This window comes from Medicago truncatula, chromosome 8 (genome assembly GCF_003473485.1).
Source record: "Medicago truncatula cultivar Jemalong A17 chromosome 8, MtrunA17r5.0-ANR, whole genome shotgun sequence".
In the NCBI taxonomy this organism is placed as follows: Eukaryota; Viridiplantae; Streptophyta; class Magnoliopsida; order Fabales; family Fabaceae; genus Medicago; species Medicago truncatula.
In genome coordinates, this window is record NC_053049.1 from 3,147,968 (window position 1) to 3,220,056 (window position 72,089).

Genomic DNA, 72,089 nt, shown 5'->3' on the forward strand with positions numbered 1-72,089 from the left:
CGGGTGTATTGTAACACCCCGTTTTCCCAACATAAAAATAATCATTACAACTTCATACCAACATTTTTCACAATATATAAATCTTTCACATTTAATCATCAACTTAAATCCATAACATTAATCATCTTATTCATACTCTCTGAACCTCATTATAATCATTAACAACTTTCATTCATACCCCAAGGACCAACTCATGAACTCATTAGACCCTTTATACAAGGTTATTTCCTTCCTAAAAACATCTCTAGATGGTTAGGATAAAGTCTCTACACTTGGGAAGAAGTTTGGAAGCATTTGGAGTGAAGAAAATTGCATTTTTAAGAGACGACTTCAGATTTTCAACCTTCACGTTTCCGCGCATAAAAACCAAATCGTTAACCCGTTTTTGATGCCGTTTTCGCCTACACGCTCCTGACACTTAGCTCTATCATAATCTACAGAGAAATTCAAGTTTCAACCACCCAAAAAAAATCGATTTCCAAACCTCACATACTCCCTTATTTGCAAAAACGTTTAGACACCAACTTTTCAAGCGAAAATCCCAATTTTCATCAACCCAACCCCAAAACTGGTTCTAATCATTGTACTATGAACAATCTAAGGTATGAACACTGATTCTTCATTAATTCAACCGGTTTCTATCATCTAATCAACCAATCACAACTTCTAACCCTAATTTCCCAAATTCCCAAAACTACAACCCACAACCTGTTAAATTCAATTTTCAGAATCATATACACATAATTATTAAAGGTTAGTCCCACCCTTACCTTAGAATGGATGATCGGCAGCTTCTCTCTCTATTGGTTCTTCTCTTGTTTTCTCCATTTTTCTCCAAAAAGCAGGTTCACATGAAAACTTTTCTAAACCTAGTTTTCTTCTTATATCTCTCATCATTCTACTTTCTTATTTCCTCTTTTTCCACTAAACTCCTCTAAATTTCAAAACAGCCCCACATCTTAATATTTATTTTATTTTCAAATCTTATTATATTAAATAATAAAATAAATCTTTAAACAAAATATCAACACATCACACAATCATATAAATTCACATAAATCATCAAAGTGGACTCTAAACTCTATAAAATAATTAAATAATTAAAGAGGGCGTTACAACTCTCCCCCACTTATAGAATTTTCGTCCTCGAAAATGTACCTCAGATTAGACGATCCGCATCCGCTGTCTGAGTACCAGATAAAGCAAACACCTTTCCACTAGACTGAGCTTTCCTAGGTTTCTTACACTGAGAACCTATGTGACCTTCTTCATTACAGTTGAAACACACCACATCTTCATGCTTGCAATCTGCAATTATATGCCCTTTTCTGCCACAACGGGAACAAACAACTTCAGTAGGATTCTCTTTCCTCTTGGGTCCCCTCTCATCATTCACCCTCTGCTCACCCTTATCGCAGGAGCACTGTAAGGCTTTGGACGACTTTGCTGGCCTTTACCTCTCTTCTCATTCACTATTTTGTAATGAGCTCTTGTATCCTCCTCATAGATTCTGCAGCTGCTCACCAGTTCAGAAAAGTTACGGATCCTTTGGTGATCAATGGCCCGCTTAATATCAGGACGCAAACCATTCTCAAACTTGATACATTTCGAAAATTCAGCAGTCTCAGCAGTGTAGTGTGGATAAAACTTAGCCAGCTCCACAAACTTTGTAGCATACTCTGTCACAGACATATTACCTTGTTTCAGCTCAAGAAACTGAATCTCTTTCTTCCCACGAACATCTTCCGGAAAGTATCTGTTCAGGAACTCTCTCCTAAAAGGCGTTTGAATTATATAATTCGGATAGGGGTACTTTGAAAAATCGATAGGATGCGTGAGAAGAAAGTGGGGTGGAAAAAGAAATTTCCTTTTATATTCTCAAGATATTGTGTTTATTTCCCCCACATGACTCTGGAATATGAAACAACTGAGATTATCCAAGTCCTTTTGAAATTTGTGCCACGAGACTTACTTCCTCCGGTCATTATTATAAGGAAGAAAACACTTTTTAGGTTCATTAATTAATTGATATACGTCACTTAGTTAATGAACTAAAAAGTAATTTTTTGCTAATAATAGTGACCGGAGAAGTAGATTAGTTATAAAATTCTACCCATGCAACATGCGAGTTAGCATCTACTTATTGATAACTTGCAATGCAAATCAGGAATGAGTCAACAATCTCAACTAATTTATTCTAGAAGGGGTTTTCTCTCCAGATGATTGTCGCACCATATAGTCATTTTCAGATGATTTGGCCACTTTCTCCACCATGATCTCCTTTGTCTCAATCATGTCTCTGACGAAGTGCAAACGAATGCCATGAAAAGATTATATTCTTTTTTTCAAATGACAAATGTTAATGTGTTATTTGTGTTAGTATGGTTATTTCACATGATTGTCCGGGGGGTGGGGTGGGGTTGAACTAAGGGATTAAAGTAGCCGAGGAGTTAAGTCCCATCAAGAAGAAAATAACAACAAATACCATACTAACACAAATAACACATTAACATTTGTCATTTGAAAAAAAGAATATAATCTTTTCATGGCATTCGTTTGCACTTCGTCAGAGACATGATTGAGACAAAGGAGATCATGGTGGAGAAAGTGGCATCGGAGGAAAATCCAGCAGACATGTTCACCAAATCATTACCAAAATCAAGGTTCAAGCATTGCTTGGACTTGATTAACTTCATTGAAGCATAGATGAAGGTTGGAGAGAGCAGCAAAGTGATTGATGGTCAAATGAGCATCATCACTGATTTGAAGTCAAGGTGGAGAATTGCGAGAGTTAACTTAAAATCAGAAATCTGGAGAAACGTGCCACGATGGAGAAGCAATGTGCCACGATTGTTGAAGCAAGATTCTGAAGGAAGTCACTTGAAAAATCGTGCCACGATGGAATGGTAACGTGGCACGATGCCATCGCAACGTGCCACGATGCAATCGTAACGTGGCACGATGGTACGTTGAAGGAAATAATAGAAACGTATTTTCTGTGAAGATTTGTTCCAATTTTTAAGAGGTTACTTTTCACTATAAATATAAGCCTTGTATTAGATGATAAAGTGTGTAGAAAAACAGGGTTTAGAAGCCAACACAAAAACTAGGGTTTATAGAGAATTTTTCTTTGCAACAACTCCAGGGTTGGGATTGTTTTGATTTACCTTGAACAAAGCACTATTAGGATTGAGTCTCTTGGTCATGGGAAGAGGCTGGGACTTGGGTAGAATTAGGTTTGAAGACTGATTCTTGTAACTCAATGTCTCTTTGTAAAGAAACTCATATCATTAGACCGAACTGGGTAAACAAATTCTTGTGTTCTTCTTCTTCCTTTTATCTCTTGCTGTTTACTTTTGTTTGGATTATTTGCTACCCGCTTGATTTGATTACTTGATATTAATTTGCTCCACGCATCAAGTTTTTATTGGTGTGGTTTTAACAAGGAATTCACAACACATATGATTCTATAAATGAAAAATATCCAAATGATGTCTTCATGTTTAGTTCTTTTTTGCATACTATCCCATAAATAAGGTGTCCACGCTCTTCGCTGCAATCTTCCTGCGCATGATGTCCAGCCTATAAAGAACAAGAAGTTGATAGTATCATTCCCTTGTAAGAATAGGAAGATTTATGAAGAATACAGTCTAAAAATACAAACATTTTATTTGAATAATATTTATGGAACAAGAAGTTAACTGTAACATTCCATTGCATCTTATTCGTTAACTTTATAGGGTCCACAGCTTGTCAAGGCTTAACAACTAGCCCTTAATGGATCCTAATCACTCACAAGAGTATATGGAATCTTTAGGGTATACATTAAATTTTGATTTGAATAATATTTATAACTTTTATTTTATACCCGTGAAAATATTTCACCTAACAGAAAGTTGCTGATGAATACGTACAACATTAGTGGTAGCTTGGCATGTTGGGATGTTAACTTATAGTACAAGAAAAAGAAATTCAAGTTAATAATCGTTAAGTATTTAGGAAAGTGTTGCTGATTGATGATATTAATTATGTTCAATCGATAATTAATGAGTTATGACACTTTGCAGAGTAGTCAATACCGTGTTATAGAGGTGTAGCGTATGAAGATAGCGGCCACTTAGGCTGCTACAGCGGGTAGTGGAAGCGTACGTAGCGGGTTGCGGAGCTTGTAGGGGCTTCAGATCCGCCTATTTGATTTTAGTAGGAAAACTCCAAATTAACTCTAATTTTAAACCCATTTTGAGGGCATTCAGGAGATTTGGTATAAACCCTAAATTTCCCCAACTCTTTCTCTTCTCACACGAGCTCTTTATCTCTTCCTCTGTTGTTGACGCAGATTCTGTCTTTATCAAGGTAGTCAGGAACGAATCCCAGCATGTAGGATCGCACGATCTTACGTGCCACAACACCTCGACCGTGCTTCAATCCTACTTACAAACAGTGTTTTCTCTGTTTTTTGCCGTTTTTCCTCTGTTTCCTCTGTTTTATTGCTTGGTTCCTCTGTTTTTCCTCTAATATCTCTGTTTTTATGTTTGGTTCCCCTGTTTTCCCTCTATTTTCCCTATATATTTCTCTCAATTCTGTGTTTACGTTCTTTCACCGGCCGACCGATCCTAAGTAGGAACTCGTTCCTGACTACATTGGTCTTCATCTCTTCACTTTCAGATCCTCCGTTTTCATCCTGTCTTTCATTTTGTCTTTTGTTTTGTTATGTACTCTTCATAAGCACTTTCAGATCCTTTACATTGTTGTGTTTCTTCCTATGTAAGGTATGCTACAAGTTATTTTTATTTTCATCATGAGTTCTCAATTTCTAAATTGCAGGACTTTGTATCTGAATTTCGTAAAATTTTGTTCTCTATTTTTTATTTTTATTTTCTTCCTCTGGTAACTGGTTCCATCTATTCCATTTGCTCTCTTCCTAAGCATTTTCAAATGCTTATGCAGAACTTCGTAAACTATGTTTCCACTCAATTTCTAAATTGCTAAATTTTTGTAAACTATTGTATGCTTCTACTTCTGTTCTCTTTTCCTTCTTCCTCTGGTTCCTCTTTTGCCTTTTGTAGTTTTGTTTGTGTACAACACAGCCATGAATAAGAATGGTTGATAATGAGAAAAACTCCAAATGGGTGAAATATATGCAGCAATAAATAATGCCAATAATTAAATAAAAAAAAATCAGTTTTAATGTAGGCCAGTATATAGATGTAAAAAAATGTATATAGATGTGGTTAGAATCCTTGACATTATCCATTGTAATTTGTCCAAAAAATTATCAAAGAGCGGTCATACCACTATAAGCTATCCTGCTATCTCACTTTTGGTGTCGGCTGCTACGCGCCTCTATCCGGGATTAACTACTATGACACTTTGTTATATTCATTATTCAACAACTGACTTTAACTAATCACGTATTAAAGATGTGTTAACCATCTAAGTCTGTGTTTGGTTGAACGCAGTTTGGCAAAATCAAGGTGGCACCATGATGTTGTTTAAGCTAGAAAGTGTAGTTTTTGCCAAAATCAGGATGACTCACCTTGATTCTAATAAGTTGGTAAGCTTTTCCCTGGGAGTGCTAGCATAATTAACGACAACTGGTGATGAATATCCCTGTAAACAAACAAGATTAATGTTACGTCAAAGAAGAGATTATTTTAACTAGAAGTTCCATGATTCTTGTTAAGTAAGCCAAATTTACTTGGACAACAAGTGACACTTTCGAACAGCCAGTTCATCAAAAATTGACTCCAATGATGACACATATTCTGCAGGGAAGAATATGAAGCTTTTGTCACCTAAATTGGTTCTAACTTGAATCTAGAATTTGAAGCTTCTGCCTCAACAGTTAACTTTTAACCTCAAATTTAATGTTCAACTCACTTTTACATGAATATATCCAAAAACAAATTACTTAGGGCCTGTTTGAATCACTTTTGGTTTTTCCGTGTTTTTGGTTTTTAAAAACAGCAAAAGTGAAAATAGTTTTCAAAAACTATTTTGCAAAACAATCAATTCAAACAAGTTTTCAATTTTTTAGTTTTTGAAAACAGAATACAGTTTTTAAAAACTGTAATCAAACAGGCCCGTAGTTCAGCTCAATTTTAGTCAAAATCAATTCATTCAAAACATATCTTTGTCACTGCATAGACAGAAACAATTACCAGGCATCAAGGATGTTGTCAAGCCCATATATGGGTTGAGGCTTATCAGAAAACGCAAATCCTGAAATAGAAAAGAAAATGGAGAGAACTTTTGTGTTTCTGAAAATTGGTTAAATGTTAGCAATAAATTTTCAGACAAAAATAGTAAATGATGTCAGTCATTACACAAAAATTGAACTGCAGCTGTACTAACTTTGATATAGATGAAAGCTTAATTATCAAGTAAACTATAACAGCCTAAAAATAAAATCAACACTCTAAATTAGTTAGCCCTCAATAATTTTTCTAAAGAGATTTAATTGATATCATTTTAGAAAATCCTATGCTTCTTGATCGGCACCAAATATTTTGGTCAATAAGACCAACCTCTTACTACGCAGGAAGAGATGAGTGAGTATAAATTGGAGAGATGACTACATTTATATCTTGGGAGAGAGAGAGAGAGAGAGAGCAGATTATATCTTGTTTCTTCCCATTTTCATTGGCCAAATCAGATGTTATGTTTTTTTCTTTGTATTGCCATTTTCATGGTCGATATGAACTTCTATAAAACAGCAATTTAAAAATTCACAATCAACTTAAAATGCAAATGAGGAAGCCTGAATACGTGAAGAACAGAAAAAGCAAGTACAGCCTATTTTATTTTATTTATATTTTAGATGAATAAACTAGAAGGATTGTGAATGAATTGAAACTGGCTAAAAAGGTTTCATTAGTTAAGCAAGTAAATGCAATAATTACTGAAGATTCAAGGCAATAAGGGGAAGAACAGAAAAGTGTTTCATGGTTACAATATTGAAAGTCATTTACTTTTGAAAATTCGAAAAATAAAATAATAGAAACCAAAGAAAATCAGTTGTTTGTAGCGGTTATGGGTACCTTTCTAATGAAGAGATGGTAAGATTATCTTTGGTACATGACCTATTTTGGGCCATGTTTCACCTGTTTGTGTCTGACATTCTTCAACTAAAATGGGACATCCAATGATTTCTATGGTCTGTAAGTTAGTTAGACGGGGCATTCCTTCAGGCAGTGATGCCAAATTTATGCAATCATACACCCTAAGATGCTGAAGTGATGAGAGATTGCATATCCAATCTGGCAATGCCTCTAGGTCTTCACAATTATGAAAGGCAATTGTTTGTAGAGAAGGAAGACACTTCAGGTCATCCTTAAACCAAGTTTCAATTTCCTGAAATGCTTGACGAGAAAACCAATTAATTTGAAGGAGCTGGAGAGAAGTAAGATTTTGCATCCAATTCTCTGGGATTCTTTTTACATTCAGGCTCACCCCATCAATGTGCAAGGATTTGAGCATGGAAAGAGGAGGGATATCATTCAAACATTCTAATGCTATGTTTAGTGTTGCTACCAATGTTTCCACACTACTATCGAACAATTCCAATCCGTTCTCAAGATTTGGAAAGGTAGGCGTGGAAGTCAACATCAAACATCCTATGATTGATAATTGAGAAAGACGAGGAAAAGGAGGCAAGGAGAGATTTTGTGAACAGCTAGTATTATTGAAATCATCTCCCATCCTCCACCATCCCTTCAACATGTAACAAAACTGCAAAGAGAGGCACTCCAAAGAGGGAAAGAATGCCGAAGCAAAATCTTGTTCATAATATATGTACTCAAGTTCTTCAAGGAAACTTATATGAAGTGACTTAAGGAATGGGAGATGCTCCAATGGTGGGAGATACTGGAGACTTCCACACAAAAAGAGGGAGATTTCAACAATATTTGTCAATGAAGAAATCCAGTTTGAAAGAACCATCCCCTTATGCTGCCAAATGCTCAATTTTACAAATCCAAATGATGTCTTGTCTCTGGAGACTTCCCAATCAGAGATGTGAAGGTGCTTCAAATTGATTAATTTTGATACAACCTTTGTTGAAAACTTCACTTTTTCATTGGGTGTCAAAATTAGTGATTGTAACAAAACAAGACTGCTAAAGGATTTGTAAAGACTTCCAAGTCCTCTACAGTGAGATAAGTTAAGATATCTTAAATGTTTCAATTTTCCAATTGAATTAGACAACTTGCTTAAAGAACAATATGACAGCATCAAAACACGTAAACATTTGAATTTTGAAATAACCGACATTTCATCCCCATTCAATTCCTCCTCCTCATTTGAAGACCACAAAATCAAAGTTCGCAGCCTGTTTGCATCTAATGAGCCCAACAAATGAACTGCATTGGGTTCCAACGATACATGCACGGGTCTTTGTACACGTCTTTTTGCCTCGCTTTCAATGTAAAAGCAATCATTACCAGCTACTTGTGTTGCAAGATCATGCATTAAATTGTGCATTTTGAAACTAACTAACTCACCATCTTCACCCTCTTTTGCATCTTGGAAAAATGACTTTATCAAGAGAATCTTCACAAATTCGTTACCGACATCTTCCAGGAGTTGTTTACCATCTGAGCATTCAAGATAACCTTGTGCCATCCAAAGTTGAATCAACATATCCTTCTCGATTTCCCAATCCTTAGGAAATAGAGAGCAATAAGCAAAACATTGTCTCAACCGAAGCGACAAACTTTGGTAACCCAATGTCAGGATCAACATGATGCTTTTTTCGTCTTCACATGATTCCCAAAATTCGCCTTGTAAGACATTGATCCATTCCCTTTCTTTGCTTTTACTCTGTAATAGGCCTCCCAATGTTTTAATTGCTAGTGGAACTCCCATGCACTTTTCTGCAATTTTTTTACCAATTGATTCAAGGTTTTGATCCACTACACTGATTTCATTCCCAAATGTAATTTTCTTTAACATACTCCAAGATACATCTAGTGTTAAACCATTCAAAACATAGAGTTTGCTTGTTTCTAGTCTCTCTGACACAATTTTACTACGAGTTGTCATTAAAATCTTACTATCTTCAGCACCACACATCAAATAAGTTCTCAACTGAGTCCAATTTTTATGACTAACATTGCAAATGTCATCCAAAACCAACAAGTACCTCTCACCAGTTCAATTCTCATGAAGTGTATGTTGTATGTATTCAAATGATAACTTATCGTCAATTTTGCTGTCGGTTAATGACTCCAACATTTTCTTCACAATGGTCTTGACATCAAAGTTATTAGATATACATACCCACATTTTCTTTTCAAAATGATTTTGCACTTCCTCATCATTATAAATGAACTGAGCAAGAGTTGTCTTGCCTATACCTCCAATACCTACAATAGCAATTGATGAGATATTTCCACGTGGTTGCCTCAAGAGATTTATAATCTCCTTTTTATCATCTTCTCTTCCATTGATATTTGATTCTAACAAAAAAGAGATAGATTTGTTCCTTAAACTATCTGTTTGCTTAACCACCACAGCTTTTGGGTTTAAATTCAATCTAGTCATTTCTTCCACCACAACATCAAACTTTTTTTGTATTTTTTCAAATTTTGGAACCATTGTTCATCTAAGATAAAAATGCGTTGAAGATAATGAACGAAATACCCATGTAATCTTTTTCTTATCACCTGCATCCACTTTATATCTCATACCTTCAATAATGAATTCATCTAGCAAGTCATCTGCAAGATGAAGCACATCTTTGAGCCTTCCTATCCAATTTTGTTCCTGTTTCTCTTGGGCATCAAGCAGAACAACTCTTATGCATTCAACAGACTTCTTAAGTCTTTCTAACTCATCCATAACACCAAAAATTCGTCCATGTTCACGAAAGGCTGCAGAAGCCAACCTATTAAACAAAAAATTTAGTGCACTAGTTACTTGTTTTCATTTTGTCATATCTCTTTTATTTAAAAAAAATTGTTAATATATTTGTATATGATATGTATGGTCTTTATTATAAATAAAATAAAATGCATTCACCTGTTAAAGAGGCTTTCAGCAACAGCGTATGGAATTTGCTCGGCCATCCTTCAAATAGAGCAGAGAATACAAAATGAGGTGGCGTCTAATATCGAAATGGCTTGTTTTCATAATTGAAGTGTGTGTGTGTTTGTATAGAAAGGACTAATGACTTATAGTTATTAAATTTATCCAAGGCCACTTGTTAAGAAGTCCAAAAATGAAATTTTATCTTATGAATGGTGCATTCAACAACTTAAAATTTTAGAAATTGACTTTTTCTACATAAAACTTATCATTTATTTTCTATTTTGACTTCTTAACTAGTGCCCTAGGCCACTTGTTATCACGGCCCTTTGAGTTTTTAGTTCTTACACACAATTTTTCATATTTACAGAGAGGATCCTAGTAAAATAATTTTTTCAAAATGAAACATACCAAAAAATAAAGGCCAAATGAGATGGATTTAATTATTGAAAATGAAATATTTTCATTCAAACAACCAATTCTCCTAGATAAATTTTAAAATACTACTATCAAATGCAAAGCAATCTTTAACCTTCTGTTGACACCATTCACCAAATCCCCTTTCTCATCAGCAATCTTTGATTGATTCAGACTTTTCACGTCTCTTTTGCTTGCTTTGTCCATTTCCCATTGATACCTTCTAGGACCACCTTTGAACTTAGCATCAACATCATACTTCAAATCATATTTCTCATGAGCATTAGTTGATGACTCAATTTCCTTAGTAACTGAGTGGTTATATATAAGATAGGCAGCTGTCTCCTTAACAATCAACTCATGCCCAAAAGCTACAAATATCTCCACATTGTCACCAGGTCCTAGATTTGATGTTATGTTCTTCCAATCTTCATCATTAAAGGACATTATTGTATCTCGCTTGTATATGTGAACAGTGAATTTTGTATAATTAATTATCAAAACACTAGCGAGACATTCAGTTACCATGTTTTCAGATATTGTTGATGAATAAACAACACATAAAGTTATTCCCTTTATGCAGTGATCACTATCCTTGGGCACTTGAAAACGTACAGAAGGTCCTTCACCTGTGTAGGCTAACCAAGAAGGATAGTTGTCCCCCGGAAGGAAAAATTCCCCAGAGTCATTGGTTGTTAATCCCTGTATCAAGAGCGTATATGTTGTAATATTCAAATGGACGTTTTGTGAATATCAATCAAAATTCCAAAAGGTTAATATGTTTAAGAAAATAAGAGTCTACTGAATAAAAAAATATATAAGCTAGGAGCTAGCTGAAAGAACTGATATGCTCTCAAGGGATACCCTCTTTCTTATTAAAAAGAATACATGTATTTCAATTTGTAACGAGTATGTTAGAATATAAAATAATATTTCATAATATCTTGATATTATGTTATAATATATTAAATAAACATCTTAGAATATCTTTGACAATATATTGATCTCTTTTAGTTCATGTTCTGGGATAAGTTTGCAATATTAGATTTTCCCTTGGTGCCAATCTTTAAGAACAAGTGGGATATACAAAATTGCACAAATTATAGGGAGATTAAGCTATGAATCATACCATGGATTTTGTGGAAAGCCCTATAGAAGAGCATGTTCGGGTGACCTATTTTAGAGCTATCAAGGATATGTATGAGGGAGTCTCGACTAGTGTGAGGACACAAGATGGAGACACTAAAGAATTTTCTCATAACAATAGTATTGCACCAAGGTTCAACACTAAGCCCTTATCTTTTCACCTTAGTTTTGGATGTACTTAATTACGGAACACATACAAGAAAGAGCATCAAGATTTATGCTTTTTGCAGATGACATAGTCCTATTCGGAGAGTCGAAGGAAGAATTAAATGGGAGGCTGGAGACAAGCCTTAGAAACATATGGCTTTTGCTTTAGTAGAAGCAAGAAAGAGAGTATGGAATGTAAATTTAGCAAGAGCCAAAGCGTTTCTAGCGTAGAGGTGAAAGTTGGAGATCATATCATACCACAACGGAGAAATAGAAGATGTAAATCATCTTGGGTCTATAGTACAAAACAACGGTGAAATAGAAGATGTAAATCATCGAATCCAAGCTACTGAGACGATTTGAAACCACCACAATGTGAACTGTGGTGAGCCGATCTGCCTTGTCCCAGAATCTCACACCAAAGTGCATAGCTAACGCACCGTCACATGCTGATCTCAGCTGCAGCAAATTTCAAATCCAGCTGCCACTTCAGCCTAGTGTGGTGGCACATGACGCAATGTTTCCAGGCCATTTTTTTGTGTTGCCGGCTCCTCTACCTCCTCTTCTAGGATATGTTACTATTTGGTTATGGTTTGACTCTGACACGACTTACTATTATCACAATCGCATTGCATCATTTTCATATGTTCTCGTTATGTAACTCTTTTCTCACCATTGAATCATATCACTATAGCAGTTGCTTATATTCCGACAACGATCATTTGGTTGCGACTCTTTTCCCATAAATTAATCATATTAGTGGTGACTTTTTTTCCTGTTGATGGACATTTTGATGGTGACTTTTGTTGGCTATCACTCATGCTAGCCCAACACTTCGTCCCAAATGCACTAACCTCAGCCTTCCTCCTTTTATTTAGCATAAACTAATAACTTCAACAGGTTAATGCACACATTCTCATGTCGGTCTACTTGCCTTTCATATCCTTTTATGATCCCCACTATTTATTGTAGAAAGTAAATCACTTTTTCCTAAATATAAATAATAATGCTATACTAACATTCAGTGTGGGTTCCTACGAACATTGAGAGTAACGTAACAAGTGAACAACAGACATTAACAGTTTATAAAGAACAATCTAGCAACCTAGTTCTTTATGATAGTAGTTATATATTATGTCTATAAGTTTATAACACTAACAAAAAAATTATAAGGTGACACCTAATTTAAAGCAAAGCATTGGTGTGTGTCTATGCTAGATTATGTAGCGCTTAAGATTTAACATATAATAAAGGTTACAAAAGCTAAGAGGATAGGGAAGGAACCTGTGATATGCTCTTGCTAAGAGCCTCAATGAATATGTGGAAATTTCCCATTCCAATCAAAAGTGATCTCAAAGAAGGATTTGAGATTTGTGATGCATGTGATGTTTCCACTTTGGTAACACTAATATCATATTGATCATCAAGAATTCCCCGTAGTTCTTGAGTAAGTTGAATCTCTGAGCGGAATTGTACCCCAATAATTCTAAGCTGTAAAAGGATGCTATCAATTGGTGATAGAAAGACCAAGTTATTTTGATGTACATCGTGAGAAGCTAGACAATAGTATGTAATGTTCCTAAACGGGAAAATACAGGGTAGAGAATTCAGTGTTGGTGACATCCAAGACCTAATGAGAGATTGAAAAACATCATGTGATAATCCTTCATATCCACATAGGGATATATATCTGATGCTTTTTGATCTTACAATTGAAAAGGGCACTTCTTTAACAGCTGTATTATTTGCAATCAGTGTTGTCAAGGATTCCATCTGCACTATGTCTTCTTCCAACTTGTCAATCTTTGAACAACCAGAAAGGATGAGAGTGTTCAAAGATTTCAGTTGATAGATACTCTTTGGGAGATTGCTAAGACCTATACAGTCCTTCAAATTTAACATAAGAAGTTTATTGAGATCTCCAATGGATGGGTGTACCTCAGACAAACTTGGACAATCCTTCATAATGAGCTTTTCAAGATTTGGTAATTTTGAAAAATCCGGGGAGCTTGTCAAGTATCTCGAATGACTTAGATTGAGAATTTTTAGATTCACTAGCAACTGCAAGAAGATATTCAAACTAAAAATTAGAGAAAAATGGAAAATGAAAGGGTCTAAATAATTATAATTGTGATTAACTTTTAGATTCAAAAGAAAATGTTAATATTATACCTTGGTTTTATTCCATACTTGTTTAATGTTGCTGTGTTTTAATTCAAAAACAACTAGATTTCCTTGATGAAAGTCATCAGGTATACAGTTGAAGGTAAATCCTTGCCAATGGACCCATCTAAGTTCTTTAGAAAGGTTTCCATAATCTCCAGTGAGGTCAACACAATCAAGTTGCAGAAGTCTGAGTTGGTTCATCTTCTTGAAAGAATTCGTACTGAAGCAAACTCTGCCAGTTCTTTGCGACTTCAAAACCAATCCCTCTACAGTTTCTGTTCCCTACATAAGAAGAAAACATAAAAGTAATGGCCCATTACTAATGGGAAACCTTTTTCTTTTGCTAGAAACAAAGTGATGCATAAAGCTACAATATTGCAACCTAAGCACGCTTGTCATGAACATGACAAGTAAAAACAGTACAGAAACAAATAGAGTCTAACGATCTTGATAAGATGATGGACGGTGATTAAAGTTCTTACAGAATTTGTGGTCAAAATATCATGTACATCCTCATGAAACCACAATCGACTGCGCTTCCCTGGTTCTTTTGCTGAACTTTCACGAACAATTTCTCTTCCCATATCTCTTATTAAATCATGCATTTCAAGCTTGTTATAATTGTCAACTTTTAGGAGGCTCCGCTCTACGAGGACTGTTATTCCAGTGTCAGCATCAAGTCCACAGCCATTTAGTATCTCTGTGACATAGGTTCTGTCCTTACCAATAAAGAAACAACAAATGTCAAGAAATATATCCTTTTCCATATCTTGATTTAACCCATCATAGCTTATTCTCAGTTTTTCTTGGATTTGATGATTGGGAATTGTCTTTGGATTTGAGAATACACTTATCCAATCTTCATCTGTCATCTGATTTGAGTAAGAACCAATGACTTCTAGAGCTAGTGGTAATCCTCCACAATAAGAAACTACCCTCTTTGAGAATTCACTGAAGTCTTCTCTTGGATTAGGTTGTCTAAAAACATGCCAGCTGAAAAGCTCAAGGGACTCATTTTCATCCATTTCCTTCATTTTACACACATAGTCAACCTTAAATAAATCAAGTAGGTGTACATCTCTAGTTGTAATAATTAATACACTTCCTGGACCAAAGAATTCAGGATTTGCACATAGGGCTTTTAACTGTTCAAATGTGGTCACATCATCAAGTACAACGAATACATTTTTCCCCCGGAATCTTTCATTGATCATCATTTGCCCCTCTGCAATGTTATATACCTTCTCATTTGTTTTCATGACATCGGAAAGAAGTTGTTGTTGTAAATGTATAATCCCTCTATCATTTTTTATACAAACTTCTCTAATATTTTCAATGAAACTTGCATGCATAAATTTCAAATTAATTTGATTGAAGATAGCTTTGGCTGTTGTTGTTTTCCCCGACCCACCCATTCCCCAGATCCCTGTCAAACAAACTTTGCTTGATTGATTTTGAATAAACTGAATCACTTGTTGCACCCGGGACTCCAATCCAACTGGAAATTTGGTAATAGACAATAATCTCTTGTTTAGCTTTCTCAAAACGTCCTCAACAATTAGCTCCACAAGTTCGTCTTCATTCCTTGGATGATAGTAATAATCATAAAACACAGTGAGCATACATTAGGAAAGACTACAAGGTCAACAACAAAAAAAAACTCAACAAACTATAAAATGTTGCTTTACCTGAAACTGATGGCATTCCAACCAGGAATACTGACGGCTTCTGCTAGTGCATTCTTCCAACTAGACACCACATCTTCTATCTCTCCCTTCCTTGAGGTTCTTTTTGCAGTATCTCTCAGAACTTGTCCAAAAGCACCCTTCTGGTGGCGCACAACGGACGGATCAACATCATGAAACACAGGAACAACCAGTTGGCCATCACTTATGTGGCACTCCATGACATTTTGCAGCACGTCAAGACACCAACTAGATTCAGTGTAGTTTTTGGAGAAAACAATGATTGATATACTAGACGTTTCAATTGCTGCCAATAGTCCTGGTCCCAGCTCGGTTCCGGTGTGAAGCTGACCACCGTCGATGTAAGTGGTGATTCTGGCTTTTCTAAGGGCATTAACTAGATGTGAAACGAAACTCTTGCCAATGTCTTCTCCTCTGAAACTGATGAAAACATCGTAGAACCATCGATGGTCGAAGTTTAAGGATGAACAAGAAGAATAAGAGTAAGAATAAGAATAAGAAGAACAAGAATCATCATCATCATCATCATCATCCATTGACATTGATTTGATTTGAGTGGATGCACAGGAATTGAAGTCAGCGCTTAGAACACTCTTCAACAAATAATCACTTCTTTTTTAGTTGAATGAATTTGTATCCATTACGTATCTACGGTGGCATTTACCACGTGCAAGTGGCATAATTTTCCTAAGGAGGACAAATGATCATTCCATGGATTCAAATAAGTGATAAGTGTTGAATGGTCCATATTTTCTTCTAACTATGTCCACATGCTTAACCCTTCAACAACAACAACAAAAAAAAAAAAAAAAAAAAAGGTCCACATGCTTGAAATGAGATAAGTACCAATACCATTATTGGATTCCAATGTTTCTACATGCTTTATTTTTAAGGGTTCAAATCTAAACCGATCCAAAATTAGACTATAAACCGATTTAAAAAAATCACAAACTATAAAAAAAAACGCATATTTTGGATGCCTTTGGATGTTGTTTTGAAAAACCGCTACAATCGGATTATTTTTTCAAAACCAAACCGATTCATAAATCTAAATATTAATACTTATTTATTCTTTTATTAGTATTATATATTGCATTATTATGTTGCTAGTTGATTTTTAATCTTATATATTGCACTAATTTAATCTATATTATTATTACTTCAAGTATTTAAAACTTAATCGATAATTTTCATATTGTAATTTTAATTTTTTTTTAATATAGTTTGTATCAAACATATTATTTTACCTTGTTTGTGTATTATTAATAAAAAAATTATATTCTTAATATGAGTTAGGATCCATTTACACCAAATATCAACGGATTGGTTGACACTAAATCTTATCCTTCCATTTTTGTGAATCAAAAGGCTAACATTGATCCACTTAAATCTCACATAAGTGTTGCACATTATATTTTTTCTCTTTCTTTCGCCAAATCCCTGGATGTGTTAGTTTCTCAGGTTACTGTCTATTTTCTCCATAATTTGTTTCGCCAAAAGCCATTTCTTCTATAATTGAAGCTTTTCAAGTCTTGGTTGCTCATGTGTTTGTTTCTCACCCATCATTGGAAAGCGTGTACTAATTAATTTAAGGTTCTTCATCTTTGTCCCAATACCCTTCTTCGAAAACTCTTCCCACAAAAGACATTAGAAGTGACACCTCCACATTGTTCCACCCTCTACATGCAATACAACCATCAATAGTTGATTTAATTCTAAATTGTGTTAAACCGATGAATAATAGGGAAAACAAGAATTCATGTTCTCCACGAAGTTGTTATCTAATCTAATGCCAATCATAATTTCCAATTACACGGAAGAAACATGTAATTATTGACAAATTGAGATCGATTAGAAGATTCATGATTTTTTTTTTTGTTACAAAGAAGATTCATGATTTTAGTGTTAGTGTTTTCAGGCTTTGTTGATATAACATAGAATAGAAAAAGAGTGTGCCTATTAGGTGGAGCAGAGATAGAAAGGTTCATATGAGTTAATTTAAGAAATAATTAAGGACCCTTGATTAAACAACATATGCAGTTGAGATTTAGTGTCAATCAATCCATGTCAACGGATCCTAACTTTTTTTAATCTAAAGGCTCATAATTGTTTGTTAATTTTACTCATATGGTCTTTTCTCCCTTGATCCCTACCCATTTTTGGCTGATCTTCTTTAACCTAACCAAGAATGAATGTATTCTCCTTCTCACTGTTCACAATCAACAAACACAACATAATTCTTGAATTTATTTCCCTCTCTAAGAATTGGTCCAATTTAAATGTTTTCCCCTTTACGAATTCATAATAAAAATTGATTTTATCCATTTCATATTTCACGATACTACGTGGGTATTTTCATTGATTATTCAATCATGGTTAAACACCTAAAATTCCATCAATAGAAGCAAACTCATCCAAAATACTCCTATATTCACTACCGTCCTATTCAATTGGGATTCTTATCACAAATTTTGCAAAAATTGTCTTAATTTATTGGGATTCATAGAATAAATTTATACCAAGAGGGAAAGAGATGCAAACATATATCAACGATGTTTATGTGTGGCGGAGCATAACAAATTTTCCAGACAAAAATGAGGAGAATCACAAGCTGCCATGGTTTTCAATTTGACTTTTTTTCCATTGTTGTTCGATTGAAAAGGAACAAAAAGAAAGAAGAGAGCATGTTACAGTGAGAAAGGCCCATGTGAGTTGATTTCGTAAATAATTATTAGCCTTTGATTTTAAAAAATAGACGGTTGAGATTTGGTGTCGAATACGTTGACATCTGGTGTCAACAGATCCTAACTCATATATATATATATATATATATAGGGTAATGCTATAACACACCTACCAATTTAGATGAAGGTGTGTTTTAGCATTGAACACCTTCTTATTTGGACCAAAAAACCACAACCTTTCTTTTTTAAAACAAGTTCAGTTGAAGGACAAATATGTAATTAACAATTCATTATTAATATTTTTTTATTCTTGCTCTTATCTCCTTTTTTGTAAAACAAAAAAGTTCTTCTTCCACAATCAAAGACATACGCAGGTACAAAGAAAGAAAAATTGGGGTTACTCACCAATACCCTTCATCACTATATTTTTATTGTTTTAATTATCACCAAATTATCTCCTTGGATGTTTGTAAGCTTTCCTTAAACATTTTTCTTAAAACAAAAATGAAGCATAATTTTTTTTATGAGAGAAACTCCAATCGAACATTAAAATAAGGCTTAAATGCACTTTTGGTCCCTTAATTATTTAATTGGTATCGTTTTGGTCCCTTAACTAAAAAAAAAGATTGTTTGAGGATTTTAAGTTTTTTTTAGTCTCGTTTTGGTCCCTTCTGTTAGGTTTCCGTTAGTTTTAATAAAAAAACGTTAAGTGTGGACACGTGTCACCTTGTCATTGGCTCTGAGATTTTTTTTTTACAAAAAAAATATATTTTAAAAATAATAATAATTTTTTTTGTAAAAAAAAAAAAAAAAAAAACTCAGAGTTAATGACAAGGTGACACGTGTCCAGGAGTTAACTTTTTTTTAAAACCCTAACGGAAATCTAACAGAAGGGACCAAAACGAGACTAAAAAAAACTTAAAATCTTCAAACAATCTAGTTAAGAGGGACAAAAAGAGCATTTAAGCCTTAATATAAATATAAAAATATTGAAGAAAAGAACATCAAATTATTATAAGATTTTAATAAGAACTGCATCCACCGCATACAAAAATAAAACATGCACTTCACAGGAGGTTGGATTTCGGAATTGAAGAACGGTTGTCATGTTTTCCGAAACAAACACATCTTAAGTTTTGTTGTTGACCGAGGTTGATGAAGGACAAAGTATAAGGATTTTGACGTAGGAGGATGCGAAAGTGGTGATGACAGCGACGACGCGGCGTTGAAGATCTGGGAAGGAACCACTGAGCCAAGAAAGAGATGCTGCGTGATTCTAAGTTGAGTTATGGAGAGGGCAAGATTAAAAAAATATTAATTAATAATGAATTGTGAATTACATATTTGTCCTTCAACTTGATTTATTTTTAAAAAGGAAGGTTGTGGTTTTTTGGTCCAAACAAGAAGGTGTTCAATGCTAAAACACACCTTCATCTAAATTGATGGATATGTTGTAGCATTACCCATATATATATATATATATATATATATATATATATATATGATTGGGTAGATTACGTTTTATGAATTCCTTGTTGTGGAAGCTACAGGTTATGTGCATGTTGAAAGCTAAATGTTTTTGGAAACATTTATTTGAGGTTTGGTTATATTGGTTATTTACTTTTGAATGATCTCTATGTGTTTACTCCCTCCGTCCCTTAATAAATGACCCAGTTGACAATATACATTATTGACTTGACATACTTTGACCATACTTTTATACTAATTCACAAAGATAAATAATATCATGTAAGATGTTGTTGGATTCGTCTCGATGAGTATTTTTAAAATATTAAATTTTTATAATTTTTTTTTAGTAGAGAATTGAAGATATCAAAGATAAAACATATGCATTGGTATATGTGTCAGAGTCAACTAGATCATTTATTTAGGGACGGAGGGAGTATTTTTTAGTGCGTACAAGCACATGATAGTTTAATAGGTGTGAGTGACCTTGGGTCAGCACAAAAAATCCAGAGAACACCACACGCAGGCGGAACTACATCATATAAAGAAAAACATCCAAGGAGAATTTTCAAAATTCACACTAGCTATGGAAAAGGGAAACAAGAAGACAAAGCAAATTCATGATGCCAAATAAGTTTTTTTTTTCACTCTTTGATAAATAAAGTTTAGGAGGCAAACAAATGCACCAAAGGCAAGAACTCACCAAACAGCACGCCAGGATGAAATGTAGAAAGCAACGATCCCGCCAATAGGAGCTTGAAGATGAAACACAGAGTTATTCTAACCTTTCTCGACCTTTGAGATTTGTTTTGCAGCTAAAAACACGAGAATGGACGAATAAAATCTCAAAGTCGCCAAATTAATTTTCGCCACTCCAAGCCAACAAAAGTCGCCGGGGGATTCGAGTCGACAAAGTCGCCGAATTATTTATTGCCACACCGATGCGACAAAGGTTGCAGGTGGATTCGAGTCGAAAAAGTCGCCGAAATATTTATCGCCACACCAAGGCTACAAAGGTCGCAGGTGGATTCGAGTCGACAAAGTCGCCGAATTATTTATCGTCACACCGAGGCGACAAAGGTCACAAGTGGATTCGAGTCGACAAAGTCGACGAATTATTTTTCGCCACACCGAGGCGACAAAGGTCGCAGGTGGATTCGAGTCGACAAAGTCGCCGAATTATATTTCGCCATACTAAAGCCAAGGAACATTTTTACGAGCAAAAATAACAAAAGAAAATCATGAATGTTAAAAGAAATAACAGCATCGCCACCAACAAAAGCGCATAGAAGCATAAATCATCACTTCACCTTGTCCCAAGACTCGTGCTTGGGGGGGCTGTGAATGGTCAACCTACGCATAGATCAGAGCATAAGCTCCCTAGGGAGCACTAAGGAAAAGCTAACACCTACCTAGGAGGAGTCTCCAAATCAGGATGATAGGTACCCAAAGAGGCGTACAAACCATAAAAAGGAATCGAATCCAAAAAAATTCAATAGAGCAAGCATCTCGCCATCCCAAAGACTCGCGCTTGGGGGGGGGGGTGTGGACCATCAGAATAACTTCACAGAGACTTAGACAAGGACCACAAGAATCGTCATATAAAATACCTATCTAAAACAAATATAGGCAATACAACATAAATCATCACTTCGCCTTGTCCCAAGACTCATGTTTGGGGGGCTATGAACCATCATTATATTCCTAAAGGCTTAAAAGTCCTCTAGAATGGCTCAGACGCCCATCCCAATAATTCTTTTTGATATATATAAATATAAATAATAAATGTGGTAAAATGTAATATACTTATATACGGGCCAACCTGATAGGCTTTTTTATAAACCTAAGCCCGACCTATTTAAATTAAGAGGAATGTTAGGGACACACTCTCTAACACACCCTTTGACACACTCCAATTAAAACCAGCCATGTCACCTGTTCTTTTTATTCTTTTAACCTGTCACCGGTACAACAGGTGTTTTAACGTTAAAAATGAAGAAAAACAATTGTTCATTGTCTTCCTACACCGACTGATTTTTTTGGAGACAAAGAGAGACCTTAAAAACCCTTGTCGATGGTTGTGCAGGAGAAATCAATAATTCTAAGAAGACCCATTTCTGATTTTGCTTCAATTTGCTGTCCCTTATACACCCCTTTTCAAGAAGACCCATGACGATGCTTCCTTCATTGAAGACCTATGGAAAAATGACATCTTCCCCAATTTGGTACCCATGGTTCCAAATCCAATACTGTCATTCCTCTTAAATTAATAGGATTTTTAAAAAGTTTAAGTTTGATCCATTTATTAAACGAGATAGGTTGAACTTGACTTTTAGTAGGCCGAGCCATAGATTCCTCACGGACGTCCTGGCCCAAGTTCCCCAATTCTAAGAAGACCCATTTCTGATTCTTGGCTCGTAAAGTCATTCACTTACGTTTTCCAATTTATTATCTATCCTTACTCAAGTTTAAAAGACTCACTGAGAAATAGAGCAACGCTCAACCATGCATTGTTAGAAATTTTCATCTTCTAATTCACAACATCATCATGGCTTATTTTCCTAATTCACAACATCATCATGGCTTATTTTCTTTTTACACATCACTTTGTTCATAATAATAAGAAAAGGGTCAATTAAACATCTGTAATTTTGTTTTTAGTTCCTATAAAAATAAATTATACTTTTTAGTCTCTATAAAATTTTCCGTTAGTATTTTTAGTCCATGTTAAATTAAAATTTGTTTAATTATGCTTAAAATTTTAAATTTTTTAATGATTTTTTACATATTTGTTTAAAACATTATAAAAGGTTCCGCCACAATAAATTATCTCAAAATTCCTCCGCAATTTTTTAATAACTTTTAAATTTGTAACATATTTTTCACATACTTACTTAGAATATTATACAAAGTTCCTCCGCAAAAAAATTAACTTAAAATTTTATTATTAGGTCCAAATTTTCATTAATATAATCTTGAAATTTTGGCTTTTAGAAAAATTCATATTTAATTCATTACATGTTAAAAAACTAAATTTTTTTATAGAAGAGTGTCTTACGATGTTATGAATAAAAAATCGTTCAAAAATTTAGAAGTTTAAGCATAATTAAACAAATTTTAATTTAACAAACCAAAAACACTAACATAAAATTTTGTAGGGACTAAAAAGTATAATTTATTTTTACAGGGACTAAAAACAAAAACTGCTGAAAAAACTTAATTAACCCATAAGAAAAATAGTATCAATTGAACCACATCAACAAGCAATTCTAAGCACACTTGAAACAAAAAGTATGTAGTATACTAGTATGCAGTCTTGGTTGAGACAAAACAACAAACAGCTCGTGCACGAAGTTATACATATTTCTTGTAACTTCTGAGTTTTGTTTCCTTCAACCCCAATATCCATATATAGTACAAAGGGAGATAAATGAATTCAAACATGGCAAACAGTGACACCACACCTTACCAAACACACCACACACTCTTTTTGTAATTAAGGATATGATGAAGATGAAGGAAAATAAAAAAGCAACATGGTGAAATAGGAAATCGCAAGTTCTTCTCAAAATGGATGTGTGGCTTTATTTGCTTACATCAGGTTGTAGCATCCTGAATGATGAAGATGAAGGCAGTCTTTTAACAGCAATTCACAGACAGCGTTAACGGAGGAAGGGGGTTCATGTCATTTAGAAGCCAACACAAGGGATGTAATTGATCAAATAAAAAGTAGAGGGGAGGTATGTGTCGTTTAACTAAAACTTAAGGGAGGTGAGTGTAATTATCCCTATTTTTTTTATCAAGGGTTTGAATTTTCTAGATCTGAAGGACACATTTGAAAGCAAGGAACTCGGGATTTTTTTGTGGCTCTCCATCCAACTCATAGTTGGTCTTACTTCATGTATTTGTCTTGCTTTAACTTAGTTATTTGTGCTTTAGCCATGAGTATCTAATTTTCTATTGATTAGGTCTTAGATGAGCTTGTATCAAACTCTTTGAACCATGTGATTGTATAAACTCTACTCAATACAATTACAATTCTAGTTGTTATTCAGAATTACTTGTGCTTATTAATGCTTTTTGTAACTTGATCAATTATGAAATGGACTTAAATCTCAATTGACTACTAGTCGTAACTGTTGAATTTGACCTAGTAATTATGTTCAATTTAACTGGTAACTTTAGAGATAGAAGATTGTTAGGTCATGACTTATAAATTAACGTTCGAGAAAAACTTTTGACGGTTACGAACTCATCTAAGAGATTAAAGGGCTCTGAGTCATAGCTATTTTGCTAATCTGTCGTCAAACTAGAAAAGTAATTGTAGAGGATAGGTAGAATTTGTCGTTAATTATGTAATCATTTGACGTAAAACTAAAATAGTTGCATGAGTGAGAAATCAAGTTCAAATCATATAAGAGAAGAGATAACCCACTGCATAACTAGTTGCTATACAAGAGAAATTATACCATCACACTCTCTAACACACTCCTATAACACACTCCAATAACATAAAGCCACGTCATCCATTTTCTTAACTCCTTTACCTGGTAACCGGTTCTATAGGTGGAAGGAAAATAACGTTATGAATTAAGTGCTGATTTGTCATCTCCAAGGGGTCATGAGCTGCAACCACAACCCATTTTTCTGACCAACATGTTTCTTTGTTGTGAGCTTTCCTGTTGATGGGGGAGTTAAATCGATTTTTATATATGGATTTCATTCCTCTCATAAAATAGATCTGGGTTATGGGTTATGATTACATATGAGTTTAATTCATCTAATAAAATAGAATTTTGAAGGATCCATTTCCATTTCTCCCCCATTCTCGTTCTCAATATCAATACCCTCCTTCTCCGGTTTCAAATCAATTTCGTTTTCAGTTTCTAACAACAACCCCTCTTATCAATTTTTGGAATTGCAACCTAAAAGCAAAGATGAAAGTTGAGGATGATGACAGTTTCCATGGCTCTTCTTGAAAAGGGGTGTACAAGGGACACAAATTGAAGCAAATTAGAAATGGGTATTCTTAGTATAGCCCCGTTACTTTTGACGGAGGAGGATATTGCTGATGTCTATAGCACCACAACCACCATCGGCAAAAAAAAAAAGCCAGTGCAGGAAGATGGTGAACAAAAGACAAATGTTTTTTTCAAAGTTAAAGTACTTTTGTTTGTACCGGTTGCAGGTTAAAGGCACAAAAAAATGGGTGATGTGTCTATTTTTGATTGGAGTGTGTTAAAGAGTGTGTTAGGGAGTGTGACCTGATAAGTGCTCAAAAGTAACATATTTCATGTGTTAACTTAGGCAAATTAGTGACTTGTTTTGCAAGTTATCTAAGGAAAAGCTACCATTTGAGTGCAATTTTACCATTTATGCTTTACATGCCTGATTCTACCCCATTTATGCAGGAAACGACAAGCAAGGACGAAAAGAAGGAAGCTCCTGAACCAAGGTCCGTTCGCTTAAGCGAACTACTGTTCGCTTAAGCGAACCAGTTACAGAGAGCAACCGTTCTGTTCGCTTACAAGCACGCTTCCAGTTCGCTCATGAAGAAAGGTCAGTTCGCTTAAGCGAACTATGGTTCGCTTAAGCGACCAAGTTCCAGTGAGCTCCAGAAAAGTTCGCTCACATGTTCGCTTATGCGTCGCTTAAGCGAAGTTCATCCAACTTCAGAGGATATGGACCACGTGGCAGCACCTCAATGGTCAACTGGAGATTTCCTGGTTGTTCGCTTAAGCGAACTCTGCTTCGCTTAAGCGAACTGGCACGCAGTCAGCCCATATAAATAGTTTTCTCTTCTCTTTCCATAGGATTATTACATTTTTATTCATATTTTTCTGGTTTTAGAGAGAGAGACTAGGGCTTTTCTAGAGAGAGAAACACAAAGCAAGGTAGTTAGGAGTAGATTCAAGCCAAGATTTGTTGAGACATCATGGATCTTGTCATAGAATCTTCACCCTTTCTTCATCCATTGCAAAGCTATCATAGACATATGTAGCTACATCTACTCTTGTAGTTTTGAGGTATTCAAACAAGCTATTATGTAATCTTTTGATCTTTTAATATATGGTTCTAGCAATTTATTCAATATTGTTGTTATTCTTGCTTTTATTGTTTTATTGAGATTCAAAATGATATGGACACATACTTTTGAATCTAGAAATAGAATAACAATCTATCTTAAGTTATCACTCTAGACATGGATGTTAATATTTGATAATCACTTTTAATCTAGGACTTAATGCTTTTGGGTAATTTAATCGGTTGGGAAATCGTCGATTAAACTACCCAATCGACTTTGTGATCGTTTAAATGTTTGGGAAATCGATGTTTAAATGATCCCTTAGAAATAACGATATCATTTGGACACGAATGATATTGTCGAGTGATTGTGATAATATAGTTTAAAAAGCTAGAATCCGTTAATCGATCGAGAGATTGCAGCTGTTACGCTTGGTTGATGTCTCTGACCGCAAGCGGAATAGCCCTATCTCTTCTCGTTTTACTTTTATGTTGATTAGGAAAATAGTTTTACACAAACAAACAATTTATACCCAAACACTTAACGTAACAAATATTGCGAAAATGCTTATGAAATACGCAACTCCCTGTGGACACGATCCTATTATACTTATGTGTAAATAGTTTTATGAGAGGTAAAAATCCTTCATCATGACCCTAGCATTTCTCGCTATACAAATATAAGACACTGGTGGCGCTGAGCACACAAATCCAAGTATCACACAACAACGACGATGTAGAACGATGTTGCATAACTATCTTCACTACTCGGAATGCTATGTGGATCTATTATCTATAAGATAACTTAAAGTTGAACAAATAGGAGTGCTCCCATTATTCGGTGTATATGATCAGGGCCGTTCCTAAAATTGGAGACCCAACTCTCAAAGTAAAAGAGAGAGAAAAACGCAAATTTCTTTAGAGAGAAAAAATGTTTGCAATGTTTGTTTTATTTTATTTTTTGAGAGAATAATTATAATATTTATTGTCGGAACTTTGCTATTTAATACTGGACCGTCATAATATTCCTATGGACCTAAAAGACCTCCAAAAGGGCTTCTTAGACCCTCAAAAAGGGCTTAGCGCCCTTGAAGAGAGCCCAAAAGCCCAAGGCGCAGAAGCCGCCTTTCTAAACCTCTAGAACTTTCTAGAAACCGCCCAAAAGGCCTAAATACCCTATTACTTGGAGACTAAGCAACCAAAACCCAAGCCCATAGAAGAGTATAAATACCACCCTTGAGAACACTTCCAAGTATCCAATATTCAGTCTAAACCCTAATAAACGATTCTTAACCCCTAGAATCCTTATGGTACTTTTTCTGCAAGTACAGTTGGCGCCGTCTGTGGGAACCGGTAAAACTGACCGGGCCACACTTCAATCCAGCCTTGTTTGAGGCCGTCATCACTGACCTCCGCATCCATCTCATCATCGAAGCCGCTAAGAATCACACCGCCATGAACCCTACCGACGCCGTCTTGAGAGGACATCAACAAACCGTAAAGCAGCGTTATACCAGATTATGTGCATGAGGATATGACATATATTTAATTGCTATCTGAAATCTGATTTTTAACTGGAAACCTTCTTACTGGATCGGTACCTGCTTGGAAAAAGAACATCGACGTGTAAGTTCTTGTTCTAATATTACTTGTATAATTACTTTGATCGAACAAAGTACTTCAGTTATCATGCGGTAATACTATAAACGTATCATCCGTTATTTAAATATTTTACTTTTCTAAGTTAACTTTGTCTTTCTTTCTGCTCGCTTCCTTGCCTAGCTGTATAGTTTATGTTTCTGTTTGCTTTTAAGTGTATGACCACCAAGTACCAACTATACTGCCATGATTAAGTATTCATCGCCAAATTAAAATTTCTAAAAACTAATTCTTAGAGTTAGGTCCATAATCATTAGGCGGCAAGGTACACGTTCATGTATTTAAGAAATAGCTTATATGTAAGGTTTCCTATGATAAGTACTTATTGAAAAACTCTTTAACTAAGATATATATTCAAATGCTCCCGTTTCTTTTAAGAATTGGTTGAAATACATGTTTAATCGCTGGTGTACATGTTTATCTGGCTGCTTATCAACATATCAAGTTTACTGCTGCACCTCTTTGTTATATAGAATATGGACATGATCTCTAGAAGTTTTAAGAGCATTAGATAGATAGCAGGTTTGCAAATTGTGGCAAGAAATTTTAGTTAATAACTAAATACTCTCTGATATGATAGGAAGTATAGTAGTAACATTCTCAAAAGGGGACCGTATGCTCTGTTTCTTTAAATTTTTGTAAATAAATCGTATTTATGATAGTATGGGTTTTGACAGTTGATTTGAAAGTAACTAACATGATTTGTTTGAGTATGTATGTAATATCTTTGTAAAGAGAATTCTACGAATTAACAAGAGGGGCAAGAACTTCAACGAACCAAGGGAACACTGCACAACCGTAACAACATCTCTCGTGACTCAGAGAGAAAAATAACGTTCAGGTTTTATCTTTCCGATCTTTACGTGTAGGACAATTGTATATTGAGAACTGACTTATTCTTTGATAGCCTATTATATTTTTGTTTTTACTCGGATTGGCGAATAAATAGGATGATGGGCGAGTTAGTTCCAATTTCTTAAAATATGAGAGAAAAGAGCACAACAAATAAGAAAAATAGGTAGAAGAAACTAACATGATTCTAAATTACGGTAGTCTGTGTTATGATTATGATATATAAACACATACATATATATATTTATCATCTATCATGATTTTTAATTTCGAAGTTTCTTATCGATTTTGTTTATGTTGCAATTATTTTTTGGTGCATATACATCATATGTGGATAATAAGTCTTATAGTCAAAATTAGCTTTACATAGTGGATTTAATAGGAGCACGACAAGATAATGGGTGAGACAGTCCTGAGTTAGAAAGAATAAATACTTTATTCAATTCTCATTTCAGTAGAAGAATGAAGAGGAGGGGATGAAAGGAAGAGAAATACAAAGTATAAGCGAGCTAAATGAAAGAAGACAAAGAATAGTTAGTTTCCATTAAATATGATTGCATATGATTAAAGGACTCGTTTATTTATGATACTGATTACTTTGGAAGTTTGGAGAAATTGTTATATTTCAGATAAATCAAGGTTGGGATACTAACAAGCCCGCCAAGGGCTAGATGAATGAAAGGAGAAAACTCGCCAATCAACACGCCATAATTAAACGAGCATGGAAGCAATAGTCCCACCATTGAAAACATAAAGATGAAACGCGGAGTTATATTCTAAAATAACTTTTTCGACCTTTGAGATTTGTTTTGCAGGTTTTTTATAAGAAGAAGTATCGACAGACCGCCCAAACTGGGTCAACCTTTTTAAGACTCTGACTTGGTGGCCCGATATATTGAAATCAACAGTCCGCCTATCAAAGGCGGCCCGATATATTCAAATCGACAGTCCGCCTATCAAAGGCGGCCCGATATATTCAAATCGACAGTCCGCCTATCAAAGGCGGCCCGATATATTCAAATCGACAGTCCGCCCATAAAAGGGTTAACCTTTTTAAGGCTCTGACTCGGCGGCCCGATGAAAGGGAAAAAAGAAGAAGATTCATAAGTAATCAAAGAGGTTAATGATTCTTTTCTCATGAGCAAAATTTGTTCACAAAGAGTATAAACGGCGAGGACCGTCTTTGCAATTTACATTAATCGATTGCGATCAAAAGCACCACAAAGGGTAGTCGCCCTCATGAAATTCCAGATGCTTCTGAAAAGCATCTAGTCCCGGAAGAAGTATATTCTAAAGTAATTCGTAAGCTTTAAAAGCACCACGCCTTGTACCAAGACTTGTGCTTGGGGGTTGTGGACCGTCATTATATTCCTAAGAGTTTAGGGACCCACAGGAAGGACTTAAACAACATCTGTAGGGACCTAAGAGGTTCTTCAGAAAGTCTGTGAAGATTGGGTGCGTTATCCTATAAGACGTCGCCACGCTACAGACTTCAAAACCCGCCTAAATCTATTCTTTAGCTCTAAAGCACCACGCCTTGTACCAAGACTTGTGCTTGGGGGCTGTGGACCGTCATAATATTCATATGGACCTAAAAGACTTCCAAAAGGGCTTCTTAGACCCTCAAAAAGGGCTTAGCGCCCTTGAAGAGAGCCCAAAAGCCCAAGGCGCAGAAGCCGCCTTTCTAAACCTCTAGAACTTTCTAGAAACCGTCCAAAAGGCCTAAATACCCCTATTACTTGGAGATTAAGCAACCACAACCCAAGCTCATAGAAGGCTATAAATACCACACTTGAGAACACTCTCAAGTATCCAATATTCAGTCTAAACCCTAATAAACGATTCTTAACCCTAGAATCCTTATTGTACTTTTTCTGCAAGTACAAATACTATAAGTATAAGTATGGGGCAAAAATTGCAAAAGTGCTCTAAAAAATAAGAAGGAAAAAAAGTTTATTGTGTTTGTAAATATATAGTCCAAAAAAATAAGAATAAAAAATATATCTAACTATCGTGAATTCGGACTCAAATCTCACACCAATACAAACTATGATGTGTGGAGCAAAGGAAAGTGGTAACCAATATCAAAACAAACACAAGCAACAACAATAATAACTACACCTAGATCTAATCTAGGAATCAATCAAAGTGAAAAGTACAAAATCACAAGCAAAAGATAAAGAGAGAAGAGAAACAAACACACCAAAGATTGTTTACCCAGTTCGGTCCAACTTGACCTACTGTGGGGGAGAGATTGATCTCTTCAATCCACTATCAATGAGTTCTTACAAAGAGATACAAATGAGTTACAAGAAATTAGGTTAAACAAGCTCACAAAGAACAAACTTAATTTCTACCCATTTTCCCAATCTCACCAATAAACAAGATACTCAATGATTTTCACTCACTCAAGGTGTTTACAATGTTTCCCAACCCAAGAGAACCCTAATCAAAGACCCTCAACCGTAAAGTTACCTCCTTTGATTTCCCAAGTTTTTCTCTCTTGAACCTCCCCCTCAAAAAATGAATTGAAACACTTAAATAGTGACTTAATACTGTCAAAATCGTGTCACGATTGTCAAAGTTGTGTCATGGTTCATTGTGTACGACCCAAGGTACACAAATCTTATCCAAAAAACGTGCCAAAAATCATATCACGATTGCTCAAAATCGTGTCACGATTTTCCTCCTGAAAACACGATGCTCACTGCGTACCAATTTTGTATGGTAGTAGTTATATACAATTATTTTGGTAGTGTAGTAGTTATACACTATGATACTGAAGAAAAAGTGCTTTATAAGGAAGAAAAAATATACTACTCCCTCCGGTCCTATTTATAAGAAAATTTTGGGTCAACAAAAGTTGATGTATCTAGTTAAAAATTCAGTCCAAATACATTCACTTTTGTTGACCTAAATTTCTCTTATAAATAGGACCGGAGGTAGTACGTGAGAGAAAAAGTTAAATTTAATCAAGGTGTTTTATAAGAATCAATCCCAAGACACGTCGTTGTATGATTGGGCTTTTGTAGTTTTTGGAGACAACTGTCAGATTAACATTTTCAATTCTGCTAATTTACTAACACTTTCTTTTTATCTTCTTTATAAACTCATTATCTTTGAAAATACATTATAAAGCAGGGCACTACCTAAATTATTAAATCACACACTAATCTACTATCTAAAATACACTCTTCAATATAAAAGTGGTTAAGACCACAACCTCTATATCTTTTGTTAAACCCAAAACACTGGATTTTTCCTAACAACCCCTTAGAAAAAGATTAGTGTAATATATTAAATGCATCTTTCCAAACCTGAAGTCCACTAGAAACCCCTTTTCCTACTCACAAGTTAAATAACAAAAGTTGGTAAAGATTATATAATAATGCTCCATGCAAGGTTCATTGGCCCTAGTCAGAATCTCACCACTGCCAACCTGGGATTCTTTTTATGCTCACTTATATTATTTGTTAATTAATTAAAAATTGGTGTTTTGTTTAAATGGAGCGGTTCAAACTTATAACATGATCGATCATCTAACCTCTAGTCTCAACTTTTTGTAATCTTGTAAGTTTTTCTATAATTATATACTGAAATCTAAAAAAGGGACAAATATCCAATATAACATAATTTTTAAATATTTAAATGAAATATTTATAAGATAATTAAGATATAATTATTTTTTGCAGAAGATAAATTAGCCCACCTAAATTGGCACCAGAGATAATCGAATTTGAGACCTTGAGGAGGAGCACGCTCCCAGATCCCAAACCAATACTAGATAATTAAGATATAATTAACTATTTATGTAATAATTTTGTATACTACCCCCTCCGTTTCTTTTCAATTGTCACATTTTGACTTTGGGTTAAATATGTTTTGATCCGTATAAATATGTCAACTTTTTGCTTTACTCCCTCTAAAAAATTTCTTCAAATTTCAGTCTTCCAAAAGTTTTTCATCTTCATTTTTGGTCTCTTCTTTAAAGTAAACGTATATGTAGAATTCATATTTTTGAATAAAATTTTACAGAAAAATTTATAATATTATAAGAATCTCGTTAAAAAAAAATTAGAATTTTTTAACAAAACATGAATTAAATATGAATGTTTTGTGATTATTTCGTATTTCTTATTGTGAGAAATAAAAATAAAAGGCTTAAATATTGAACTCGTCCCTGCAAATATGGTCCGTTTAAGTTTTGGTCCTTGTAAAATAAAAATTCAGAAATCAGTCCCCGCAAAATTTTTTGTTTTTGAAAATAGTCCCTCCAGGGACTATTTTCAAAAACAAAAAATTTTGTAGGGACCTTTTTAAAATACAAAATATTTTGCAGGGACCAAAAACTACAAAATGGGTTCAATCAGCGTGCGCCACGTAGGCATTTTGGTGACTTGTCATGACTTAAATGGGCACAGGGGTATTTTTAAAAGACAGATTTTTTTGCGGGGACTGATTTCTAAATTTTTATTTTACAAGGAAGAAAACTTAAACGGGCCATATTTGCAGGGACGAGTGCAATATTTAAGCCTAAAAGTAGAGAAGCTTGTGATATTGGTGAAATGAATAAAAAGTTAGTATTATAGGAAGGGTTTTTCTATCATGTGCAAATTTGCACATGTTAAGAAATTTAAAATAGTAACTTTGCATTGAAACTTGAACATTTTGTATCAAATATATAACTTTTTGTTAAATAATTGTTGGTTTCAATAAAAACTTACTACTTTTAGTTACCTTAACATGTGCAATATTGCACATGTTAGACAAACCCTTATAGGAAAAACAAAGAGCAAAAGAAATGTAGTCAACAAAACAAAAGTTAAATAAATGTATTAGTAATAATTTCTACTTAGACTTTTGAGACAAAAAGGAGACCCCACTAGTAATATAGCTGGTTGAAACACAAGTGAGGATCACGTTGATATCAACCAGATTTTACAAAATAATTTCTAATTAGACTTTTTTTTTGTGTGTGTAGATTAGTGACATGACCTTTAACGATATTTTATTCAAGACCCAAGGAAATACTTAGTGGATATGATGTGATGTACGAATTATTGAAAGTATATATACTAATCGTAAAAATCTGTAGAAGGATAATGAAAGCTAGTTGAATTTTAGGATAATGAAAGCTAATTGAATTTTTTTACTTTAATTTGTGGATGATTGTAAATTGTAAGATATTATGATTATGATTTAGTTGGAAACTATTGGAATTAATTAATGTTAGTTGTGTTGTGTCGGTGTAAATGGTGGTTTAAATATTGGTCATTCATCAAGTGTAGGACAATATAATGATATTGACTTTGCATGAGCACTAAAGAATCTAAGATCCAATGCTTGTTCTCAGGTCCTAAGCTGTAAAAATATGCCTTCAATCTCTAAACTTTCGGACCCCTTTCTATGAAGTATTTACAATTTTGAATTTAGCAAAGACTAAAACTGTGTGCTAAAGTTTTTTTTAGTGAGACACAAACATGTTAGTTTGTTTATGCGTACAAACAATGAAAATTTATAATTTTGTAGTTAGATAAACTTATTTAACCATAATCTGAATTTAAATTTAAGTTTGTAAAGAATTTTGAAAGTCCCCAACAAGCTCAGACTCAAAAGTATTTACAAGCTGAAAACAGACCGGGGTCACCTAGAAAAACTAGCTAGGAAACAAAATAAATCACTAGCTAAGAAACATGGCTCAATCACTAAGGAAGATTTTACCCACCACCGGTGGAAATGAAAAATTAAGTTTTTATTTTTTGTAAGAATTTAAACTAGTTCCCTGAAGTTGATATCGAAGAGAATCAAACTTTAGAGGACCTCAATCCAAAGTCTTAAGTCAACACTAAATAAATTAAGTCTTTGTATTTAGCTTTTGGCTTAATTGCATTTTTCACCCCTATCTTTTGTCAATTGTGCGATTTTGCATCCCATATTTTTAAACAAGCGATTTTGCACCCCATCTTTTTCTCCCTTTCTGATTTGGAGGCCCCCTATGTGTTTTAGTGATGATGTGTCTTCATTTAATGTTTGTCACGTGTGTAAATTGATTTTGGCAAAATTTGTAGTGTTTCCCACGCTTCTCTTTATAATAACTCTTCCTCACTGGTGTAATTGAACTCGCCGATGTGTGATAAATTTTAGTACATATGTGTGGTGAATTATTATTTTTTTTTTTTGGAAGAATGTGTGGTTAAAACTTTAAAGCCTAAGCCAGCACTTGTATATTATTAGCTTTTTTTTTTTTTTTTTTTTTCTTCTTTCTCTTTTCTTATAATTATTGTTAATTGTTAATTAAATTAGTAATATTTTCTCAAAAAACAAGTACTGAATGTTGTAATAAATTAGATATTTCGTGTTTTAATATTTAAGTTTTCACTTTATTAAGTTTTACTAAACTAATAAATAAATATAAATATGTATATATATTATCGTTCCAGCTCATAAACCAATCGAGTCGAACTATATACAGCTCAAGTTCGGCTCATTTATTTAACGAACTTAATTTTCTGCTCAAGTTCGGCTCATTTGGTTCATGAACTAAGTTCTACGAGTTAATTGTCGAATCGAGTTCCGAACTATTGTCGAGTTGGTTCGGTTCATTGCCAGCCCTACACTCAACCAAGCAACACTAAAAAAAATTATATGCATCAGCGTAACAAAAACACAGACAGACGAACATAAAATATTACTCTAAACGTTAATGTGTGTGTGTAAATATTTGCGAGGTTGAAGAAAGGAAATAAAAGTATTTGATATCATTAAATGACAGTGTGAATAAAAATATTTGTTAGTTTGTGATGATTAAACAATATTGAAATTAAAATAATTGATAGTGTGTTTGACCTAACTTCTCCTTAAAAATGTAGAGAAGTTGGAAAAAAAGCCGGGTCAAACGATAAAAACAACTGAATTTGGGGGAAAAATTGATAAATTGTTAAAAAATTAAAATTGGAAAATAGTTAAAAGTTATTAAAAATATAAAAATTATAAAAGTTATTAAAAATATAAAAAATTACAAAATAATTAAAAAAATGGTGAGGGGCAAAATGAAAAATGCACCCTAAAATGATGAGGTGGCACTAACCACACCCCATCAATAAGAAATTATTAAAATGCCCATCATAGGCGCAAAATGGTAAAATCATAGGGATTTGTCTTTATAATATAGTAAGTAGATACCGTAAGTATGAATATATGTTAATAGAATTGTAATATTTAAAATACCGAAAGCATGGCCCAGTAGTAAAACTCGGTGGTTGAATACTTGATGTCTTAGGTTCAAATTTTAGGTTGATTTTTTTTAATTTTATATTTTTTTCAGCATGATAAATCCTAATTTTTATGGATTTGAGATTCAATTTCTCAACTTATTTGACTACATATTTACAAATAAAAATACAATATAACTTTTATTTTCTTGTTTTTTTAGAGCATTTGAAATTTTTGACAAATATTTATCGTATAAAATAGCAAAGCTAACAAACATTATAGTTATTTTCTCAAAAAATAAAATAAAAAAACATAATAGTGTTTTATTTGCTGTTTTAAAAAAATTGCATTTTTTATTAGGGATCTATCTTTACTAGAAGAGCTGAACCTCCAATTTTATTAGGACATGGTCTAACTCTTGTTGGTTTAATTTTTTCAAGGCTAAAAGTTGCTTTAATTTTTCTCTAAGATTAAATTGGATATAGCAAATTTTTTCATTGACTAAATTGAAGCTTCACTATAGTATTGAAAATAAGTAAATACTAATTCATCATAAAAAAAATATTTCAATGATCTAAAAAATACTGTCTCTTGTAATAAAGACGGGAGAGAGTATTTTACTCGGAAAATGTGAGGATCACTTTTGGATTGCCATATAATTATAAGCCATGTTGGCTAAGAATGCAAGCTGAGAAAGTTAACATTTATTCCAAACCGCGCGACCCAGTTTTGAGTATAAATGCTTGATTCAATGATTCATGTCTATAGAGTCAGCGAGTCAGTCCCCTGTCTGTGATCACCCATTTTCTTAGCAATGGATAGACGACGATATCGTCCTCGCCGTCCTATTCCTTCTCCTCCTTCTACTCCTTCTCCTCCTCTTCATTCGTCTTCTTCAATACCCAGAAACGAATGGTTATACGACGTGTTCATCAATTTCAGGGGAAAAGACACTCGCAACAATTTTGTTTCTCATCTCTATGCCGCACTCACAAATGTTCGAATTAACACTTTTCTTGACGATGAGGAGCTTGGAAAGGGAAACGAGCTTGGACCAGAATTATTGCAAGCAATACAAGGTTCACAGATGTTCATCGTTGTTTTCTCAGAAAACTACGCTCGTTCTAGTTGGTGTCTTGATGAACTGTTACAAATCATGGAATGCCGGGCAAATAAGGGTCAGGTTGTTATGCCCGTGTTTTACGGTATTTCCCCTTCCGATATACGTCAACTTGCTTTGCGACGTTTTGGAGAAGCTTTCAATAACAACACAGATGAGTTGGATCAGCTTATTTATATGGCACTCAGCGATGCTTCGTATTTGGCTGGTTGGGATATGAGTAATTACAGGTAAATATGTCTATAATGATTTTGGTTTTCTACTAAAATCAATTTGCCATGCGTATAATTGTTAAATTAAAAAGGAAAGAAACCCAGAGAGACGTACGTGAGCATGGTTTCATCTTCTCATTTCACCAAGATCTTCACAAAATTATGTGCTTGGCTACATCAATAATCTAAAAACCTCTTCATATTTTTTCTAAACTTCATTTTTATACAATTCATCAACCCAATTACCTCTTAATTCTCTTTTCCTTGTTTCAATTTCATATTTCACAAAATATTAAACAAAGTATGGCGTACAAGCAAAAGGGTTGTTGTTGTTTGAGAGATAGAGTAAAGAAAAAGGGAAAATGTTGAAGATGGAGATTAGTTCTTATTTTTGACTTTTTAATTTAATGATTTTATGAAGAAAATTTTAATTCAATATTTTTAATTTTAATTTAATGATTTTATGAAGAAAAAGAGGTTGAAGATAGTGACTGATCCAGAATTTTTGAATGGTGGGGGCACTATATATGAAAATTTGTAGCATTAATAATTGTCCTCTACTATTTTTCATATTATGGAAACTTTGGTTATCTTATCATTTTCAATATCATTAAAAATATATTTCACTATACAAATAATTAAACAAACATTTAACCGGACATCTCTCATTCGAATTCTCATCCGATTCTTGATAATATTCATACTATGAAGAAAAAAATTTGAGATATATGATGATAAACGTGAGCCAAAAGAGAAATAATTTCGGATAAGTGGGAATTATGTAGTCAAAATGTCAATTATATACACATTATACTCCTTCCGTCCAAAATTGTATGTCGCTTTAGGAAAAAAAATTATATGTCATTTTACATTACCAATGCAATATTAATGTTACTTTTTCTATTATAACCTTAGTTATTTATTAGTCTCTCTTCTTTTAATTCTTTCATTTATCTTTCCCATATTATTTTTTAGGGACAATTTTGTAAAACAACTCATAATATCTCTTTTCTACACAATATTAATTACATTTTTTAATATGTGTGAAATACCCAAAACGTCATACAATTTGATACGGAGGAAGTACTACTAAAAAAAATTCTAAAAATTTTGTGTGCACAAGCCCACATATGGGACAACATGCATCCGTCTCTGGTTGTTTTGCTTTCTTCTTTCTAAAATAAGATGAGGATTTTTGGCTTTTAATTCACGTGTCATTCCTTCTTTCTTTTCCTTTATGATTTATTTGTTTAATTTCACTTGTATTATCTGACTTTTTTTATTCCAAAAAAACACATGTGCATGACACGTTTGACCAAGTCAATTTTTTATTTTTTTTAAAAGAAGCTAAATACGAGAGAGTGCCTTTATGCCTAAATGAAATGCTAGCAACACATACTCTTTATTTGATTGGTTAAAACTCATGCGAGTCCGTCCCATGAGCTTAACTCATTTGGCAAGGGATAATGTACAATTTATGCAGGGATCAGGGTTCGAACCCCGGACACCCCACTTATTCATCTTAAAGATGAATTTTTCTAGCCAGTATGCTACTTGATAAAAAAAAAAACTCATGCGAGTCCCACTAAATTATGTGGAACCCATATCAATTTAGTGGAACTGATGTGATTTTTAACCGATCAAAGAGAGTGCGTTGAAAAGAGGGTTAAAACGTGTGTTGTTAACATTTCTCATTCTAAAGTGATGTGATTTTTAACCGATCAAAGAGAGTGCGTTGAAAAGAGAGTTAAAATGTGTGTTGTTAACATTTCTCATTCTAAAGTGATGTGATTTTTAACCGATCAAAGAGAATAAAGATGATTAAAACGTGTGTTGTTAACATTTCTGATTCTAAAAGATTTTTTTTAAAACTTTTCTTCTATGGAACCCGTAAAACATTAGTCTTTTCATAGTTTATCTACATTCGATTTTTTTTTTTTTTTTTTCACTTTATCTTCAACCTCTCAACCATGAAAACAACCCAGAAAAACCCGCTTCAAGCAACCCATGAAATCAAAGAAAAACTTGCTTGGTGGAAACCTCTCAACCATGAAATCAACATTCAAAACCCAGGACTCAACTTATTAAATTAAAAACAAAACAAAGTAAAAATATTATCTTTATGCAATAATTAAAGTAAAACAATAAACACAATCATTCCAGTTTTATTCGATTTCTCTACAACTACAAAAGGATTTCCAGGGAGATGCAGAAAAAGCAAAAGGTTCAGTTCCATTGTTGGATTTTAATACCAGTAAACACAATCATCATTTCAAAAAGCTATTTATGTTTTTCTTTTTTATGGTTGTTGTATGCGGTAATCTTGTGAACAATAGAAAATTTTCACAAGCCAGGGTATGAGAGACATAGAGGAGAGAGAATAATTAGGCAAGATAGTGTGAAAAAAATCCAGTGTTGAGTGCATGATAAGACTGTGATTTACATTTGATCAAATGGCTAAGATCAACTAGTCCATGGTTGAAGGTTTTACACTTTCCCATGCTAAATGCCACCGTTTATGATCAAATGACTAATATCGTACGTAAAATGTTAACTTGCCCATGGTGGGAAAATTGATAACTTTCCCTGGTTAAATGTACCTTGCAATTTATGATTTTGTTGCTGTTGTTGTGCCACTATAAGATTTAGTAAAGTACAAGGGAGTTTATACCATTGTCTAAGTGTATAGTATTTGAACTTGGTTAAGGGTGTTGAGTTCACTTGATTGGAAATTGAGTCAAATTTATGTTTTACGCTTCTATTCATTTTTATGACCATTTTTGTTTTTTGCAATATTTATTGTTGCAGTAATGAAAGCAATACTGTGAAGCAAATTGTTAGCCAAGTTTTGACAAAACTAGACAAAAAATACTTACCTCTCCCGGATTTTCCAGTTGGACTAGAATCCCGTGCGGAACAATCTATTCGGTATTTAAGACATAATTCAGATGGAGTTTGTTTAGTAGGGATTTGGGGAATGGGAGGGATTGGCAAAAGCACCATTGCCAAAGTCATCTACAATAATCTTTGTTATGAATTTGAAGATCAAAGCTTCCTTGCTAATATTAGAGAAGTTTGGGAGAAAGATAGGGGTAGAATCGATTTACAAGAACAACTTCTTTCAGATATCCTCAAAACAAGGAAGATAAAGGTGCATAGTGTTGAGTTTGGAAAAGCTATGATTAAGGAACGACTTGTCACAAAACGGGCACTTGTTGTACTTGATGATGTGAGTGAGTTTGATCAATTCAATTCATTATGCGGAAATCGAAATGGGATTGGTCCAGGAAGTATAATAATCATCACAACAAGAGATGTACGTCTACTTGATATCCTTGGAGTTGACTTTATATATGAAGCGGAGGGATTGAATTCGGTTGAGTCCCTTGAGCTTTTCAGTCAGCATGCGTTTAGGGAGACAAGTCCAATAGAAGGTTTCCTTATTCTTTCAAGATATGTAGTTGCCTATTGTGGTGGACTGCCACTAGCTCTTGAAGTCCTTGGATCTTACTTGTTCAAGAGGAGAAAACAAGAGTGGCAGAGTGTATTATCAAAGCTAGAAAAGATACCTAATGATCAAATACATGAGAAACTAAAAATAAGCTTTGACGGTTTAAGGGATCATATGGAAAAGGATATATTTCTTGATGTGTGTTGTTTCTTTATCGGTAAGGATAGAGCATATGTCACAAATATACTAAATGGTTGTGGACTTCATGCTGATATTGGAATAACAGTGCTGATTGAGCGAAGCCTAATAAAAATTGAAAAGTATAACAAGCTTGGAATGCATGATTTACTGCGAGACATGGGACGAGAAATTGTCCGTGAAAGTTCACCTGAGGAGCCTGAAAAGCGTAGTCGATTGTGGTATCATGAGGATGTAGTTGATGTACTGACCGACCATACTGTAAGAATTTATCTACATTGCATTTTGAATTTATTTTGTCATCTTGCTCAATATTAAAAGAAAAAAAATCTTTCTTTCTGAAATGTTTGTTGTTTTTCAGATATATTGGCTAAAAATAGTGGGATTCACATGATCACACAAGTGCATGTCCATGTTAAAAATATAATATAAAGTTTCATACATGGGTCTTCATGTAACAACTCAATTTTTGGAGAAGTTAGTCATGAGAATCTTGTCATTTTACATATGTTTAGGCTTAGGCTGCAGTTTTGTGTTGCTTTTTTATTACCATACAATAATGTAGGTTTCCTTTCTTCCACAAAATAAATATAAATTAAGTTTTCCTTTTTATTTTATTTTTATATGGTCTTTCTGTGTCACAGGGAACAAAAGCCATCGAGGGATTGGTTATGAAGTTGCAAAGGTCCAGTAGAGTTGGTTTCGATGCAATCGGTTTTGAGAAAATGAAGAGATTGAGATTGTTGCAACTTGATCATGTACAAGTCATTGGAGACTATGAGTGTTTTTCAAAACACCTGAGTTGGCTTTCTTGGCAAGGATTTCCTTTAAAATACATGCCAGAAAACTTTTATCAGAAAAATCTAGTTGCTATGGACTTAAAACACAGTAATCTTACACAAGTTTGGAAAAGGCCTCAGGTACATAATGACAAGAGATTTTCCTTTTAAAATCAATGTAAACAGGAATAGTTATTTTGCCACGTTTTCATTTTGCATCTTTATCTCTAATTTTAATTTAAAATATTAATTTTCTTGTAGATGCTAGAGGGACTGAAGATCCTAAATCTCAGTCATTCAATGTACTTGACAAGCACCCCTGACTTTTCAAAATTACCGAACCTAGAAAATCTCATTATGAAAGATTGTCAAAGTTTGTTTGAAGTACACTCGTCCATTGGAGATCTCAAGAAGCTTCTCCTGATAAATTTCAAGGACTGTACAAGTCTTAGAAATCTCCCAAGAGAGATCTATCAATTGACATCGGTGAAAACTTTCATTCTTTCTGGTTGTTCAAAGATTGAAAAATTGGAAGAAGATATAGTGCAAATGAAATCATTGACAACCCTAATTGCAGCAAAAACTGGTGTCAAACAAGTTCCTTTTTCGATTGTTAAATCAAAAAACATTGGATATATATCCCTATGTGAATATGAAGGTTTATCACGTGATGTTTTTCCTTCTATCATTTGGTCTTGGATGTCACCAAACATGAATTCCTTAGCACATATTCCCCCCGTTGGTGGCATGTCAATGTCTCTTGTTTGCTTGGATGTAGATAGTAGAAATTTGGGTTTGGTCCATCAATCACCAATACTTAGCAGCTATTCAAAACTTAGAAGTGTTTCAGTACAATGTGACTCAGAGATTCAACTGAAACAAGAATTCAGAAGATTTCTTGATGATATATATGATGCAGGTCTTACTGAATTTGGAACATCACATGGATCACAAATTTTGGATCTTTCCTTGAGATCTCTTTTGTTTGGAATCGGAAGTTGCCACATAGTCATCAATACTCTTCGGAAGAGCTTATCAGAGGTTCCTTCTATATCCTCTCACCTAATATATTAACCTTACATAAGCGAACATTGAAATTATTTTCCATTTGCATGTTCTTCATTAAATGGTTAAAGATTCATAAATATACATATTTATTGAAGTATTTATCAGAAACTGATATATATGCCAAGTTCAGACGTTTATTTAGATAATTATTATTTCCTTTTTCTACATATCATTTTTCTTTATCTTTATCATCATTACATTTACTTACCGATGTCTATATTTGTTACACTTTTTTTTAGCTTATTCATACCTATAACAAGTGTGTAACTTTAAAAGGATAGTTGAATAACTATTGAAGTTATACACATGTTTAGTCCTTTAGATATAGAAGGAGAAAGAGGAACAAAATAATGAAATTATATTTTTGTTGATGTGAATGATATATTGGATCTTCTTAGTAAAGAAAGTTGGATTTGAATTGTTTTTCCTTACTGTATCGATATACAAGTTCTTGCATATATACACATGATATTAGTTAAACATAGGAACTGATTTGACTAACTATATATAAGCCTATATTTTAGTTTAAGCAGAAACAAACTTAGATTAATGGATAAGCACGAGAATTGCTTGGCTTCTAGATACTGCTATCTTCTAAAGGCCCGCACAAGATGGTGGAAGGTTCAACGATACCATTCTTGAACGTCAAGAATGAGTGTTGTGAGCTTGACAATGGCCATGTCAGAAGGTCTGCTAGTTGGCAAGTTGGAATGTGAAGAACCTGTAATTGGTTGGCATGGACAAGATCACGGACAAAGTGATAATCAATGGAAAGATGCCTTCATTCTTGAATGAAAAACTGGATTGGCACAAAGATAAGTGGCTCCAAGATTATCCGAGTGTATGGTTGGCTTTTTTGTTAGCCGGCAATGAAGTTCTGCGAGTAGCTTTTGTAACCAAATAATTTCATGAGTAGTTGATGCAATGGTTCTATATTCAGCTTCTGTTGAAGATTTAGCAGCAGTTCTTTGTTTTTTGGAATATCATGAAATTGGGTTGGAGCCAAAATAGAATATGCAGGCAGCTGTATAGATTTGTAGTCAATCCGATCGCTAGCCTAATTGGCATCACAGAAGGCCAACAAAGTTTTCATGAGTGAGGTGAAGACCTTGGTGATTGTTCCCTTTAGGTATAGCAAAACATGTTTTGCTACTTTTGCTACTTGTAAGTGGAGTGACGTTTGGTATTGAGATAATCGATTGACAGAAGGATCTATCAGGTCTGGTTAGAGAAAAATATTTAAGTGATCCAATTATTTTCCGATAGGAAGTGACATCACATACGGGTGTATCTGTCGGTGTGATGAGAGAGCACAAAATGGATATCAGTGTGGACACGGGCTTTGATTCGTCCATGGTTGTTGATTCAAGCAGGTCTCAAATGTAGGGCATGCTGGGATAGAAACATATCATTGTTTGTTGGCACGAATTCTACACCCAAAAAAAAAGACTTGGAGTGCCAAGACTTTTCAATGAGAACTTGTTGAATAGGGAATGTTGAAATAGACTAAGAAAAATATGATCATTTCATGTGAGAGGAATATCATCGACGTACACCAAAAAATAAGCAAAAGTGTTAGCTTTAACATAAATAAACAATGATGTATCAGATTTAGCATTTTGAAAGTTGTAACCAAGGAGAAATTTTTGGAGTGCCTGAAACCATGCTTGAGGTGCTTGTTTGAGCCCATACAGGGACTTACGTAATTTGCAAACTTGATTGGGGTGTTGGGGATGAACAAAGCCATATGGCTGCGACATGTAGATAGTTTCCGAAAAATGCCATATGGCTGCGACATGAAGATAGTTTCAGAAATTATTCCATTTAAGAAAGCATCGTTGACATCCATGTGGGAGAGAGACCAGCCACACCACGATGTAGAGCAATACTGTTATGCACAGTAGGCTTGTGATACCATAGGCAGAAGTTGTTACATATATAAACATGACTTTAGCTAAGATATAGTAACAAACTAAAGTTAAACCATAGAAACTGATTTGACTAACTATACAAGCCTATATTTTAGTTTAAGCTGAAACAATTAAACAAAATTAGTTAATGGGTAGGATGAGCAATGCTTGGTTTTTTTTTTTTATGACAGTGATACCCTTTATTAGTAACAAGGTTTAATTACTCTTTTGGTCCCTTAATTTATTTTTTGGTTTCGTTTTGGTCTCTTAACTATTCAAAGTTTTGTTTCGGTCCCTTAACTTATTTTTGGGTTTTCTTTTGGTCCCTTAACTATTAAAAGTTTCGTTTTGGTCCCTTAACTTATTTTTTGGTTTCGTTTTGGTTCATTAACTTATTTTTTGATTTCGTTTTGGTCCTTAACTCTAATACATTCATCCTAACGTAAAGGACCAAAGTGGTTGCGGAGGAAGAGTTAAAGGACCAAAACGAAACAAAAAAATAAGTTAAAGGACAAAAACGAAACTTTTAATAGTTAAGGGACCAAAACGAAATCAAAAAGTAAGTTAAGGGACCAAAACGAAACTTTTAATAGTTAAGGGACCAAAACGAAACCAAAAAATAAATTAAGGGACCAAAAGAGTAATTAAGCCTAGTAACAAAGATTCTAGATGTTTTATTATCAAAAAAGATAAGATTCTAGATGTTTCATACGTTGACTCACAAGCCCTTTGTATTCACAAAAAAAGTAATTTATTGTTAGGAACCTTTCTCTTGGCACAAGAAAGACTTCCCAAAACTGGGCAGATTTGAATCAATTGAGAAATAAATCTAACCATAATAAAGATTGCAAATCAATGAAGTTTTTTTTTTTATTGATATAGTGAGGTTGAAAGAGAAGATACAAAAGGTATATAATGAATATGTTAACCTTGCACACAAGGCTACTCCAGAGAAGCACTCTCCTTTCAGACCAGAGTATGAAGGTGATAAAAACACAAGAAGGGATGTTGAATTGTGTTATGAAATCTTTTTCTAAGTTGTTAAACAAAATAGATAAATAAAATATAGTTAGGGTATGGGGAAGAGAGACAACACAAACAATTATGCTGGTTCATCCCACAATCTGAGATTAGTCCAGTCTCTTTGCACTTCCAAGGGATTTTCCACAATAATCACACAAGATTACAATTACTTAGACGCACAACTCTAAGATTTACTTGCCTCACATTTGAGGACTTCTACAACAAGAGTTTACAAATAAAGTTTGAATGTGTTTACACTTTGATACTCAGATACTCACCCAAGGTGTTTTCAAATGTTTCCTAACCCAAGAGAACCTCCCACCAAAGACCCTCAACCCTAAAGTTACCTCATTTGAATTCTCAACTTTCTCTCTTTTGAAGCTCTGCCTCAAAAATGAACAATGAAGCCTTAAATAGTACTCGGACTAGTGCAAAATCGTGTCACGGTTTGCCTAAATTGTTTCATTACAAAGCTAGTACACAGCACAGTACTACATCCTTATCCCAAAATCGTGCCACGATTTTCTCCATCGCGCCACAATTTTTCTTCCGGTAGCTTCCTCACATTCTGTCTCAAAAATTGTGCCATGATTTCTAAGATTGTGCCACGATATCCATCTTCCAGAATTACTCAATTTTGAGTCAATTCAACGAGAATTGTTACTGTGAAAAATGAGTTGTAGGAAAGTGGAAAGGAACTATATTGTCTGCTTTCATTCGACCAGTTTCCTTGTATATATTTTTTTGTGCAGTACACTATTTTGACACAAATGGCAGAAAATGTCCATTTAGCATAATTGGAATAACATAAATAACTAAGCATATGTTCATGATACAGGGATTGGCAGCCAATTCTAGTGGTTCTTTCCTTCCGGGTGACAACTATCCTTCTTGGTTAGCCTATAGAGGTGAAGGACCTTCTGCAATATTTAAAGTTCCTGAGGATACTGATTGCCGCATGAAGGGAATGACTTTATGTGTTCTTTATTCATCAACATCTAAAAACGTAGCTACTGAATGCCTGACTGGTGTCTTGATTATTAATTACACAAAATTCACTATCCAGATTTACAAGAGACACACAGTAATGTCATTTAATGATGAAGATTGGCAAGGCGTCGTATCAAAATTAGGAGTTGGTGACAATTTGGAGATTTTTGTAGTTATTGGACATGGATGGACTGTTAAGGAGACGAATGTCTATCTAATATATGATCAGTCAAATGCTATGGAAATTGAGTCATCAAATACTATGGAAGTTGACCCATCTACTGACGCAAAAATGGAGCCATTACATGAAGTGGAATTCCAACCATCACCCAATGTAAAAACCGAGACATCAGCTGAAGTGGAAATACAACCATCACTGAATTTGAAAACGGAGCCATCAGCTGAAGAGGAAGTACAATTATCACCTAATGTGAAAATGGAGCCATCACTTGTTATCAATAATGAACGACTTGTTGTCAAAAATGAACCATTACCGAAGACAAGTAGAAAAATCTTTACAAGACTGGCAAAGAGAGTGGGAAAATGTTTATGCTTGAACCAAAATTGAGATCTCAGCAATTTTTGTTTGAACATGCCTGTTGTCATAACATGAAATTCCCTTCTGTGTTTAGTAATAATTTTCAGGGAGGGAGGATTGACAATGCTTGGGAATTAATGTGATTGATTGTAGGATCCTGATTTTCTTCTCTCCCATGGTCTTGGGTGTCATCCAAAATGAATCCCATGTCATGGATTAGCTCATTTTGGAGCATGTTATCATATCTACCAAAGTTTTTGGGAACAATATGTTGTAAACCGAGTATACTTTAAATGTTTTAAATATGTTGTGTCTTATAATTTTAATAATTTTACGTCTTGTTGTTTTGTTACCTCAATTTCGGGATGAAACTGTTGTATTATGGAGAATTTGCGCATATGAGGAAAATAAATCTTTAAGGGCAGTCTAAACGATGTCTCAAAAGATGTTGACAGAGTTGTCATTGGTCATAACATTACAATGTGACACAATTCTGGATAGTGCAGATTATGTTACAAAATTTTCTGATTCGGAAGCAACAACATATCTTTTTTTTAGGGAACGTCGTCATACGTTTTAGGGTCACAAATGTTAGTGTAGTCATTAAAGTGTCGTTTGATTAGAATGGGAAGTTACTACTAAGTCCTTTACACTCTGCATTAGCATATTAGAAATTCCATTCCAGAATTCCATGAACACATTCATTTGTTGTGTTTCCTTCTTTCTATTGGTTCTTATTTTTCATTTCTTTTACTCTTGGTGGCGTGTGTTGGATCAAATTTAGATTCTCAGTCTAGTTAAAATTTCAATGGAGACTAATTTTCAGTTTTCACTGTTAGGTACCGATTTCTTTGAAGATCCTAGTGACATTATCAATAATGCTTAGTCCTAAACTGAGACTCCAATATTGAGCTTATAGTAAAGCCTCGAGAAGAAACAAGCCAGTATCATAATCAATGAAGTAAACTAGGGCGATTAAAAAAATGAAATATACTAGAGAATACAAAAATAGTAACATTGCACTAAAATCCAAATAAAACGCACTTAAAAGGCAGTGTTTTTTCAGTGATGTATATAAACTAAAATTATTGAAGGAAAGGAAAACAAAACTTTGAGTGAGACACTTCTGTTTGAAATGATTTTGAATGGTATGAATCGCCGGTGCTTTGTTATATCTTGGTTTTCTTCCAAACTTGTTTAATACTACTATGTTTTACGTCAATAACAACTTCCCTGTTAAAAGTCATCAGATATATTGTTGAAGGTAAATCCTTTCCAATGGGCTCGTCTCAGGTCATTAGAAAGACACTTATAATCTCTAGTGAGGTCCACATGATCAAGTTGTAAAAGTCTCATTTTCTTCATCCTCTTTAAAGAATCGGTAACGAAAAAAAGTTTACTTCTCTGCAACTTCAAAACCAAGTCATCTACAGTTTCTGTTTCCCTATAAAAACAAAGAAAAGTAAGGTGAACCCATTTCCACTTCCTTGCTAGAGAAAAGTAAAACAAGTTGCAAAGATGCAACTCGGACACACTAGTAATGAGACAGTAATGCAAACCAAGCAGAAGCTACTCATGTTGGGGGTCCTGTGCTAAAGGAACAATCCTAGTACAGCTATATTGAGAGTGACAGAACGTATTTATTTTTGCTTGGACAGCATAACAATAGTTGATTTAATTTAATAATGTATTAATATAATAATACACAACTAACGTGGACAGCATAACAATCGTTGATTTAATTTAATAATGTAATAATATAATAATACACAACTTAAAAAGAATCTTGTAGAAAAGTTAAACACAGTTTTTTTTTTTATAGAAAAAGAAGTCTAAGAACGAAGCGGGTATTGAAAGAGAAAGAATTGAAGCAAACGCGTCCTATTTTGTCTGTGTATTTTAAAATAGTTGAGGGATGAATAAATAAAGAAGGTAGATGAGTTGTATAATTATTGTACTCCATCTACTCATTGTTTTGTATTTTGTCTTGTAATAATAGTTGACTTGAGTAACCATGTCTTCCTCCAATCATCCATGGATCTATGACCTGTTCATCAACTTCAGGGGGGAGGAATATTTTTTGAACTTAGATAGACTTTTAAAATTTTGACTTGGCAGCTACAGAATAGTTGGTTTTATTACAAAAGAATAGCTACAAATATCAATCATATTGTACAAACTTTCATAGAGATGGTAGTCTTGTAGCAGTTGTTATAGCCGAAAATGGTCATAAACTTGTCTAGCTTTCCTGTACTTTTCTTTTCATAGGTTCTCCATTATGTGACCCTTTATGTATATAAAACATATATCGCTCCTCCCTCCATAAAAACATTGCAAAACATTAAAGAAGGGAATCCCATTGTATGACAAAGGCATGTCCAGTCAAACATTGTTCAAACCTTTATCTCTATGCTGGTTCAAGCATAAACATGTACCCATTCTTTTTGCAAATCCTGTAAAGATACTTCTATTGGACTTTGGTTGTGGCTCCATTACCATGATAGGTGATGACCACACCTTCACTTCCTGTGACGGCCGATTGGTTTTAACATCAGTTGATGACTCCACTTTCACATTAGATGAGGGTTGCATGTCTACTTCAGGTGACAGCTGCGCATTCACTTCGGCCAATGGCTCCATTTCCATGTTAGTTGATGAATCAACTTCCACAGTAATTGATGCCTCCACTTCCACATTAGGCGACAGCTGCAAGTTCACTTCAGGTGACGGCGGCATGCTCACTTCCGCCCATGGCTCCAATTTCATGTTAGTTGATGGCTCAACTTCCATAATAAATGATTGCTCAAATTCCTTAGTAGTTGACTGGCCATAAATTAGATAAACTGATGTCTCCTTAACAATCAATCCGTGCCCAAAAACAACAAAAATCTCCACATTGTCACCAGGTCCTAGGTTTAATGTTAAACCCTTCCAGTCTTCATCATTAAAAGACATTACTGTGTCTCCCTTGTATATTTGGATTGTGCATTTTGTGTAATTGATGATCAAGACATTAGTTAGACATTCAACTGCCACGTTTTCAGATGTTGATGAATAAACAACACACAAGACTATTCCCTTCATGTGACAATCAATATCTTTAGGAACTTGGAATAGTACTGAAGGTCCTTCACCAGTATAGGCTAACCAAGAAGGATAATTGCCACCCGGAAGACAAAAACCACTATAATCATTGGTTGTCAATCCCTATATGAGCATATGCTTAGTTAATTTTGTAACTATTTTTAGTGCATTAAATTAAACAAAAATTAAATTGATGTTATAAAAAATTTATGAAAAGTAAAATCAACAAAATTGTAAATTGCATATATATATTAGAGAGAGAGAGAGAGAGAGAGGCGAGGTCAAATCCCACGTACAGACAGGAGGTTAAAATAGGTAAACCAATCCATCACCATAAAAACACCACAAACAAAACAGATAAAATAGGAGGACAACAACAGGAACACCCAGAGGGTTTATGCTCATTGCTCATTATGATTCCTACATGTAACGGTTTATGCAATTTGTATTCCATACCATACAAATTAACATAAGGGTTTTGTCATATAAGACTTAAAAATGGGTCATCCTCCATTATAGGGTAGAGCATTCATGTCCTTCATTTTTCTACTGGTTCTACCACGGAGCCATATACCTCATTTGCTAAATATGTATCTCTAGACATTTGGCCTGTTTGCCATAGTCATCCATTGGATGAGATATGGTTTGAAAATGCACTTATATAAGTGGAAGAAATATTTCACCTTATAAGTCGGTTACTATGGTTGAGTAAGCTCAAATTTGAAGAAAGTATCTGCCCTGTCCAACATCAATGAGACCCTGATATCGGCCAATCAAGTCACACTCTAGATGTCTAGTGATCTAATCCTAAAAGGGGGTGTGCTGCAAATCTCATATTGGATGAGATATGAACTAAAAATGTGCTTATAAGTCGGAGACACCTCTCACCTTATTTATTGTATGGTTGAGTTAGACCAACCCAAATTTTAAGAACTGCAAGCTATCTTTGAATACTTGTTGTATATATTATTTTATGAAAGCCCTGCAGCTTCATTTCTTCTAGTTGTTGTTCCCAAGCTAAACTTTGGAATTCATTCATAGAGATTTTCATAACTCCATTATTGGGAAAAACCTAAATCCCACATAGAATAAAGACAAGTCCTGATTAGAGTTTAGAAACGGTGTCCCCCGGCACCTAAAAACACCGGTTTTGTAAGGATGGGTTAAATCCAATATAAAAACCTAATATCCATTATTATTTAGATTCTGCTGTTCTTTATTGAATTTATTTTTTGTTCTTTTATCAATTATTGATGTTTTGACTGCTTTTATATTGACGTACATGATATGCTCCAAGGTTCTTGTTTTAAGGTTTTATAAACTAAAAACAAGTGACCATGTGTATATAAGCAAAGAGTATTATGAGAAAATTAAAGATAATAGATACAAACATCAGAAGAAGAAAAAAAATAACAAAAGAAGTCCGTATGGATGCAGAACAAAGATGGTATGCTGAAAAAGAAAGTGTTAATTATCTTAAAAACATCATTTCACTTCTATTGAAAATTTTGCTTTAAAGAAAAAGAAATGCAAATGGAAAATTGACCCATGTTCTCATAAAGATCAGAAAAGGAGAGAGGAATGCGAAGGAACCTGTGATATGTTCTTGCCAAGAGTGTTGATGGCCATGCTGCAACTTCCTAATCCAATCAAAAGCGATCTCCAGGAAATTTCTAAGATTCGTGATGCATGTGATATTGTTTCGAACTTGGTAAAACTTACATCATATAGATCATCAAAAAAGTTTCTTAATTCTTGAGTCAGTTGAATCTCTGATCGGCATTGAATCCAAACACTTCTATGTTTTGAAAGATTGGGAAGCATTGGTGATTGATAGCCCATATTGTTAGTAGTTAAATCCAAGGAAACTGGTGACAATGAATTTCGCTCAAATGGGGATATACAGGGTAGGGAATTCATGCTTGGTGACATCCAAGACCAAATGATAGAAGGAAAAACATCGTGTGATAGTCCTTCATATCCACAGAGGGATATATATCCAATGCTTTTTAATCTTAGTATTGAATAAGGAACTTGTTTTACAGATGTATCTTTAGCAATCAGCGTTGTCAAGGATTCCATCTGCCCGAAACCTTCTTCCAACTTGTCAATCTTTGAACAACCAGATAATATAAGAGTTTCCAAAGATTTCAATTGATAGATCTCCCCTGGGAGATTTCTAAGACTTGCACAGTCCTTCAAATTCAACAAAAGAAGGTTCTTGAGATCTCCAATGGACTGGTCCACCTCGAACAAATTGGAACAATTCTTCATTATAAGCTTTTCTAGATTCGGTAATTTTGATAAAAACGGGGGGGTTTTTCAAGTACCTAGAATGACTAACATTGAGTATTTTTAGTTTATCCAACAACTGCAAAAAGATAAATGTTCAAAAGAAAAATTAGAGAGGTGGGAACAAATACTACTTTCATCAAACTTTGAGTTTGAAATAAATATTATACCTTGGTATCCTTCCACACTTGTTTGATACTGCTGTGTTTTACCTCAATTACAACTAGATTTTCCTGGTAAAAGTCGTCGGGTATATAGTTAAAGGTAAATCCTTGCCAGTGAATCCATCTCAGTTCTTTCGAAAGATACCGATAATTTCCGGTCAGGACGCAATGATCAAGTTGCAAAAGTCTCAGTTTCTTCATCTCCTTGAAAGAATCAGTACTTAAGGGAATTCTAATGGTTCTTTGCACCTTCAAAACCAATCCCTCTACAGATTTTGTTCCCTAGACGCGAAGGAAAAAAAAAATGTATAGAAGAGTAAGGACGAACCTTTTATGTTTGCTTGCTAGAAAATGATACATAAATTTATTGAGGTGCAGCTCAAGCTCACTTGTAATGAGTCATGACAATGCAAACACACACTCACGAATTTTCAGCCATTATTATTTATTAGAGAAAAACAGCTCTGAAACAAAAAATTTATGATCTTAATGAGACTTTGGATGATGATTAATAATTTCTAATTTAATACGGAAAAGTTCTTACAGTATGTTTTGTCAAAATGTCATGCACATCCTCATGAAACCACAATCTACTACGCTTCCCAGGCTCTTTTGCAGAACTTTCACGAATAATTTCTCTTCCCATGTCTCTTATCAAACAATGCATTCCAAGCTTGTTATTCTTTTCAATTTTTACAAGGCTCCGCTCTATGAGAACACTTATTCCAATATTTGCATAAAGTCCACAGCCATTTAGTATCTCTGTAACTTCGGCTCTATCCTTGCCTATAAAGAAACAACATATGTCAAGAAATATATCTTTTTCCATATCATCCTTTAAACCATCGTAGCTAATTCTCAGTTTCTCTTGCACTTGATCATTGGGAATTCTCTCTAATTTCAAGAGTACACTTATCCATTCTTGTTTTGTCCTCTCATATAAGTATGAACCAAGGACTTCAAGAGCAACTGGTAATCCTCCACAATAAGCAACTACTTTTTTGGAGAGTTTACAGTAGTCTTGTATCGGACTAGGTTGTCTAAAAGCATGCCAACTGAAAAGCTCAAGGGACTCCTTTTCGTCCATTTCCTTCATTGTACATACATAGTCAACCTTAACTAAATTAAGCACGCGTACATCTCTGGTTGTAATTATTAATACACTTCCCGGACCAAACAATTTAGCTCCCATGTTTTCAGACATTCAGCTCCCATGTTTTCAGACATTGATGAAAAAACAACACATAAGATTATTCCCTTCATGTGACAGTCAATTTCATCAGGAACTTGAAATTGTGTTGAAGGTCCTTCACTTGTATAGACTAACCAAGAAGGATAATTACCACTCGCATGGAAAAGATTGCTTGAATCATTGGTTGTTAATCCCTGTATCATAAGCATATGCTTGGTAAATTATGTAATTGTGCTATTCAACTAGACTTTTAGTGAGTCTCAATTGAAATCCAAAGGGATTAACAACCAATGAGTGAATACATGACATTGGATTCATTGTGGATGACTTCCAAGACCATAGGAGAGAAGAAAATCAGGATCCTACAATCAATCACATTAATTCCCAAGCATTGTCAATCCTCCCTCCCTGAAAATTATTACTAAACACAGAAGGGAATTTTATGTTATGACAACAGGCATGTTCAAACAAAAATTGCTGAGATCTCAATTTTGGTTCAAGCATAAACATTTTCCCACTCTCTTTGCCAGTCTTGAAAAGATTTTTCTACTTGTCTTCGGTAATGGTTCATTTTTGACAACAAGTCGTTCATTATTGATAACAAGTGATGGCTCCATTTTCACATTAGGTGATAATTGTACTTCCTCTTCAGCTGATGGCTCCGTTTTCAAATTCAGTGGTGGTTGTATTTCCACTTCAGCTGATGTCTCGGTTTTTACATTGGGTGATGGTTGGAATTCCACTTCATGTAATGGCTCCATTTTTGCGTCAGTAGATGGGTCAACTTCCATAGTATTTGATGACTCAATTTCCATAGCATTTGACTGATCATATATTAGATAGACATTCGTCTCCTTAACAGTCCATCCATGTCCAATAACTACAAAAATCTCCAAATTGTCACCAACTCCTAATTTTGATACGACGCCTTGCCAATCTTCATCATTAAATGACATTACTGTGTGTCTCGAATATCAAAAGAACGAAAAAAACTAGAAAGCATTGGTTTATATTTACCTATAATTGGTGACATCCCAACCAGACAAATTTGAAGCTTGAGTGAGTGCATTCTTCCAACTCAACAGAGCCTTTTCCCTCAATTCTCTTTCTGAGTATAATTTTCTAGCAGTTGATTGCAAAGCTTTCCCGAAAGCACCCTTATGATGACGCAAAACCGAGGGGTCAACATTGTAAAATATGGGCACAACCACCTGGCCATGAGTTCTGTGACATTCCATGACTTTATCTAGCTCTTGAAGACACCAACTAGATTCTGTATATCTTTTGGAGAAAACAAGGATAGATATGTGAGACCTTTCTATTGTTGCCAATAGTTCTGGTCCCAACTCGGTTCCCTTGTGAAGCATGCGGTCGATGTAAGTGTTGATTCCAGCATTTGTGAGAGCAGCATAGAGATGAGAAACAAAAGTCTTGCGAGTATCTTTCCCTCTAAAATTGATGAACACATCGTGTATCCATCCAGGATTGGAGGAAGAAGAATAACTCATTAATTCAGTTCGAGTGGATGATAGGAATTGAAGTCAAAACCAAGAAGGAAATGCAAAAAAATGCACAATAAAGAGAAACTGTCAGGTTTGTTTGTGTTACAAATACAACAACTTAGAACAATATTTAATCGTTTATTTTTCAGTTGAAATTGTATCCGCGTCATTATTAGTGTTATAAAAAATGCAATGTGTTTTGAGTGATATTTTTAATTTACAACAATATGATTAATATATTTTTTATTTTAAAAATATTATAGCTATGTAGATTAAACTTTGAAGAATTTATGTAAACCTTCCAAAACCTTCCTCCAATATAATTTTGAGTAAATTACATTTCCCTCCGTTCAAAGATGCTTGAATTACACTTCCCTCTCCTCTTATGTTAAAATATATACTCCCTTCCCCTCTATATTCAAAACATATTAGAAAATATCTCACTCTCCTCATGTAGCTTGAATTACATTCTCCTCCCCTCTTATGTTAAAACCTACACTTTACTCCCTCAATAATTTTTTATATTTCTAATAATCTAGCAAAAAAGATTAATAATCTAACACACTTAAAAATAAATATTGCACATTTATTTTAATATAACTAAAATTTGAATACATATATTTCTCTATTTTTTATTCACAATTGCATTAATATATATTTTTAAACCCTATTATAAAATATGAAACAACCCAAAATAAAATTAAAATATGTGAAAAATTACTTAAGACAGTAAAGTATGGTTATTTAAAAGTTAATTTTATACTCTAAACTATAAAATTAATAGAAAAATATTTAAATTTAATTATCATTGATATTTAAATTATAAAGAAATGAATTTATTTTTCTTAAATGGTGGTTCAAAATTTTTATATATCATAAAAATATTTATTTATGTTAAAATAGATTAAAGTGTAGTGCATATTTAATTATTAAGGGAGAATGTTATAATTCAAGCATCTTATAGGGGATGAGAGTATAAATTTTTCTTTTCAAGGAAGATGAGTGTATATCTTTATTATATATATTTGCACTATTTTTTTTTAAAAGTACACGTGTCATTCTCTCTATGCTAATTGTCATTAAATGTCTTAATTTGGGCATATGTCATGGTAGTATCATTCATTTGTTTGATGATTGATTTTATTAAGAAAGGATTTTAATTTGTGAATTCTTATAAAGATGTATAAGGGATACAAAATCGGTACAATAATTATATCATTAATTAAAAATTATCTTATTTGGTATCATGCTTTCACAATCTCTAGAGTTTTGCTCAATTATTGATTTAAATCAAATTGTAACCAAAACTCATTTGTGGTTGAAAATTCTTAATCATGTCATTAAAAAATTATCATTCAATGACATTTTGACGTGTGTCATTATTGTGTAGTTGAACCAATCATATTGCATCATTTTGTCTTTTTTGCATCATATTACTTATTTTTATATTGCTTTGCATAATATTTCATTTATACTGTTTACCTATATATACTCCGTTGTTATTCAATTGTCTCATTCATCTATACCTCCTCCCCATCAATCTAAAAAATGAGATTATAATGGCATCAAGATCTGATAACATCTCTGAGATCAGCTCTGTGAATGAATCATGGATCGTGGTTGTTCGGATTGTCTGTGTTTTGTTTGTTTGTGATGTCTCTAGATATTTTTAGGTTGTAAGCCAATCAAACATTTTAGGATTAGCCAATTTTATATCATATTTTTTATTTGTTCATGATGTCATTTGCTTTTATTATTTTTCCTATACATAGTATATGTTTCTTTCATCATTTTCACTTGCACATTTCTTCCAAATAGTGTTGTCAAACTCCAAAAGATTGTCATGACACCAAGATTTGATAACATCTATGAAATCAACTCGATCAAAGAATCATGAAGAGAGTTGTTCGAATAATTCATGTTTGGTTTGTTAATAATATCAATTGTCATAGACACCCGTTCTATCTAGATATGATTCCCATTGATGCGCCTATTTGTATATAATGAATGTAAAAAAATGACATTTTAAATTAATCTAATTTTTGTATATAATTCATGCCATTATGAGTAACTTGGGTGGTGATGTAAATCTTGGATTGTATCGAACAAAAGAGAATGAATACAAACTCAATTGTATAAGTTTCCCAAGACTTTTTTTATTTTCATTTTAATTTCAATATGGATGAATAATAACTATATTGTGTTTGACAAATTATGTATTTTAAAATCTCTTCTGTCTTCTCCTGATTTTAATAATAAATTATAATTATATTGATACATTAATACATTGAAACACATAAACATCACTAATATGTGCGTACACGTTACCATCTAAATATATTTTGCTTATTTGCTATTGCCTAATCAAATATCCACATCGACACATATACATCTTAGTCGTCTTAATCTCTATCTCTATTATAAACATTTACCCTTTTTTTTTAAAGTACACATGACATCTTCATACTTTCCATTTCATTTAATGTTTCTCCATCAACCAATGAAAATGAATCTTGACGTATTCCTTTTCTATTATCCAATTAAAATGGATCATGACTCATTTATTTTTCATGAGCCAATCAAAATTGATCATAACATGATTTTTTTCACCATAACAATTTGGTTTTTTTTATTATTTTCGTCTACCTCTTCCTCTCATAAAAAATCACTGCTTTCAACGCCATTCTATTTTCTTTTATTTGTTTATTTGTTTATTGTTTTATTGTTTATTTAACATTTCTTATTGTTATGTTCCATTTTATTGTGATTTCTTAGGTTGATGATTCTTATTCATATTCTCTTTTCAATATTATTTTGGTGTTTATATTTTTTTTTGTTCGGATATTTATTTTGGACATGGAAACCAATCAAGAGAAAAGAAGAAATGCATCACATAAAAATTAGAATATATACGAAGGATTTCTATCACCACGTTCAAATATAATGACTTTCATCCCCCTTTTGATTTATTTTAATCCCTTAATTCTCACAACTTTTTCTATCTATCTATTCTTTTTTGTTTAATTTTTCTTATGTTTGTTATTTTACTTTTAAAATCTTGCTCTTTTATATTTTATTTTGGTGATTATTTTGATTTTTTTTTTGCTACTTTATGCTTGAAATGGAAACCAATCGATATATAAGAAGAAACGCATCCATTTTTATAAAATTGGTTGAATCGATAACTTTCAAGTGAAAAAGATAAGAAATACATAATAGAAAATCGATTTTATGACACCTTTGATTTTTGTTTTTTTAGTCAAAATTAAAAGTTCCATTTTCTTTAACTAAAAGGGAGCAAGGTGCTACCTTAAAATTTTAAGTGCATTTTCAAAAAAAAAAAAAAAAAAAACTTAACAATCATTTATATTTTATTTTCTTCATCCTAATTAAACATTTAAACATTAGTTGGGATGTCGGTGTGGCCTCCTGATGTCTGTCTTTCTCCCTAGTTAGCAAAAAAAATAAAATTAAACATTTAAACGAGTTTATACTATTATAATATCACATTAAATATTATTAATTTATTATGTTTTTTAAGTGAAAAAATATTAATTTTTTATTCACGTCGTATTTTTTTATCCATCATTCATTCAATTATTAAAATTAATAATCACATATGCTTTAAAACTGTATTAATATTTTTATTAATTCCCATATTTATAAGCGGAAAGTTGTAAAAGTCTTAAAATGACAAAATTAATGAATTTTTGATTACTCATTAATCATGTTTCAATGACCCTTTAATTTTCTCTCATGTTTCAATGACAACCATCAAATTATTATCAATGTTTTCAATCAAATGGATTCATGTACCCTTTGTCTTAATTTTTGACCAATTAGATTTAACTAAATCATCAAAGGTTTCAATCATACACATATTTGTTAACAAACAAAATGTATGCTTTTCCGTTCAACTTTCAACCATAACATAGCATGTTGACGTGACATTTTTTCTTTTATTTCAATGTGTTTATTGGTTTCCTTTGATTGTGTTTTTTCTATGATGCTATAGGTTCTTGGTACAAACTCGAACGAAGAAGAAAAATTTAATTTTGTTTCGGGAAACAAAACAAATTAATCTAACAACTAATTACTAACATTTGACATTAAAAAAGCATTTCTTTTCTATTTAATTCAGTGATAGTCTTTGTCCCATAGTTTTTTATCATCATCTTGAATTTCATATGAAAATATTATAGCATTTAATCAAACGATCTTTGTTCATATATATGACCAAATACGCTAAAATTAATTTGCGATAAAATATTTCTAAGAATACAACAATGCCTTAAATTTTTGTAAAAAAGAAATGCCTTAATTTTGTTACTAAAGCCTTAAATATTATATTATATACATTGAATTTTTTCGGCTTATTATAGAAGTTTCTTATTCATAACAATTTATAAATTCTTTGTCTTTGACGAATTGGTACCAAAAAAATATTAAGCAAATTTGTTGTTAATTTTTTAAAAATTTACTTTGAAATTAAACCAAGAACTGATTCCCATTTTTATTAATATGGAATTTATATTTATATTGTTAATATATTTCAAGCACTGACCTTTAACCACATATATATGAGTAATACCGTTATTTGATGGAGATTAAATTTAAATTACAAATATTTGTGAAGTAATTAATTTTTTACCTATCGAAATAGGAATTTTTTTCTTTGTAAAAAAAAATATAATAATTTAACTTGACACAAATCTAAATTCCTTAAACTCCAAAAAGTATAGAAATTTATACTACCAATAAAATTAATGAAATGATCTTTCTAAACCTATAAAAAGGTTGTTTTATGCAAAGAGAAATGTTAGCAGCACACATATAAATTTAAACACACGTTTCAACGTCCTCATGTGAATAAAAGTTGGAAATTAATATATCTTAATGTTTTAATAACAATAAAAAATAGCTCCAAAAAGAGTGCACCATATAAGTATGTTCCTTTTTTTTTACTCATATAAAAATATTCTCTTTTCCACTAAAAAAACATATTCATTTTTTTTTAATAATTTTATTTAGGTGAGTTGGATCCAAAGAGAAAGCCTCAAGGATAAAAAAAGATATTACAAAGGTATTTATGTATTATCCATCTAGGATGTCCTAACGCTGGTATCGAGAGTTGTACTCACACTTTAATAGGGGTAGGAGTCAATTTATTATCAACTAAATCAACATATATCTACAATATAAGCACATTCTCAATCGCACTATAAATATTTTTCTTTATCTTTATATTTATAATATGAATTAAAAACTCAATAAATGAATAATTAAATGTTGGATTAAATAAAGAAATATTTACCACTAAAATCAATAAATAAAATTTTTTAAGTATCACAATCATTTTCTTAATTGCAATTATGCGCATTCAACTACTATTGATTCAATCATTAAAAATTTCAATTAATAAATGCTAAAAAGTCATAATTATTTAATTGAATAGTTTAATTTTTTTTTTATCAATCAAAGAAATGCATTAAACATGTATGAAGGGGCCTGATATATATGATATGAAATAAATTAAACTATCTGATTCTATCCTGCGCAGGATAGGATATGATAGGATAGACTCATAATTATTTAATGGAGGAGTTTAATTTAACTAGAGTCCATTTGATGGCCAGGATAGGGAGACATGATATGATACATTAATCATATTCTGCTTAAATTTCATGTTTGATGCACCAAAGAGATAGGATAAAATAAACCATTTCCCTATCATATCTTGACTTTCCTTTGTAATTTATATCCTGAGCATATGCTAAGTTAGAAATTATCCTGATGGAATAAGAAAATCATTCCTTATTTATTATCTTGATATTCTGCCATTTTTAAATATTGTCATTTTTAAAATAGTTATAACATGTATTTTCTATTATAATTAATAACATACCATTTTTACAATATTTGATTAATTATGAAAGCAATTTTTTCATTTAATTATAATGATATCGTGTTTGTTATCATGTGCACATCAAACACATGATAAGATTAATGTTTATCATGTCCTTATCATATCTTATCTCTATCCAGCTTTATATCATATCATGCCTCCGTCATATCCTGACCATCAAACGCACCCTTAACAGCATGGGGATATTACATCAAAATTTTAAATAAAGGCAAACTAGAGCTATATACATAGTGAGCTTATTTATCAGACAAGATATATCAATACATTGTTAAAAAAGCATACACTCAGAAAGAAAATTATCTTCTGTTAAAAAAAAATAAAAGCAAACTATCTTTTAAGGGAGAGAAAGCGAAGTTTATATTCTTAATTGTTCTGAATCTTTGCACAATCGTTCCAATATTGAATGGTACAAAGTCAAAATCATATTCAAAATAAAATCGGTTTTTGGTTTTTTTTTTAGGGAAGATCAATTTTATTATGTAAATTATTATGCATTGAACATAAAATTAACGAGTACGTATGTTTTTCAATAAATTCAGTCGAAAAAATATTTTAATAAAAAAATTATATTTCATCTAGCTAGATATGATTTTTTTTCCGTTATTTTTATTATATAGAAAATATTAATAATAATTTATTTTATATTTATTGGCAATAAAACTTCTTCACGCAGTTTCTATGAGTATAACTCAGTTATTGGCAATTTGATCCCCTTAAAAAAAATATTATTATTTTTTGATTTTTTATTTACGAAAATAAATATATAATTCAATTTTTTATATTTTAAGATAACAAATTGGTACTTTTACTTCTTTTTTTGTCATCTTCACCGACCGAAACACATGTCGACATTGTTGATACTAACCGAAAACGAAAGAGTGGTGAAGAACACAAAAGCTTGAAACGAGATGCAGGAAACCGAAATAGAAGGTTGTCTTGGTTTTAAATTTCTTAACTCATTCTGTTTTTTCAATAAACGGTTCATTCATTCTCTTTATGTCTTAATGTGTCATTTTTCTTACTGCTAAACTGTTCGATTTTTTACTTATTTGACTTCTTTTTTTTTTTAATAACGGATTAATTTTTTCCCGTAAAAATTCTTTTAATGTATGTTAGCACTTAACTAACTCTTTTATCGCCACTTAGTTAAATTAACAATATACGTGAAATATTCAACTATGGAAATTGATTCAATGACTATATTATCTCTATTTGATTTTGTAAGACAATTAAATCAGTCTTTTTATCTGCGTATGACTAATTTGATCCCTACACATTTTTGTCAGGGACCAAAATAGATCTTCATTTTTACCATTTAATCTAATACAATTAAACTATTAAATTAAGGGGGTAATTGATTTGACTACTTGCTTCTTTTTGTTATAAATATTGTTTTTAGTCTCAATATTTTCATGCCATTTTGAAATTTATATGAAAACTTCGAAATTCTTCTTAAAATCTATCTTCTAATTTATTGAAACAATTTTATTATTCACTTTTTTTCCCAATTTCTAATTCACTGTTTTTTTTTATCACCATTGTATGTTGCCCAAATTCACAAATTTACTTTATGATACTCTTAAGATCTAATGGCTTAACATAGGAATGATGCAGATATAATCAAGGAGCTTAATTTGATACTCTCAAAACTTTCACACCACTTTCAATTCAACGTTCTTATTTTCAAAAGTTTCGTTAAACCTATATTTTCTCTATTTGTTACATTTTTCATGCTTGCTATTGCAACAACTAATTTGATCTCTTTAAATCCCTAAAAATATTTTGATCTATTTAATTAATCATGTAAGATAATCATGGAGTCTGGTAGTTCATATTGTTATACTCTGATATGTTCGTAATCTCAAAAGTGACGTCCTCCCATTTTCACTTGACGTGGTCTTGGTTGATATTCCAATAACTAAAATTTAAGATGAAAAATTTAAACAAATGATATCCACAAACTAATAAAATAGTTTAGACTATTACTTTTCCCACCCTGTGGGTTTCCTCGCGCGCCCTATTTTTTTCAAAAATGCCCTTGAGTTTCCGGATTTCATAATCCGGAATGGTGTTTTCCTTTGTTATAGGGTGAAAAATGGAGTTACGAGTTTTTCCGAATTTCGTAATCCGGAAACTTCAAAAAATAGGGCGTGTTAGGTGATGTTTCTGGATTACATAATCCGGAAACCCCCTAAACACCATTTTTCAAGGTAAAACAGTTCAAATTATATAATCCGAACTGTATCAGCACAAATTCTAAACATGTTTGTAACATGGATAGTCATTTTAGGGACAATATTAATCTTCCTAACTTTCATCCTTCCGTTTTTGGGTCATTATTACCTGTTCTTAGTCAAAAATCAAGTTTTCGGGCTACTTGATGTGATTGCTCCGAAACTTCCCCAGTAAATCAGAAATCCAAAATTCAATCGGTTAGACCCATTTTTCATTTTTTTTTAATTTTTCATATTCTTAGAAAAATCCGAAAAAATTTGCATTAGTTTTATTTGATTTTTAGAGTTTTTTTGTGCTATTTTTATATTTGGGTTAATATGTCTTTACCCCCCTGTAATTTGGGCGAGTTCCGGTTTTCCCCCCTGTAAAAAAAAAGTTTAGATTCCAACCCTGTAAAATAAGATTCTTTGATTTTAGCCCCTGACCCATGTGACTGTGCATAATTGCTGACGTGGCGAGCTGAGTGGCATGCTGACTGTATAATTAATTTTTTTATTTATTTAAAAAAATATATAAAAATTTAAAAAATCAGGATTTTTTTTTATTACGAAAAATATTTTCTGAAATATATATTTTTCGAAAATTCCAAAATTTATAATTTACGAAAAATATATATTTCAATATTTTTTAAAATTATTTTCGAAAATGTTGAAATATATATTTCAAAAAAAAATTCAAAATTATTTTTGAAAATTTGGAATATAAGTTTTTTGAAGTTTAAAACAGATTTTTTTTCGAAATATAAGTTTTTTAAATTTTCTCAACAAAAAAACAAATCTGGATACAAATTTATTTAAAAATTTAGATTTTTATTACGATGTGTTACAGATTTGAGAATATTTTTTAATATTTAAAAATTGAGGATAAAAAAATCTAGAAATTTTTTTAATATTTAAATTTATTATTATCTATTTGTTACATGTGTTATTTGTATTGAAAATTATGGGCATTTTTTAAAAGAAACAGCCAACCCAAAAGCTAAAACGGGTTGTTTTCTTTATATATATTTCCAAAAATATTATATAAAAAAAAATTCATACACTTACTATATTTTGAAACTTTCGAAAAATTTAAAAAAAAAATCCGAATGAAATTAAAATTTTAAAAATATTCGAAAAAAATAATATAAGCTAATTTTTGAATGTTTTGGTAAAAAAATTAATATTTTTATTTTTTGAAAAAAAATCCAGTTTTTATTTTCGTTTTTTAAAAAAATTATTTTTTTTCTTGATTTTAAATTTTTGAAAATTAATTTTCAGTTTTTTTTTATCTTTTTAAAAATAATTTATTAAACAATTACACATATGTTAGATTTAAAAAAAATTAAAATTAAAATAATTACACAATGGCGTGCCACATCAGCGTCTGAATGGGGTCAGGGGTGTTTTGTGGAGAATCTTCATATTACAGGGGTGTTTTGTGGAGAATCTTTATATTATAGGGTTGGAATCTAAACTTTTCTTTTTTACAGGGGGAAAACCGGAACTCGCCCAAATTACAGGGGGGTAAAGACATATTAACCCTTTATATTTTTATGATTTTATTTGATAGGTTTTAAGCATTTTTTACTTAGTTTTTTTGTTGTTTTTAAAAGCAAAACTCAAAACTGTTAAAATATGGGAGAGTCTGATGGCTGATTATACATAAGAATTGTCCGGATTATAAAATCCGAAATAGTAAACATGAATCCGGATTTTAAAATCTGGAATGCACAAGGACATTTTTGGAAAAATTACAGGGCGCGAGAGAAGGCCATAAGGTGGGAAAAGTAATAGTCAATAGTTTATCATAATGTTGGGATAATTCTAGGACTCCTAAGTGGGCATAGACTGAGTTGGATAATCATATATTAGGCTAATATCAACTATACAAGTGAGATTGACACCGCATCTTCAGATAAAACCTTAAGGCATTAGACATATGAGTCATCTCACTTATATGTTTTTTCAAAATATACTCATTCATCCAATGTAGAGTGGTATCTCACACTTGACAACTCTTAATCAAGTGTGCGACTATTTGTGTATGTAATTATCTGATATAGTCAAATCAGGTTAAATAGAGTCACAACATGTTAAATAGGTTAGTTTAAGTAGTTTCATGAATATAGATTTAAGTTCATTTCCTTCATGGGAAGAGAGAAATGAAAATAGAAGAAAAAGAATGAATATGAAAAAGGAATTTGAACATGAGAGAAACGATAAGGGAAAATATATGTAATGTGTTTTGACCATGAGAGTAAATGGAATATGCTGGGTTGTCGGTAATTATATGAGTTTGCTGAAGGATTTGAAGATTTTTGGGTAACTACATTACCAAAATTTAGACTTAATTATAAAAATATCACATCATTTTAAATGTATAATAAACATGTATTTTGTCAACTTAGCATAACACATTTTCAAATAATAAAGATTGAATAAAAAAGAGCATGAAAGAGAATGAGATCCAAAAACTAAATTTCAATATAAGAAAAAAACAAATGACATTCAAACATTAATAAAATTATTCTTTATATTGTTGGGACCACAGAGGATGTCTACACTAAGTTGAATCATCATATTAGGTTAAGAGCAATCACACAAGTGAGATCGACACTACATATTAACTTAAAATGTGTAATGGACATGTATTTTGTCAATTCAGCATAACAAATCTACAATTTTCTATTGTCAGATCCCACCAAAGATCAAAAGTTAAGTAATTTAAAATAATATATGTTGAATAAAAAAATAGCATCAAAACGAATGACATCCAAAAACTAAAATTTAAAAAATAAAATAAATAAAAGATATTCAAAACTAACAAAACCACCCATCATAATGTTTAGACTTCTAGGGGAGTCTAAACTGGGTTGTATAATCACAGTAGGGTAAAATCAACCATAAAAGTGAGATTCACACCATATTTTTATTCAAAATCTAAAGGCATTAGGTATATGGGTCATTTCACTTATATTTTTCTCATCATCTACTTTTTTATCTAATGTGAAGCTTTAATTACATATGAGACATTAATATCTCTCTCTGAAGTGTGCGACCACTCTGCATCTGTATAATGGTGACATGGTCATATAAGGTCAGATTGATGCATAACATGATAAAAAAAAAAGGCGGGTGTATTTTAAAAAGAAATTTTGACATGAAAGAAATGGTAAGGAAAAAAATAAGGAGTGTGTATTTTAACCATGAGAGTATAGGAAATAAAGTGAGTTACTGGTAATTTGTAGGTTTGTTGAAGAATTTGGAGATTTTGGGGTTTATTTACCAAAAAATTAGACTCAATTAAAAAATACACTTCATTTTCAAATTTCTACTAAGTATATATTTTGTCAACTCAACATAATACATCTTTTTTCCATTTCAGATTCCACCAAAGACAAAAGTCAAGGAATTTGAAATAATGAAAGTTGAACAAAAAAAAATGTAAGAGAGTGACATCCAACAACTAAAATTTATGATAAAGAAAAATTAAACAAATGACATCCAAAAGCTGACATAACACTTCATCCTAATTTTGGAACCTTCGAGGGATCATAGTCTAAGTTTGATCACCATATTAGACTAAGAAAAACCACACATGTATGACTGATATCAAATCTTTATCCTAAACCTTAAGGCATCAGATATATATGTCATCTCACTTATATGTTGTTTAAAGTTTACCATATATCTCATCCTAACATAGAACTTTGACTCACACTAGACACACACTAATATTTCTTAACCAAATGGGCAACTATTCGTGTTCGTAATCACGTGACATAGTAAAATAAGGTCAAGCGGAGGAACACCATGTTCCAGAAGGTTGGTTGGTGACTGTTTCATGAAGAGAGTTTTATATTCCTTTCTTTTACGTGAAGACAAAAAGGAAATCAGAAGGAAAAATAACGGATTTGAAAAAGGAATTTGAGCATGAGAGAAGATAAGGGAAAAAATAATTATTGTGCGTTATGTTCATGAGAGTATAGAGAGTAGTGTGAGTTATCGGTGATTTTATGAGTTTGTTAAAGGAGTTTGAGATTTTTGGGTAATTATTTTACTAAAAAAATTGAGTCAATTAAGAAATGCCACATAATTTTAAATGTCTAATAAACATGTATTTTGTGAACTCAGCATAACACATCTGCAATTTTTCATTGCCACTTGCCGCCAAAGTCCAAAAGTTGATGAATTTAAATTAATAGAGGTTGAATGAAAAAAATTCAGATGAAAAACAATGACATTTAAAAACTAAATTTTATGATAAAAAATGCAAACAAACGACATCAAAAAATTAAAAGACAATTTATTTGTGACTTTCGGGAGATTCTGCATCGAGTTTGATAATCACATTAAACAAAGAGAACAATACACGTGAGTTTAACAACACATCTTCACCCCAAACCTTATGAAATTAGGTATATGGATCATAACACTTATATGTTACTCAACATCTACTCTTACATCCAATGTGACTTGAACTCGCACTTGACACATTAACATTTCTCCCTCAAGTACGAGACTCTCTGCATATGAGATCTACCACCATAAACCAATTCTGCTTCTCCACAGAGTCGATCTGAGCTATGATACCATTGTTGGGCCTTACGAGGGAGCCAATACTGGCATGGATTACCCATTGCACAGAGAACAACCAGACAAATGAAAATGATAGCCCTTAAATATCACGAAATTCTAGCCCGTGCTTGGCACGGGTTTCCAAGCTAGTTTTAACAAAAGAGGAGAGGCGAGTGTATTTCAAGCATCTTTGAGGGGAAGGGAGTGTAATTTAGTCTATAATTTTTTAGTTTTCCACATCAGAAGGAATTGTATTATGAAAAAAAATAAATTCCAAAATTTTCTCTCTTAATATCATATATTTCTTCCACTTATTCCATTTTTTTCTTCGAACCATTCTCTTCCCCTCCCCCTTCCCCTTCAAACACACCGTAGGATAAGATTAGTGGTTGATTGTTTTAAAAATGCAACACGCCGAACACGATGCCTTCAATTATTCTTTGTTTCATTTTCAGTAAACCTCGGTTGTTTAAAAGTCTTCTCAATTTTAGTCATTAAAAAAAGTCTTCTCTTTGTACCAAAAAAAAAAAAAAAGTCTTCTCTATTGGCCTATTTTTGAGGAGTGATATTTGTACAACTCATTTTAAACAACTTTTGAGACAATCACTTTTCCTCTCTTCTTATTGGATAAAAAGAATAGAGAGAGAAAGAAGAAGAGAGAGAATAAAAACACATGTGAGTAGGAGAGAAAAGACTGTCTCCAAAATTGTCAAAATTTAATTGTACAAATATCATTTCTCCTATTTTTAAGGCTTTAGAAAAAAGAGAACAAGACTTGGTCTTGGACTCTTCACGAACAACCACAACCATATGTGGCCTATTGTCAAGACTTTAGAAAACATAGTAGAAGTCAAACTTATCATCGAAATATACACGAAAAAGAATCTAACTTATTAATATTGGTAAGTGTTATCATGGTTTTTGGGTGCCAAGCCATTAATTGGACTTGAACCTTTTGACCATTGATATCTCTCTTTTTTCTTGGGAAGGGTAAAAGGAGAAAAACCCTTGAAAAGTTCTAGATTCGGGGGTCGTTTTCGCTACGGGAAGGTGTTAGGCACCCGGAGCGATTATGGTATTCCATAAGAACCGCTCTCCTAAGTTTATTTCTACGCTTTAGTTTTATTGCTTATTTGTAAAAAAGAAGGTATGATTAGTGAAGAATGGGGGGTGAGAAGAAGTAGAATTTGATTTTTATTTCGGCTTGGATGAGTTTTGACTCATTGCCTACGTACCCTTTTAAGGGATCAAAACCGATCGTAGTTCATTCTCAAAAAGGTTTTGTTTTTGTTGGTTGATTTTAAGTTTGAAAAGAGATTTTGAAGAATAGAGATGAGAGGCCTCAAGGGCATGAGATTTGGAAAAAAAAAGTGAGGTGGAATTAGCTTTTTCAAAATGAAGTCCAAGTATAGTTAAGATTTATTAGAAATTTTACTTAAGAAAATAAAAGGGAAATAAGGAGTTTTGACTCCTATTTTATTTTTGCAAAAAATGTTTTCAAGTGAGGTTATTTGCATATTTTGAAAAAAAATTGGATTTTCTCTAAATGTTCAAAACTAAACGTTCGTCTAATCATGCAATCCTAGCCATACATCTATGCATACAATCCTAAACATATATCTAGGGTGAGTGTGTGCGTGTCGGTGCGTCATAGTGTCCATAGTCCATATTACAAGAATTGCCTAAATACATTCTATGGCCCCTTTGCCAAGCTACAAACCAATGATAACAAATTACATCATCAAATGAATTAACACTTGCAAAAATAAATGCTAGGCTAAAGAAAGTGGAGGGAATACTAAATGAGATGCATGAAACATGGAAATAAACTTGTTAGTGAAATAAAGCATAAAGAGTAGCAAGAGGCAAAAACGCATAAAATGCCACAAAGATAGTAATAAAATGGTAATAAAACCTAAAATTTTGATATGAAACCTAAGGCATTTGTAGCTTCTAATTCTCATGCTATAGCAAGTTTGAAATAGTTTCTTTTTATCTCAAGCTATAATCATAGGATCATTAGAAACAAGCAAGCTTAGTTTCATACCAATTTTGAGATAGAATTAGCATTTTATTATTTTCTAGAATATGCATACATTGCTCATACAATCAAGGTTTCATGAATCAATCTAAAACAGCAAAATCAACATAGGATTGTAGGCATGAGCACCTCACATTAACATATCAAATGGCCTTTATCACATATTCACAAATCAATGATAAAATTGACAAAAAACAATCATAAGAAATAATCCAAGAAAGAATTAAAATGCCATGGATTAATCATACAAGAATTTTGCCAATTCCAATATGCAAAAATACCATAAAACATCAAGAAAATATCAAGAAGTAAGCATGGATTTTCTAGGAAATTTATCAAGATTTTTAATCAAAACATTGGTTCAAATAGCAAAGAAAAACAGTGCAAATAGCAAGACAAGAGGCAGAAATGCACAAGAAACCTAGGCCCAAACCAAAGCCCAAAACTACAAGGTCCGGATGCACAGGAGCCACACGATTGATCCAGGATCCTAAAACCCTAGATCAAACGGCCAGGGATCAAAGGGGAATGGACCGGTTCTGGACCGGTCCGGTTCACTGGCTATAAAAGTGAAGGGGGACCGGTTTAAATCATTTTCCACTTTCCTTTCTCTCTCTAAGTTCTTCTCTCTTCTCTCATCTCCCACCTCTCTCTAACCTCGCCGCCGGCGAGGATGAAGCTACGGCGGAGACCTTGAAGGTCCGCCGGAAACTTCATCTTCTCCGGCGAGTTCATGCAGTTTCCGGTGACCTAAATTTCCAGATTTCAAAGATTCTTACTTCTTTTGATTCGTCCTTTAACCCTAAACACGAATCCAGCAATTATTTTTTCAAATACGGCTTGAAACGACGTAGATCTTGGAAAAACTTTATACGGTTTTGAAATGATTTTTGATTTTTGAACAAAAACGTTTAGATCTTTAAAGATCTACATCGTTTCGTTGTTTGATTACACTTCTGGTACTCGTTCTTGCTTTCAAAACTTAGATCCTTATGGATCTAGGTTTCGTGCTTACGGTTACGGTTTTCTTTGAATTCTGGAAATTTCTTGATATGCTTTGCTTGCGTGATTTTTTACAGGTTTAAACTATGATTAACACTGAACTTTTTTTTTTTAAAAGAGGAAAATGAGTTTTACCTGAAGTTTTGGTTGAAACTTTTTATGGAGGAAAATCTTTGGAAAATTTGATTCTGTTCCTGATGATTCTTGATTCTTCTGCTTGCTTCACCGGTCCAGATTCTGCAGATTCTGCTTCTTTCCTTCTTCTTTTCACGCTCTGTGATCAATGCTTGAGCTTGCTTCAATGCGAGCTCGCGTTTGGAATTGCAGAGAACGGTCAATTCAATGATGAAGATTCCACAGAATCTTTGAGAATTGATCCAAAAAACTGTTGATTCTGATGAATTTTGATTTCTGGAAAACGGTTAGGGTTTGAATGTTCTTGGTGTTCTTGGGAGATTCTGAGAGACTTTTTGTTTTGATCCAATTGCTGAGAAAGAGAAAATTCAGTTTGTGTTTATGAGTTGGCGTGTAATTGTGGCTATGCGTGGCACTGTACACCTTTTATAGCTTGACATGTGTGCATTGGAACCAATAGGAAACTGACACGTGGCATTGGACTAAAAAAAAACGCTGCCCTGTAATTTTAACTTGAAGGACCTGCTTGCAAATTTGAAAAATATATGGACTGGACTGAAAAATGAAAGTAAGGACTAAAATGCAATTAAAAACTTTTTGGACAAAACATGCAATTTTGGGACCTCAATTGAGGGACCAAAATGCAATTTAAAAATAAAATTGAATAAAAAACGTAATTTGACCAAACGTAAAGCGAAACAAAAATAAAATTGACAAAACGGACTAAAACGAACCAATGGCCTAAATGAGGTACTTCAAAGTAACCTCCCCATGCCAAAATTTTATGTGAAATGACCAAAATGCCCCTAGGGCTAAAATGACCTAAACAGAATCAAATTAACTCGACACTGACTCAGATGCAAGTTTGAAATGAATTTAACAAGGTTTACTGATGAAATGTAAAAAAAACAATCTGAAAAGACTCAGAGACAGTCACAAGGATGAAAATGGGTCCCACTGCAGGAAATGACCAAAATACCCTTCTGTATGACTTTTTGCAAATTTTGAAATAAACTGTAGAAAAAGCAATGTAATGATTCAGAGACACTTTTGAAATGACTTACAAGACAAGTAAAGACATTTTGAAAAGTTTTATGCAAGAAAAACATAAGCAAAAATGCGATTGAAAATACTGCGAGGCAGAGACAATTTGAACTGTACA

The 72,089-nt window shown here is 32.9% G+C and overlaps 6 protein-coding genes across 10 annotated transcripts; 1 reads left to right on the plus strand and 5 right to left on the minus strand.

The window, feature by feature from the left end:
• Positions 1 to 3,393: 3,393 nt before the first annotated feature.
• On the minus strand, positions 3,394 to 9,274 carry LOC120577619 (putative disease resistance protein RGA1). 4 transcript variants are annotated; one of them, XM_039829299.1, is made up of 5 exons: positions 7,041 to 9,274; positions 6,162 to 6,222; positions 5,699 to 5,765; positions 5,537 to 5,610; positions 3,394 to 3,582 (listed from the first exon to the last, which is right to left on the minus strand). In XM_039829299.1, exon 1 carries the CDS (start codon positions 9,070 to 9,072, stop codon positions 7,045 to 7,047), a length of 2,028 nt encoding a protein of 675 aa, XP_039685233.1. In that variant the 5' UTR covers positions 9,073 to 9,274; the 3' UTR covers positions 3,394 to 3,582; positions 5,537 to 5,610; positions 5,699 to 5,765; positions 6,162 to 6,222; positions 7,041 to 7,044. The 4 variants fall into 4 exon arrangements, with proteins under 4 accessions (XP_039685233.1, XP_039685235.1, XP_039685232.1 ...); XM_039829301.1 differs by lacking the exon at positions 5,699 to 5,765; XM_039829298.1 differs by having other exon boundaries at positions 6,162 to 9,274.
• A 150-nt stretch (positions 9,275 to 9,424) lies between these two features.
• Positions 9,425 to 16,330, minus strand: LOC11425506 (disease resistance protein RUN1). Its single transcript, XM_024773073.2, has 7 exons — positions 15,591 to 16,330; positions 14,385 to 15,486; positions 13,909 to 14,184; positions 13,021 to 13,797; positions 10,559 to 11,145; positions 10,021 to 10,068; positions 9,425 to 9,886 (listed from the first exon to the last, which is right to left on the minus strand). Exons 1-7 carry the CDS (start codon positions 16,148 to 16,150, stop codon positions 9,601 to 9,603), a joined length of 3,636 nt encoding a protein of 1,211 aa, XP_024628841.2. The 5' UTR covers positions 16,151 to 16,330; the 3' UTR covers positions 9,425 to 9,600.
• A 19,742-nt stretch (positions 16,331 to 36,072) lies between these two features.
• LOC11418893 (disease resistance protein RUN1) lies at positions 36,073 to 47,493 on the plus strand. Of its 2 annotated transcripts, none has more exons than XM_024771875.2 (5): positions 36,073 to 36,856; positions 39,647 to 40,748; positions 41,132 to 41,407; positions 41,528 to 42,307; positions 42,859 to 44,527. In XM_024771875.2, the coding sequence occupies exons 1-5, from the start codon at positions 36,321 to 36,323 to the stop codon at positions 42,877 to 42,879; spliced, it is 2,715 nt and encodes a 904-aa protein (XP_024627643.1). In that variant the 5' UTR covers positions 36,073 to 36,320; the 3' UTR covers positions 42,880 to 44,527. The 2 variants fall into 2 exon arrangements, with proteins under 2 accessions (XP_024627643.1, XP_003626892.2); XM_003626844.4 differs by lacking the exon at positions 42,859 to 44,527 and adding an exon at positions 46,106 to 47,493 and having other exon boundaries at positions 36,095 to 36,856.
• Positions 47,494 to 48,882: 1,389 nt separating this feature from the next.
• Positions 48,883 to 53,697, minus strand: LOC25500265 (disease resistance-like protein DSC1). Its single transcript, XM_024772399.2, has 4 exons — positions 52,880 to 53,697; positions 52,342 to 52,617; positions 51,473 to 52,250; positions 48,883 to 50,002 (listed from the first exon to the last, which is right to left on the minus strand). The coding sequence occupies exons 3-4, from the start codon at positions 52,151 to 52,153 to the stop codon at positions 49,178 to 49,180; spliced, it is 1,506 nt and encodes a 501-aa protein (XP_024628167.1). The 5' UTR covers positions 52,154 to 52,250; positions 52,342 to 52,617; positions 52,880 to 53,697; the 3' UTR covers positions 48,883 to 49,177.
• Positions 52,859 to 53,527, minus strand: LOC112417135 (disease resistance protein RUN1). The gene has a single exon (XM_039828727.1). It carries the CDS (start codon positions 53,525 to 53,527, stop codon positions 52,859 to 52,861), a length of 669 nt encoding a protein of 222 aa, XP_039684661.1.
• An 843-nt stretch (positions 53,698 to 54,540) lies between the features above and the next one.
• Positions 54,541 to 55,035, minus strand: LOC120577407 (disease resistance protein RUN1-like). The gene has a single exon (XM_039828728.1). The coding sequence runs from the start codon at positions 55,033 to 55,035 to the stop codon at positions 54,541 to 54,543; it is 495 nt and encodes a 164-aa protein (XP_039684662.1).
• Positions 55,036 to 72,089: the final 17,054 nt, after the last annotated feature.

What these genes read in the sequence shown, in the direction of transcription:
- LOC120577619 (XM_039829301.1), bottom strand. Translation starts at nt 9,072, where the DNA reads ATGTGTGGTGCTGAAGATAGTAAGATTTTAATGACAACTCGTAGTAAA.
- LOC11425506 (XM_024773073.2), bottom strand. Translation starts at nt 16,150, where the DNA reads ATGTCAATGGATGATGATGATGATGATGATGATTCTTGTTCTTCTTAT. An exon ending in AAGTATGGAATAAAACCAAG is followed by an intron (nt 13,798 to 13,908) that starts GTATAATATTAA and finishes ATCTTCTTGCAG; the next exon opens with TTGCTAGTGAATCTAAAAAT. An exon ending in TTAGCAAGAGCATATCACAG is followed by an intron (nt 11,146 to 13,020) that starts GTTCCTTCCCTA and finishes CTCTTGATACAG; the next exon opens with GGATTAACAACCAATGACTC.
- LOC11418893 (XM_003626844.4), top strand. Translation starts at nt 36,321, where the DNA reads ATGGATAGACGACGATATCGTCCTCGCCGTCCTATTCCTTCTCCTCCT. An exon ending in TGGGATATGAGTAATTACAG is followed by an intron (nt 36,857 to 39,646) that starts GTAAATATGTCT and finishes TTATTGTTGCAG; the next exon opens with TAATGAAAGCAATACTGTGA. An exon ending in TTCGGAAGAGCTTATCAGAG is followed by an intron (nt 42,308 to 46,105) that starts GTTCCTTCTATA and finishes TTCATGATACAG; the next exon opens with GGATTGGCAGCCAATTCTAG.
- LOC25500265 (XM_024772399.2), bottom strand. Translation starts at nt 52,153, where the DNA reads ATGAAGAATTGTTCCAATTTGTTCGAGGTGGACCAGTCCATTGGAGAT. An exon ending in TTGGCAAGAACATATCACAG is followed by an intron (nt 50,003 to 51,472) that starts GTTCCTTCGCAT and finishes ATGCTCATATAG; the next exon opens with GGATTGACAACCAATGATTA.
- LOC112417135 (XM_039828727.1), bottom strand. Translation starts at nt 53,527, where the DNA reads ATGGGAGCTAAATTGTTTGGTCCGGGAAGTGTATTAATAATTACAACC.
- LOC120577407 (XM_039828728.1), bottom strand. Translation starts at nt 55,035, where the DNA reads ATGAGTTATTCTTCTTCCTCCAATCCTGGATGGATACACGATGTGTTC.